Below are 72,089 nucleotides of genomic sequence, written 5' to 3'. Positions count from 1 at the left end.
ATAACAGCACATTTGAAATTGTTCCATGTGTGTATGATTCTTTCAAAGGAGAAAAAATAGTTAGTTACCTGTAAGTGGAGATGTCTCCAGAAAAGCTTTTAAAGATGTGAAAAGATCACAGGTAAAGGAAAGTGACAAAACATGTACCAGTTCCAGAAACAAATTAATCACTTTCAAAGAATGGAGTTTTCAGAACTCATGTTGGAGAAAACAGTTGCAGCCAATATTCTAACCTCTGACCTGGCGTTGATCGATGACTGAGAGGAATGTTTCACTACCTGAGTAGTCTGAGCCTCAAGACCTATGGGACCTGTAGCATTCTGCCTTTCCAGTGAGCTGTAGGCCAGCTAGGATGGAATCTAATTTATCTGTCAATGAGTGTTTAAGCTGTATAAGTTGCTCATGTTTAAGCACATTAGTGAGTTTGTGAGTCTCTGAAATTTAAACAAATAAATACTTGAAAGATTCACCCAAACTATATCTGGAGACTCCCGATATCATCATGATGGATATTAAGGGTGCCTGCTGCCATGGGTGCAGGCAAATTCTCTCTGTATCTAAAACATATAAATATTTTTTTGAGGAATAGGTAGATCTACACACATGGGAGTGTACTGTATTTATACCTTTATTATTTTTTATGGCAGGTTTGAAAGCAATATGAATATGGTCTGCAGAGAGATAGTTTACATTTTTTTACTTCATTGCCACAGAAAAGAAAAATAAGGAGGAAGAGAAGAAGGAAGGAGAAGATCCCCTCTCCGGGACATTCTTTTTATCCTTCTATTTTCTTTTTAAAGTCTAGATTTACTTAAATATACAGGAAGACTACCTTTCCCTGTAGGAATAATTCATTAGTTTACATAACCTATGTTTTGCAACAACAGTCGAACTCTTCCATTTGTTTAAAAGCCTCTTGATGAACAATAATGGGCACACTTCTCTGAGAATTTTCTACTTTTAAAAGTTTAATTTATGCGATCTCTGAAACTAAATGCATCACTTCCAAATCTGGCAAAATTGTTTCTTCTGTGAAAAAGATAGCAATATTTCTCATTTTCTCTCACTTTCCTGTCTATATCTAACTCCATTTTATCAAACATTTATAAAAGTTTTAAACTTTGCTACACACTTGCAGGCATTTGGACTGTCTTCTTGGATGTCTGCAGTATTTGACTGCAGGAACTCTCCATTTGAAAATTCCTCTGATAGAAAATGTGTGGGTATGTGTGAGGGAAAGAAGGGAGGAGTTCTTTTTAATTGCATAAATGTGGTGGTTGATTAAAGCCAGGAGGGTGCCTTAGTAATCTTAAAGCATATTTTTCAATTAAAAAAGACAAAGAAAAATGATGAATAACTCAACATTTTAACTATTTGCTGAAACATAAGTTTATCTATATCTACCACCTGTCACCTATTTATTTATCTGTCTCTCTGTCTATCTCTCTATCTTAGTGGATCTCTAACCGACTTTCCAAAGCCTCAGGTTTCCTACAGTATAAGCAAGGTATGATAACCCTACCTTATTTGAGCAAAGCAATGGTGATTTTGATTATTTTTAGTGTGTCTGATATGGCAACGTGACTAGTTACCTCTTATTCTCTTGATTAATTTCATGAAAGTGTATCTAATTTGGAATTGATTCTCATTTTTCTCTTCATAAATTGTGCAAATTGCCACATCTGTAGATCTCGTTCACTGGCATAATAACCAAAATAATTTTTTATTCCTAACATCTACAGTTTAAAACATTATTTCCTCTTTTAGTAATTTCTATGGACTTTTATTGAGGTTTGGATTTTGAAAAGACACTCTAGAGGTTGCCCTGCAAATATACTAAAACATCATAAAATTCTCATATTGAATTAAAATTTCTAGACTTCAAAGTTTGGTTAAAACATGAAATGTCTATGATAGTTATTTGAGATTCCATTGGATTTCCTGATGAGCTCCTAAGCTTCTTGACAGTTTCTTGATCTACTTAGATTAAAAATCCAAGGTATGATCTAGGACAAGATCTGCCTGGATTATTCTGACAGCTTCTTCAATCAAAATCTCCCTTATCTGAGAGTGTCTCTGATGTTCTTAATATTCTATATTATAAAACTAATAATGGTTCAAACAGAGATACATGGCTCGTTAGAAGAGTGATGACTCTCAGGTGAACTACTGGCCATTTAGCAAAGACCAGGGTTTTTCCAGAGAGATCATGCTCTGTCAGCCCAGATGGCAAACACTTGAAATCTTTGACTACAGGCAAGTCAAGTGAGTAAACAGCTCCCTCTGTTCTATATCACTAAACTGGCAGTCCCACCCTTTGTTTTAGAACAAGACTTCAACATATGAGCAATGTGTGTGTCATATGACTGTGAATTCTCATCTACACCCACTCATACTTCCTTCCTAATAGCAAGTTGTTCCAAAATATCTTGTCAGCAGCCCCTTTCCTGCTGCTTCAAGGAAAAAAAATAAAATAATCAAATCTGTTGTCCATTGGTTGATTTTACCCAGTGAACTAGACTTGTGTATTTGCCCTTACCAAGGCTAGATCTTCTCCTGTTTGTGAAACACTCATCAGCACAATGTCATGTAATGTGACTTTGTTCAGTAGCAGCCGCTGCAGAAGCAGTCAAGAATGGAATTTTGGACAATCAGAGGAGGACTGTACAAATATTTGGCTTTTGTGGTTCAGGAAGGGGAATTTTTTTTTTTTTTAGGAATATTTTAATTTTGGCATAATTTCACTTCACTTTTCTGCATCAAATTAAATAAAAAAAATAGAAGAAAATATTTTGTCTAGGTTGAACAAAACACATCATTTGGCCAACAGGTTGCATCATCTATTTTTAAATTTGAAGCCACTTAAAATGCAGTTAGCTACTTTTTATGGCAGTTCAAAGCAAAAACCTGATATATTTAATTTTGAAAAAATGGTGTCTCCAAATTCTGTTTTTTCTGTGTTTCATTCTATGAATTAAAAAATTACTTGTGCTTCAATACCACCTCAGTACTTCCACAGACCACTGCATGCTGAAATGTAATATTACATAACGTGAACTTTGAAACAAAACAATGTCACTCCGTTTTAACTTGCATAATTATACTATTCAAATAATGCACTGAAAAATATCTTTTAACACTCTAATATTTTTATCCCAAGGCTTCTTCTCTTTAAACTCATCCTATAACTAACTTCCTATTCTTTTCCTCTGCTTGCTTTGTCCTTCTAGTACTTTTATTCCAAGCATCTTTCTTTCTAATTCCTACTGCAATTTCTAACTTAAATAACCCTACTATTCCTGTATCAACAAGTTAAATGACATATTCTGCCAAAATAACATTGTTTTTATGAGTTGCAGCATGCCAGTAAGTCTGCCTTGTCTGCCTAGACTATATAGTCCCACTAATTAAACATACATATGTGTTTAATCCTATGGTTAATTCTATGACTTCAGTGTGACTCAAATGCCTACATTGTCAGTTTTTTTCTCTCAGGTTTTTGAATAAAGGCAATCTGAACTCCTTTAAAAATTCATGGAGGAGAATTGCCTTCACTGGTCAAATGTAGAAAACATAAACTGAAATCTCATATTGGAAAAAGTTCTCTAATTTAGCTTTTCTTATAATTAGTAACATTGTATTGTCTTTCTTATTCAGATGACCTTGCCATCATATTGCTTATGCCTGAATAAAACAGGCTTTATATTGTTCAAACAATGAAGTGAAACTAATATGCCAGGGGAAGAAGAATTACCATATGTATACCTTTTTCACACTGTTAGAGATTTTGCATACCGACTCTTTTCTGTATTTTTGGCATCTGCCATTAAAAGCTTTGAAATTCCTATATTTATGGGACAAAACCAGCTCAATAAGTCACTGGAAAATAATCTATTTCTAAAATAAAACTATCATGTAATTGAGTTTTTGTATTCTAGATATTTATTCAGAATGTATTACAACCAACGTGGTGAACAAACATAGGTAAAATATTCAAGACCATTTTTTCAAATTATATTTATAATAATGTAAAAAATGTCTATAAATCCACCCTGAAAAAAAGACTACATCATGGTCATATTCAGATGTCCATGACTCTCTCATGACTAGTGCAATAAGGCATCTGAGCTTCTGAGACACAGGTTCTCATTTTTGGCTGCATTACAGTTTCTCTCCTGGTGAAACTGTGAGTTTTTAGGAGGCTGAGAAGCATCTACTCTGATTGACTTTTTCCTCAGATGTATTCATCACATAATTGTAATCAGAAGAAACCAATTTGTGTTGCTCCAACTGAAGAAGAGCATTTGCAGCATTGTAATTAAGAAGGCTTCATTGCTAATACACTGGGCATTTGTCTTTTCTGCAGATTTAATGGCATTTTGTGGTGTGATTGAGTTCAAGAAGATTGTGGAACACCTCTCCAAAAACTTTAATACTTTACTCCTTTAATATAAGGGGTTGGACACACATTTTTCTGTGGTAAAATTTTATGTCAGTTCTCTAATACAGCCCCTTTTATTAGGCCGCACTGTGTTTCAATAGGTTTTTACAGTCATCCTGTCAAAAGCAAGATACCTCATTTTCCTGTGTCACTTACTTTCAAAGAACGTAGTGGCTTTCTCAGCTGTCTATAAAAGTCCCAGTACTACAAATGTCACTGACAATTTGAAAACTCCTTGCATCAGTATTAATTATATTAAAGAGTAGAAAACTCTGGCAAGTATAGAATCGGGGGAGGAGGAGAAAAGTGAATTGTGAATAATGAAGTCACTCATCTTGAACTTATTTTGTATATTATCTTTCTATAATAACTTGTATTTCTAAGAAAGTTGCTCTAATTTCTAAGAAAGTAACACTTGTTTAAAATAAATAGTCTCTGAATCTTTTTGTGACCTTTTTCATGGTTTTCCAATAGCATTTTAAACAGGAAATGTTGCTTGCCTGAAAACAGATTTATTTCAACAAGTTGTCAATTTCCTTCCTCCCTCAAATGTTTAATTGAATGATGTTGCACATACCCTTAGTTGTGCAATGTAATTACATAAACAGGGAGAAGCTTTAGGTTTCCTTACATTGAAAGGGAGTCCAGAGGTAGCTGGATGCTGGAGCTCTTGGTTGCATTGAAAAATACTGCCAAGAGATTTAGCTTGCTGGCAGGATCACGTACCAAGAACCCAAAGGATGACAAAAGTGTCAATCAGATAAGTCAGCTCCTGCTTAGAACTCTCAATTTCTTTACACTCTGCAGGGACATGTAGGTATACAGCTGCAATAAAGCTTTCTTTGTACACTTTCCTTCACCATAAGGGTGTCCCCAGAGAAGCAGACCCATCTGAGCCCAGGCTATTCAGGCATATTGACTGCTTGATATTTGTCACTCCCACATAACTGCATCATTTCTTGGTGCTAAACTCATTTGTGAAGATAGAGATATGGTGGGAGATGACACCCACTAGTAGCAACAAGTGGTAAAATTGAAAGAGCTTTCATTTACTCATTTTGCAGTGTGATGTATTGGGGTTAAGTTATTGATTGTCTCTTCTATTTTTAGAGTTGTTGTGGTTTTTTCTTCTGCTTCTGTGTAGCTCCTTAGCCCCCCTCCAGATGATCTTTGTTCCTGTGACAAGCAAGTCATAGTAAAAAGAAGGCAGTTGGCATGAGTGCTGATTTCCTCCCGGCTCCCTCAGCCTGAATTTAAGTTCACTATGGGTCACCAAGGGAGATCCAAGAAAAGGTTTTTGAGGAAAGATCAACAGGCCTTGTGTGGCACTAGCTCATATTGTCATTTTTCCCTCCAGAGTTGTAAGTGGTCTTCAGTTTAGGAAGAAAAACCATGTGCCCCTCCTTGCAAAAATGAGATCCAGAATTTATTGCACCTATTGTTTGGTTCCAGCTTCCAAAGCTGTATCTAAAGCAAAGAAAGCCAAAGGAAAAATATGTAGGCAATCTGATATTTTTGTACTAGAATTTATTTTTTTAAAATTATGTAGCTGTTGTTTTACTGATACGTTCTTGTCCAGAGTATCATGGGTGTTTACTACTGATTGCTTGAGTTAAGCAGTAATTACAGATAATTATTGTACCTGCAATAAGCAGACCAGGAGTTAAAGAAATGAGGGATATGATATACAAAGGTCTGGGTTTAGGAAGAAGTTATTTTGAAGGTTGATATACCCAGCAGCATAGAAGGAAGTAGTGAGGAAAAGTAGGTTGTGCTTTTGTGCCAGCAGTGATTATGAATTCACTACAGTTCTTAACTCTACAACCATCTGATGTGATACACCTCTGCACTGTGTTCCCAAAACTTCTTGTTGTAGGACCTTCTGCAATTCAAGGTTATGATATCCAAAGACCATTTTCCTTATGATTCGCTATAGCATGGGAATTTCTTGTGTGCTCGTTTTGCAGACAAGGAATTCTGGTCAAAGGTTGGACTCAATGATCTTAGAGGTCTTTTCCAACCTAAATGATTCTGTGATTCTGTGACTCCTGAAGCAGTGAGTAAATAAAAGAATCAAATATACAAAAGGCAGTAAAAATGATCCAATCATCCCATTCTTAACATCACAGATTCACCTCATCCACTCATATTCAGGCAAGTCAGAGGGAATATAATATTTTCTGCCAGTAAAATTCAGGCATATTCACAACTGCCCAATTCATCTTATTATTCAGCAACTGAAGATCCAACTCATGCTTCAACAAGAAATCTGTTTGGATTTTGTTTGGTTATCTTTCATGGTCCTATAAAATTAAAAAGTAGATAAACAATCTCATTTTCTCAGTATGTTAGTGGTAAGAACATTCACCTACATGAACTGGGGAGAAAAATAATAAAAATTTTAAAAAATGATAGATTTGTTACTTCTCTGGACACATTTTGCAAGAAAGGTCTGGGTCTACCATGTATTTTGAAGAAAAGGATCAGAACCAAGATTTTAATGAAAGACCACCACCTACTCATATTCCAAAAAGAACTAGTGCTATCTATCCTTCCAAAGTTTCTCTACTTGACATGCTCATTTTGGTAGAACTCGTTCCTAGGTATCTGTCCTGCCAAAAGCACCTCAGTCACTGTGGTAATTTCCACCTTTCATTTAGACCAACTTCATTTTACTAGTTTTTTCTTGCCCAAGGTTATGGAAGCTGGCTGTGTTAGAGGTGTGAAATGAACGCAGCTCTTCGAAGCACAGTCCACCTTGAGCATCATCACTGTCTCTTTCTGCCTGGGTTGGAGCTGTGGTTACTCTGATTGCTCCAGAACAACCTTCATGATGATTTTGTCTTGAAATTTTCAGTGTAAAGAAAACTTTAAAAAAGGCACACAGATCTTTATGTATGGGCAGGAATCTTGAAATTTTACCTAGAAAATGACACAGGACAATGTATTTTCACTTGGAAAGGACACTGCTACTAAAATTTCTTAGAACAATAGGAAAAAAACCTTAAGAAAAATTCCAGTGCAATTAAAAGCATTTGGATACAATAACTGCTAAGTCAGTGTTTTTAATGATGTCAGTGTTGCTACTCTTCAAAATGACTGTTATTTCAGAAAAAACCCATCAAATTTTAAAAGACAAGAAAAAATTTTCATTCACAGTCACTACTGTTTTGGACAAACACTGATGATCACGTACATGTGCATTATACAACGTGGGCGTTAACACAATAAAACAGTAGCTACGACTTTGAGAAATTTAAAAAACACAGGTAAAAATGGAAAAGCATGTTGCAGATTATTCTTACCTGTGTGTATGTGGATGTATCTTGAACTGTTTTACAACAGCACTGATAATAGCAAGATTTAAATCCTCAACACTTAGGTTCTTAACAAAAGAGCTGAGATTCATGTATTTACACAACTTGTTTCTTGTACAAATATGGTATTTTCATTAGTTTAGTAATATTCTGACTCCTTTAAAGGTTTTCATTTGATTGCTCTCTGCTTCCCTGCACTTGTAAACTGGCAAAAAGCATGTAAAAAATTTGACTCAATCCTTAAACAGAATAAAGAACTAGCCTTGGAGCACTTCCCTTAAATGCTAGAAATTCAGTTAAAGGCAGTGAAACTGTCATGTCATTCTCCATGATGACAAATGAAAGCTTTGAGAAAGAAAAGGAAAAAGCCATTTACCAGGCTTCCCTCTGTCTCTTTCTTTTTTTTCTATGTAAACAAGAGAGGTCATATCTTTCTAGCCTACATGGGCATTCATTCCATTTATGATCTTGGCTGTGAAAACCTTCTGGGGAAGTATTTATGGGCAAGAATGCTCTCTCTGTTGCCAGAAGAGTGAGGATAGTTGAGCTTATATTTGATCTTTTGGTGTCCATCATACTTCATATTTTTCATTTCTCATGGCATGTCACACCAATATGATAGAGTAAGGTGTCTGGGCACCTTGACCTTGCTATATGTAGAGTGCCTCTACACTCCCCCCCCGGTCACAGGCAAAGACTTTCCAGAGGTACCATAAGCAGGAATCTTTTCGGACTGTTGTTTGTGATGCTATTTATAGAGCAAATTGTTACAAAAATAGCTCTCAAGCTGAAACAGATTTTTTTCTCTGGGGTAGGAGATGACCTGTCCCTCCCTGCATTGCTCTCTATGATGATTCCCAAAGTATTTCAGTATAGTGCAGTTTCTGGATAATATTACACGTCGTATTGTGACAAACATAAATATGTATATTTTACCCCTCAATTATTGTCTCTGGGTCTCTTCTCACAAAAGATCTCTGCTCTTGGTGGAAGCAGAACAGACAGTGAAAGAGGCAATAGGAGGTTTGTGACCCTAGTCTGTGACTTTCCCTATTTCTGTAGAAAATTGAAAAATTTCCCAACTTCTTTCTGCACTCAAATGCTGTTTATGGAATCAGTTTCTGAATGGGTATGAAATAGTTATGAAAGAAGGAATTAGATGTGAAAAAATATTGCCTCAAGAAATAGACCTGAATAACTTTCCTGCTCAGGAAGGACACACTGGGAGAGAGCAACTCCTACTTTATTTTTTGCTGACTGCACTTGCATGGCCCTTACTGAGTGACTATCTGAAGCAAAATATGCCATAGTGTGATCTATTCCATGTTTGAAGTCACATAGAAGATAAGCAACCTCTTCTTCCCGATATTTTTACGAGGCATCTGAAAACAAGTAAAATAATTGATATCAGAGTATTTTCAGTAGAAAGTGTGCTAAACCCAGAACTTCATTTCTTCTGATGAATAGAGATCACAAACTACAGCTTCAGATATGCTAGTTTGTTTGCATCTTAACTAGCACTTAAGAATAAATCCAAGGGACTCTTCAATGCTCTGAGATAGTAAAGAAAATTAATCTGAGTTATGATATGATTAATTTTCTTTTTTTTTTTTTTTTACTTTCTTAGACAAAGAGAGTCATAGAATGTTAGTTGTATGGAACTTCTCAAGGTCATCCAGCCTCCCATTTGAAAGGGGAATATTGCTAACAAGATCAGGTCAGTGATGGATTTGCCTGAGTTTTGAAAATCTCTGAAAACAAGGATTCCTCAGCCTCTCTGGGTCACAGCTAGCCTGCACTTACCTCCCGGTGAAAAAGTTTTCATAATGTCCAATATGAAGCCTCTGACTCACAACCTGTGGCCATTGCCCTCTCTTATATAGCCTTGCAGTACCTAGAAGAGTTTGGCTATGCTTTCCTTGTAACAGCTATTCACATATTCACCAGCTGTTGTTATACTGCTCATTTGCGTCCTCTTCCCAGACTAACCAAACTCAGACTCCCTAGCTTTTCCTCATGCATGATGGCTCTTCTGGAGTCCTTGCACTAGAGCACTACAGCTTCTCCACAGTCTTCTTTGGACCCAAAACCAAACAGGGTACTCTGCAATCAACCCGCTGGCCACACTTCTCTTGAGGTAACTCTGTATGAAGTTAGTATTATTCATGGTGAGGGCTCTGTCAGCTCACCTTTGTTTTGGGGTCACTGCAATCCTCAAGTTCCCTTCAGCTTACATGAGGAAGCAGGATTTGTCACTTTGTCGGACACACAGAAAAAAACCCCAAAATTAAATAATCCAGTGATATCTTCCCTAAGAGTTAACATTTATCTCACTCTCACTTTAGCTCACTGGTTTCCCTTCCTTCTGTATTGTGCACTAGAACTTTTTCTTTGGTTTATTTTTTCATCCATTAGCAGTAGGGATGTTGATCTACCTTTCTGGAGTGCTATGGGATCAGCTAAGGCTACCCTGATTCTAGCACATGGAGGGATCATGCATAAGCTGGACTGGGGTAGGGAGCTATATTCAGGTCTAGGGGAACACGGCTAATGCCAGTGAAATTCCAGGAAGGACTGATTTGACATTTGTGACTGCAAGAAGCAAATTTCAGACACTAAGTTAAATTAATGTTTTCTAAAACATATTAAAGGGCGGACTAAATCCATTCTAAATAAGCTCAGAGTTAGGTATAGTGGAATGTCATGTTCACTTCAAACCTCAAATAAATGCTATATGCAGAATATAGTTGTTGGTATTTTTTCATTTCTCTCTTTCTATTCCATTTCACAACAACAAACTTCAGTAAACATAGAAAATGGGGTTCATTATACTGTGTAATACCTTTCAAGAATTCTAGCAGAAAAGTTTTCTATATTTATGGTTCTATCAAAAAATGTGGCTAAAAAAAAGAAATGGTTCTGTCTCATCAGGAAGTGAATCTGCCAAATGTTATTGCTATGGGAAATCTAAGTCACATTGGATTATCACCTGGCACCATCAAAGCTAAACTACCGTCAACTTTAAAAGGAAAAAAAAAAAGATCAAATTATCATCAGTTAATGATATATATTTAGAATCAGATTAATTCAATCCTCTCATAATATAGTGAAAAGAATAGGTTTACTCTTCAGTAGAGGAATTTATTGCCACTAAAAAGAAGTTAAATATTAAGAAAATCAGAAAAGGTTGAGATTTGCAACTCAAAGATCAAGGAAGGAAAAAAACAATGGGATGAAAGGATGGAGTTAACATTTTTATTCAACTGATAAAGCAAAGTGTTAATGTAATTTTGGGGTATGCTTGAGGTCCAGTTTTTAAATTTACATCTAATTGTACCATCAAATGAAGTTTTTCAAGATGACTAGGCAATCTGCAAAAATCTAAGATTCACTAGTAGAAAAGATCAACTCTGCATTTTTTAAATTCTTCTGATGGTCATAAATAACTTGTTTGAGCATTTTAACAAAAAATATACATAAATAATACAGATATCCAACCTGCTTGGCAATCCTCATGCCAGAAGTTGCAATGCAAATATTTGAAATAACTTCTCATATGAATTTATATATATCTCTGTGTGTTTGTGTGTGTGTGCATACACACCAAACTTTTTATAAAAATCAAACCACTTTTTCTGAAAGAAATTCCTCAGAATCAATCATAAGTTTTTAAGTGTCCACCAAACCATATACATATAGTCTTCAATTCATTCCTCCAATTTTGCCAAGATGTCTGCATTTGGCTAGAGCTTAGGAGCAGTGTCTGCATTTTCTAAATGCTCAACATGCCTTTTGTTTATTTGAACCCTGTCTTGGCAGCTGGAGAGACTGCCTTAACTATTTGGAGAATTTAAGACAGGGAAGCTGGCGAGGGTGTCTCCATGAACTGTGGGAGGTAGTGCAGCTTGGAAATGTGGACAAAATTGTTTCAGGATGTGTAGATCTCACCATCTTACAGACTACATCTACAACTGAAATTTAGAGAACTCTGTCAGTTAGGAGCAAGCATGGGTGACCTGGCAGCATCCTGGCCAGCTAATCATGGCTACCAATTTGACTTCTAGGATGGCATCACATAGTGTCCAGCCTAGTATTTCATAGAACAGTACTATTAAATATGAAATGCCCTAATCATGGACTGCTGTTGCCATCTCAGCAAGACAGCATAAAGGCTGAGAAGCCTCGGATTGCTGATGCACCACCAGGAGTTGATCCATGAAGCATCAGGGCGAGAGAAAAAAAGATGGCAAAGCACATCTTCTATTGGGACCAGGGCTGTGGTCCAAAATAAAAATTTGTTTGTGTAATTTTTACTCCTATACATGTTTCTAATCATTTGACTTGTTGCATGGTGTATCCTGACTCAAAAAAAAAAAAAAGTAAATATGCTAAAAAAAGAAAGGATGTATGTAAATTTCTAATGCAGTCAAGCTAGCTAGTTCCCTACAAATCAAGAGATATATTCTGTCACTGGTGACAGTAAGATTATTTTTTCTCTGCTAGGATCCTCCATCTTTCTCAGAAGAGTCCAACTGTAATTAAAAATACAGTCGTCTAATGTTAAGTAAAGTTAACAGTATTTCCCAACATTTTTATTTCTTTTTTTTTAGGTTATCAAGGACAATGTGATGGTTTTGACTTTGTTCAAAAAAGAGTCAACAATAGTATTTACAGGGCTGCTATGGCACAGTGAAAAGTCAATAGTGCTATATTTTCAATAATGATCTTATTTGGTCAATGATGGCAGCCTTGGTGTACATTAGTTTAGCTGCTGAAAAACTCAATGGAGATAATGTATTTACTGTAGGTGGGTTCTGTTGAGCTTAATGGGAATGTGTGGGTTCCCAGTCACTATTTCTATAACATTAACTTTAAGATGATATTAAGACCAGTGCTGTGTATAAGCCTAAATTGTTATACATTTGCAGCAATTTTATATTAGAAAATACAGACTGACACAAAAATAATGCATTTAACTGAGTCCATGCCTCATACAATGTAAAATTTCTCTGGTCTTTCTCTTCCTGGTGTTAGAAGTAAATCCCCTATTGATGCCTCTGAGAACAAGAGAGAAGCTGTTTTATGGTAAGTGTGGGGATAACTGGTTGTTTTTTAGGGCCCTGACAAGAAAATTAACATAGAGAAGAAGTGGGGAAATTTTGACTGATATGCTCTGTGACAAGCGTCTGCCTTACACGTTGGTGAAAAAGGGGTAGATGGATGCTATGCAGGTAATAATTTTATTCCTTTGCAGATCAGTGCTTCCTTTCTCAGTAGAGTTTGTTAAAGTGTGACGTACTGACGACAGGTGAAATACTGGTGGGGATGAAACACCTTGCTTTTAAGTACAGACCTTTTTTCCTTCAGGTGATTATTCTGATGAAATCTCTGTGACTCATTTTCCACAAGCTTTTAAATGAGAATCCATAACACCTTTAAATTTCCCAAGGAGAAAACTCTATCATCCAAGGAGTATTTGCCAGAGAACTGAAAACCCCTTCAGATTTGCTCATCCCAAAAGATGTCATGGTAAACCAAACTGAACAATGGTCACTAACAAATCAGTATTTTCTTTACATTTCTAGTTATTCACTACAGAAAACTATTAACAACACTTCCTTTGTAAATGAAACATGTTCCGAAGCCAGTCCTGTGACCTAAGGCTCTCAGATCCTGTCCCTGTTTCTGTTGTTGGTCTAGTGCTGTATGGACTTATGCAGAACACTTGAGCAAATTTTATAAGTGCTGATGCAATGTATTTGGGAGAAACAACAATCACTGTTATGATAATATATTTTGGAAATGGCAACCCCTACATTTCTTCTTTACTTTTTCCCTAAAAACTGTTTATTTAGGTACCTATATAATAGCATATTTAATGTCTTCTTTTCAGATTTCCCACACTGAAATATGTTACCTTGTAGCTGGAGATGTAGTTTTTCTATATCAGTAGAAAAATTAGGAAAATATTACCAAAGGAAATTTTTCAATTTACAATATGAAGCTGAGGTCTTCTTACCACATTTGGACAAAATAATGTTATCAGAGAAGCTGGCCTTCCTGCTTATGGCTTCAAATTTTTATCTGTTTAGATTGGACAGGAATTTCAAACTTATCTTTGAGATACCTGAGGAAAATCCTACTAAACATTATAACACTAAAGGCGTAGGATTGGTGAGTTTTCTTTCAAGCTTATAGCCAGAGAGAAGACTGTCTTTTAAGGTGATTCTAGCTCTGTGGTATGAGTTAAACATCAACATAATTTTACACAAGTCAAAGTATATATGGAACAAGCAAAAGGTGGGATTTTTGACTCCTGCCTGCACTCTCTCATTTACTTAGTGGGAGAAGAGCATTTTCCAGGTAATCCTGTGCACTTTTTTTTCCACTTTTGCATAGTTTTGTTGCCTGTGGAGGGGAGGGAGAAAGCTGCAGCCTGCAGAACAGCTAGCACAAGCCTGTGAGTTAATGTATATACCCCTACAAAGGTACTGACTATGTAATTTTTAAATTACATCATTTGAACCCTGTTTACATGCCTATGCTTTACCAAATGATCTTCTGTGAATCAGAGGAGGCGTGTCTTTCACTGCATAGATACCCCACTGGAATGCTGCTCACCAATTTTAGCAATATATTTTTTAATTTTGTTTTTAGCATCAGACTGAATATGATCAAATACCCTCCAGCTCACAAGTGCTCCTCTAGCTGCTTGCAGTGTTTTTCTGCTGGAGCCACAGCCTGATGCACATTCTCAGACTTGCTGATGTCGCCTGATAAAAGAAGACTCTGGGATGGAGCCTAAGCCTGCCCACTGGCCTGCGCAGCTGAAAACCAATACTGGTTCCTATTTAGATCAACAGCATAAATGCCAATGTATTTACAACTTTTTAAAGGATGGTTCAGAAAGATAGAAGTTAAAAAAAATAGTCGCTTTCACCAGTCCTAATGCTAGATTCTCAGTGTTTACAAACAGCTGTTGCAACAGTCCCAAGCTCCAAAGAAATATGTGACACATCTGAGAATCTGACAGTCAAACCCAGCATTTGTTGAGTGCATCCCTTGTATGGCTTGGCGTAACAGGAGATGCAGTCCTCCTGGTATTTGTCACTGTGGCAGCTGTGTGCATGGAAGTGGTAGCAGCTATGCAGTTATTTGCTCCTTTATTTACTGCAGCAAGTAGAAAGTGATCCTGCAGACAGGGGAATTCAGACAGCAGAGAGAAGGGAGCAAAGCCCACTGCAAAAAAATAATTATATAAATAACTTATAAATAAAGGGGGCCAGCAGGGGTTCATGGAAAACTTTGAGTGTTAAAGGTAACAACACAAAGGTTGAAAACTAGTCTTGCACACTCCCATTTCTCACTTCAGGGAGGTCTTAGGAAAACAGCGGTCCTACACGACTCCTACACTGCATTTCTGCCTCACCATGGCTGTTCCTACCCCCACTTTCCATCTCACTCTGACACACTGCTGAGAGAACTGGCTTTTGCAATTCCTTCTGGGGCTGAAGGCAAAGCAAAGACTTCAGATCTCTTCCCTAGAGAAGTGTTACAGTGTTAGGAGCAGAAGAAGTCATAGAAGCAACATACTACACAAATGATGCAGAGTGAACACAGAGCTACATGCAGTTGTTTCATTAAGAAAACACTTCAAGCCAACTGAACTGTGTTCAGCAAAGGGATGATTTTATGTGCACAGAATATGTTAGGAGAGGAAGTGGCTGTACACAAAAACATACCAGATCTTGCCTGTTCCCAGCAGCAACTACTGGGTAAAACCCTGAGATCTTTGTATTACAAATTGTTGTTCCTAAAACAAACGTATCAATGGCAATGCCCTTGTGCAGGTAGTTCTAATTTCTGTTGAATTTTGTATTTTGTTCAGGGCTCTAAAGATACGATCTTCAGGTTACATTCTTTATATAAAATAAATGGCTTATGTTTGCCCTACTAACAAACCCTGTAGCTTTTAAAATGCTTGGAAAAAGAAATGCCTGGCATTTTTTACATAAGTAAGGTTTAGAGAAAATAGATGTCAGGACCCAGGGATATTTTCACTTTTATCCCGTTAAACTTTACAAGTTTTAACTGTGCTTCTGAATTCTTCAGAGAAGCCTTGAAATTCACAAGTTCATACAATTCGCAGAGCATCTGTTGTGAAAAATAAAGAGATTGTGACTTCCAATTTAAATAACTAAGAATTCCACTATTAAAAATAAAAACCTTCTTATTTAAAATAAAGCCCAGAATAGTCATCATGGCAGCAGCATAAAAAAATCTGACTTAAAAATTTCAGAATAAGATGGGAATTGGTATGAATTGGAGGACTCTTTGTAGTCCATTAGAATTACCTCTATGTACATCTGCAATGTAAAATTAAAAATTAGGTGTCTAGCTGCTGTTAAAGCCATTTAGGAATTATGCACCAAGACCTGGATCCCCTAAGTACCAAAACACCTATTAGAGTACACTTTAAAGTTGCTTAATTTGGATAAAACAAGCCTTTTCAAGAGCTGCGCCGCAGCAGCCTTTTGGGATTCTGAAAATCTTCTGATTGTAAAGCCTTTAACTGGGTAGCAGAAGAAACTCTTTAATAGATGGAGAGCACAAGGGGAAAAGAGGATGAAAAGAGGGCCTTTGTGGGGGAGGACAGAGGATCTGCTCTTGGCAAAGGAAACTTCTGAAGAGGATGCTAAGAAGACTGAGGACGTGGGTGACAGTTGGTGACATGAGGATGTTTCAATTGCATTTCAGGGTTGTTTAGCCCTTTGTGCACTGAAAACGAAGAATAAATTTGCATGTATCAAATTCAGTGTGAATTTTGCACAGCCCTAGTTCAATAGTCTAAATTTCTAAGGCTTGCTTTTGTTAACAGCCTCTCGTTGTTCTCCAAGCTTTATGAACGAAGCTCTGTGCGTCCAGATTGACAGATTTCAAATGGGGACATAAAATTATATATTTTTGACCTTCACTTCCCCAAGATCTTCCAGAGAGCAATGGCACAGCTGGGACACTATCATTCCAGTACCTCACAGTTACAAAATGCCACACCAATATGGGCCTCAAAAATGAATGTCAGGTAGTGTGTTCTTATTTATATATGCAAAAACAAGCCCGAAATAACATAATGCTCTTATTAGAGGCAACACATCCTGGGGTGAATCAGTAAGCAGGAAGTCCCTGCAATGTTGTTGCATTATTCTTTGTCAGACAAATTATTTTGCCAAATTTCTTGGAGGTGTGGAGAATTAGGCTTTTATAATGGCCTTTTCCTTAGCATTTTCGTTCTTTTTACATACTTCAGTATCACTAGCTGCTTTAGCTATATTCACAGAACATCAATTCAAAATGCTCAAGATAGTCACCTAAGGAAGGAAGGGACTGGTTTAAGGAGGTTTTTAGAAAGGTGTTTTAAAAGTATGATTGGACTGAGGAAAACACTACCCTAAAAAGGATGGGGGAGAAGAAGCTTATGGTCAGCTTAAATGTGGCCCTTACTGCAGTCCACTTTTTTTAACAGAACACTTGGAATGTGGGGGAGAAAAAAACAACCTCTAAGTTTCTTATTATTTGAAGAAACAATTTGTAAATAAATGTGCCAGGCTTTACTCCATTTTGCACTTCCGCATTGTGTGTAAAATATTTCCCTTAGCTACTATGTGAGCATCAAATTAGATGAATATTTTTGCTCAAGGTTTCAGGGAAATCTTTGTATCTCTTCTCTATCCCTACCAAAGCTTCCTGTGGTCAATCTACAGTACTCTTTGCTACTGCAAAACTTTGCTGTAAACACAGGCCTCTATGTCTCCATAAATGTCTTATGGCCAAGTGCCTGCAGAAGAGCATTGTCCACTTCAGCTTATATATTTTTCTTCATGTTTGAAAGATAAACCTTAGGTTGCCAGGGCTTGGACTTTTTCTCTTCATTATTGCTCCTTACGTTGTCATGGTTATCATCTGACATCCTCTCTAAATTCTTTTGCTGTTTAACAACTCTTGTACTCTGTTTTTTCAACCTGAATATACAGGCTGCTTGAAACTGGAGTGGGAGAAGGGGGAAGCAAACATTTGTGTGCAGAGAATAGTGTTAACAAGGGGCTGAAAAACATTTTTGACCTGCAGAAAAACCTCCATATACAAATAGACTGTGTGCTGTGACCAAAATGTCACTATTTTTAAGGTGTCTGGCTTCTACCTGCCTCACATAATGGTCACTCAGGAAAGGATTTTGGCAGTTGGTTGACCACAAAATATGAATCTGATTTTTTGTGTTATTTTATTTGTTTTACATTGTGGTTAGGCTTTCAAACTTTTACTGAGAAGTTGAAAAAAAAAAAAATACAGGGAGAGGGAGACAAAAAAAATAACCCAAAGAGACATTGAGAGATAGAAAGGACAATTTGTACACACAGACAACTCACACAGGCACACCAAAGATTTAAAAAATAGGATAGCAGAGAGGATTCATAAACAGCCCCTGAAAACACAGGCTCCCTTTTCCTTAGGAAATCACACCGTCCCTTCGAGCAGCATCCCAAGACAGAGTGGTGCAGATCTGTCATTATGAGGTGTGCTGGTGTGATGGCTGTCTACAAACCTGGCTCTGACCCTGCTCAGCCAGCTCCTCTCCCTGTTAGCTCAGCAATTTCCCAGGGGTCAGTCCCATCTTGCCGTAATCACATGCTGGCACCACAAGAATGTTTCTTACCTGTACACTGTATCTTGTAATGAATGCAGACTAAAATACTCTAAACCACTTCAGTTCGGGAGCAGCCATGACCTCAGGCTTGACAGCTCAACACCATATTTGTTTGTATGCAGTACCTGATAAAAGGGATACCAGCTGCAATGAATACAGCAGTTTCTCTCTCTCACTGTTAATTTTATGAAACTTGGAATATGGATTATTCTACTCTTTCAAAGGGTTTAAGCTGGAACCTTCCCTGGGTTACCAATAACTCTGAGAAGATCTATGTGAACTGCAGCTGGCCAGAAGAGATAAAGTACAGAGAGTACACATTTTGTAAAGCACTTCACTTAGAGGCAGAGGAGAAAAGTCAATATTTCTTCTAGAGTTACACACTTGTTCTTCTAGCACTTGTCTTATTATTCCTCCAATTAGGAATGAGTTGTGTTAAATTTAACATAAAGGCTTGTTCTCTGTCAGACTCAGAAATAAAGGGGCTCCAAGGTTTGGAGCACCCCAAAATGTAAATTAAGGATAACTTTCAATTTCATAAGTTTTAAGATCTGGTTAAAATTATGAGAGAGATGCTTCTGTCCAAATTAAGGTGAAAACAAGACCATATGCCAAAGTCAAGAGTATGGATTTTATTCAACAGTAAAAGCAAATGTCACAAGTCTCCTTCAAACTCAGCAGGACTCTTTTTTTCCCATTGCTTTCATGCCATCAGGTGCAAGAAATCACAACTTTAGGGCCTCCATGATATGCAATGACTTAATCCCACCACCGTTCCCCCAAACAAAGCATACAAAATCTAAACAATGATGTGCAGGATGACTGGGATTTAATTCAGGTAGTTTTCTGCAGCTGTTTTGTCATGTTTTGCATGCAGCTTATGTGAGGAAACTTGGAATCCAAATTTCAAAGTATTTATCTTTTTTCCTTTTTTTTCTCTCTCATCTATCATGAAAGAGACATAATTCACAAGAGAAGGTTCCTAAAAGCAGGTTGCATTTTGATAATATTAGCTAAAGCATCTACAGTGGTAGTTAGTAATTTGTCATTATTAAAAAAAAAGGTTTAAAGTCTTTATAAGCTGGTATTTTTGGTATATTTTACATTATAATTTTATCTAGCTTGGATGATAAATACATCCATAGATACATGGACAAATACATTAAGCTATTTGGTTTGTCTTCACTTTGAAAAACAAAGATATTTTCCAAGCTATTTTAGAGGTTTTGAAAGGGGTATGCATGTAGGGGCAGCATGTCGCACATCTTTTCAGAGTTTCCCATTTATATGGGTCCACATTATCTTGCCTCACATTGGTAGATCATTTGCTCTCAGTAAGAAATTCGTGCCAAACTTTCTCCGTTACAAATTGCAGTTAATTTTTTGCCACTTTTTGTTGATGAGTGGGTTTACTGCCACTTTTTCATTATAGATGTATCAGAGGCAGCATTCTCCTCATGAGAAACTCATGTTAGATACCTGGACTAAGTTAAGCTGAATAGGCAAGTGGGACCTGACTCTCGTAACTTTGCAAGAAAGGTTCATAGCAGAGGAATTCTGCTTGATTTACAGTTGGGTAAGGGAGGGAGAGTTCCCTTTGGGGACCTTGGTGTGCCTAGGCATGTCTCCAAAGCATGAAGGTGAGATGCCTTCTAATAGGGTGGCGTTGCCTTTGGTCTGACTGCAGTTTGTCAGAGTTGCTAGATTTTCTGTTGGGGCTTTTGGGTGTTTGACCATGGGAGACAGCTGAAGTTGAGCCACCTCTTGCCTGGAAACAGCCTGGTAGAGCTGGAGGTGATGGTCCCCTTTTTCTTTCCATCAGTGCAGAGTTAGAGCAACTCTTTTGAAATTACTTTAGAGCTTCTTTGTTCGTGGAGGCAGGTGGTGGTAAAGAACCATTCTGTCTGCCTTTGTTTGTTCATTCAGCCTGCCTAGGTAAGTACAAAGCCTGTTTTGGCAAGTATAACTTAGGGCAGCCTCATCTTGTAGGCAGTAACCTTAACATTGACCTTCCCTGCCTGACTCCTTTGTGAAAGGGAGCTCATCTGTGTCTCATGAATGATCAAAGCTCTTTTTTACTTTCTTATTTAGATACTGAATTTAGGCAGCACTGCAGAGTGAATGACATTTATGCAAAGTGATATTATTTCTCATATTTTTCCCTAAGCTTGAAAATTCTGGCATTGATTCCTTGCTCACTTCCCACTGCACTAAATTGGTACTTCTCAGATACTGACAGCCATGCACATAAGGTGAATGAAGATTGAGACAATTGTCAATCTATCTGGTAAAAGTGATGGTGCTTCAAAAGTTTTTTGTGCAGACTCTATTCTGAAGCTGGTAAGCATTGCTATTACACTCAATTAAACATTTTCCTGACTGGCTGCTTTCACTTTGATTGCTTTCTATTTTGGGGAGGGGGGAAATAAAGTAAAAATAATTATAAAGTATATTTTAAAATGAACACAAGCAGCTCTATTTGCATGTGAAAATTTATATACTCGGGAGAAATAGGCTGAGGTTTGCATTGACAATCTATTTTGGAACAGATCTTGAAAAATCACATGGAAGAAGTTTGTATCTGTAAAAGAAAATTTTATAGATACACTAAACTCAAGAAATTAACTAGCCACAGGAGAGAAAAAGCTCAGTGAAAACGCAGGCTAACTGAAGCCTTTGGAAGGACACTGCAACTTCCACAACTGGAGGAACAGGAGCAGCACAAAGACATCATCAAGACCAGCAACACCAGACTTTTGAAATCCTGATTTTGGTCAACGTTTCTAAAGTGGTGGGGTCTCGCTCAGCAATCTGGAACGGCTACAGCACCTCTTAAGAGCCTGCAACATGCTATGCAGATGGATCTGCATGAAGTTAATGCTGAATTGAATTAATTTGCATAGCATTAGTTCTCACAGACTAGTAAGTGTTTTTCCGTTCCTTTGTACATTGTATTTCCAGCCAGAAACTTTTTTTCTTTTTTTCTTTTTTCTTTTTTTTAACTGCAACTTCTCTTCAACACAGCCATGGCTCAATGTCTGACCATCGTTCTCTAATGAATATCAGTATTCAGAATTTCTGTTGAGTCAGAACTCAGAATCAGAGCCCTTGACAAAATCTGGACTTTTCTGTTATTTCTACTTCCTTTACCATGTATGTCACATTGTGATTGCATTACCCTCAATAAATATCCCCCTCAACTTCAGGCTGATGTCCTTTGAATAAGACACAGCTAGGGAGCTGTGTGAATCTATTCCAGGGGAGACAGAAGAGAAAGGGAAGAAGTGAGAAAAGACCAAGTGAAACTTTCTGCACAGCCCAGTAGCGAGTTACTTCCCCTCCTGCAAAACACTGGAGAAGACCCATAGCTGGCTGTGCTACACCACCAAAACTAAAGGGAAAATAGATTGAAGAGAGACCCAAGTCTCCAAACAGAATTTTCAGGGTGCTCGTCATGTAAAGGATGGGCAAGTGGTGGATAGTTAGGGAGAAGAGACCTCTGAAATGGAAGCAACCAGTGCCAAATGGAGACATCAGGCAGGCAGGACTTGAGGTTGGAAATGCAGAGATACATTGGGGTGGAGAGGATGTCACCCAAGTGTCAGAGAGAAAACTACCTCCTCAAGAACAGAGGAAAAGTGAGAAAGCTGGTCTAAAGTCCTGGAGGTAATAGGAGTATATTTTTTAAAAAATTGCAAATGAACAGATGCTATTTTTCAAGGGAAATGGCTTTAGTATTTTCAACAATCACTCTGAAATGCTATACCTTTTCTGATACATGAGAAATAGTTATTTTTCCTGTGTGCAGCCATTGTTTTTATTAGGAGGAGGAAGAGGTATTGAGTAAATACCCTGAGGTATATGCTGCAGGCTGTGAAATAGAGATGACTTAACAGATCAGAAAGTCTTTAACAATAGACTGAGAAGTTGGATGCTCCTAACCAAAGCTGGACCAACACATACAGGATAACCTGGATGTGTGAGGATCAGCATCTGGGGAGAGACCTACACCCTCTTTGTGCTTCCTGAGGAGACTCTGTAGTCAAGGCGCTATAGTTGCTCATAAAGATGCAAGACAGGTCAGTGAGAAAGCCTGGCTAGCAAGGTCTGTTACCAGAGCTGCAGAGAGTGTCAGACGTGGTAATGCAGGAAATGATGGCCCTTTTCTTCAAGAAAGGCAGGCATTTGAACACCACCACTTCACCACCCCTAACCACCTCCAGGAAAAAAACTGAATTAGATGTGGGAAGTCAGGGAGAGAAAGTCAAATATAAAAAAAGGAGAGAAACAGGAGGTTATACCAAGAGCCAAAGGGAAGAAAAGTCTAAGCCTTAAGCTAAGAAGGGGGGAAAGGCCTTCCTTCGCAAGGAAGAGAAAGAAAAAGGTTTGAGCACAACATCAAAGGAAGGAAAAGGACAAGCTGAAAGCCAGAGAGAAAGAGAGGGCAAAAATAAAGTCAGAGAGAAGAAAGAAGTACAGCATGTTAACAGAGAGCCTGCTGAATAGGAAGCAGGATAATTCTCTCAAAAGTTAAAAATTTGATCTCCTTGTGTTTTCAAGATGTTCAAGTACTTCTGTAGTTAAAAACGGGAACTGGGTTAGAATACACATAACATGCTATAATCTGCTTATTTTAGTAAACTTGAAAGCAAAGTGGCTGTTTGTGTCACTTCCATTACATTATTATTGATACCACAGGGCTTGTATCCAGAAGCAAATCTTAGCATGTTTTGGCTCTCAGCGTGGACACAAAGGGAAAGAAACCTACTTGCACCACAGATACCCAAAAGAGTGAGGAGGTGTGTTCCAAGAAAAGTGAATGTTGTTGGTTTAGTGGCAATGTCCACAAAGTAAAACAGTTTGTTGTAGTGAGTAAAATAAAATATACAAGACAGTGACAATTTAAATATTTGCAGGTGAAAAGTAATGAAGACAAAGACATTGTCAGATCCAAAGATAAAGAGTGAACTGACAATTTTAAGTAACTAACATAAAATTACAAGAGTAAATGTTCTACCTAAGAAGTCTAAAGTCTAAATTAATCTGCTGCAAAGACAGGAATATGCAAGTACTGCTGATGCTGTGTGTGAGGACACTATTTATGCCTAAGAAGAGAATACAATAATGTTCCTAGATACATACTTTATAGTGGTAGAAGACAGGAGGACACATAGCTCCCCTGGATGTTTCCTTAGAATATGTCTTTTGAAGCGGTTTGATGAAGACATGCTATCAGTTTCATTTGCTCTCTGCTGTTTAACACAGTGGACAAGATGCAACATTAGAGAGCAACATACAGTAGCTTCACAAGAAATGTTCCTTTATTTTCAAAGTAGCAGATTTATTGACTTTAATAAGCAGAAAATATCTACATGGACATTAGACAAACACAGACTAAACACAGACTGAGAAAAAGCTGATAATTGTATTAAACTGACTGCGTTTTTGTTACATGTGTTTGGGAAATTTCCAACAACAGAGTGCCAAAAGGCCTGGTTGTGAGTCTGACAAAAATCCCACAGAACTGAAAAAGATAAATATTATATTTTTTTTCAGACAAAATTGTACTGCTTTGTATAAGGGTATGTTTCTTTAACCTTGCTTGGGCAGTGCAAGGTTTACCTTTATGGGTAGTTCTGTTATTAACCAGACTGATGTCAACACAACTGGCACTCTACCTGAACTCTTGAGAATGTACCATCTACAGAGGTGGGCAAAATGCTGTAAAGTTGTCCTTTAGGAGCAATGGCCATGGCTGCAAGGTGTTGTTTCCTTCAGGGTTCTAGCTCTGTGCCTAAAAGCAGACTTGGTAGGATTAGCATGTTATAAAGACTTGTAAGGATAGATAATGAGGATTTCTGCTCACATTTCCAGTAAGTAATAAGAGTATAACAAGGTTTATGGAGTGGAATTTTAGAAGCTTTTGCTTTAGTGCATGACCAGATGGTGGTGAGAATAAGAGTGGTTGGGCTTCCGCGGTGGAAATTGTGACTGATTGGGTGATGAAATAAAAGCATTTGGGAAAGAAGAGTGGGAAGGCACTGGACTGCGATAGCTCGGAGATGGAGGAGTAAGTCTGGGATAGAGTCTGCACCACTACAGCAAATTTCAGGAAACTGCTACGTGTAGGAGCTCTGTTTCACTGGTGGCACAGCTAGAAAGTATGCACTGCAGAAGGCACAGTTCTGAATTGTGGGAAGTGAGGGAGGCATAAGGACACATGCAGATTAAGGGAAAAACAAAATGTCAAGAGGCTCATCATTAAATAAGCACCCTTCCTCCAATTTAGTAAATGAGGTGGAAGTCACATGAAAAAAAGAAAAGTGGTCATTACATTAAGTCAGTTCCATAGCATGCCTATATATACCTGCAAGGGGATTGAATTTAATGTTCATAAGGTGCCTAAATTGTTCCAGTACCTTGTTGATGATCATTCAGTATTTTAAATATTGTGCTTTTCGTGACACTTGCATGAATGCATGTGCATGGATGTGTGATTAACTGTAAAGTGAGATCTCCCAGAGATACAGAGAGATTTCTGAGGACTGATCCCATAGCTCCGTAGATCTAGTTCAAACCTCAGGAATGATACTCTTCCTGCAGAAATAAGAAGAACTACATACACGCTGGTATAGATGCACACACTTGTATACCAGTACATGCCATTGTACTGGGGTGTCTCAGTCACTGAGACTGTGGTCCGTACACCAAGGATCCTCTGCTTTTGGGGCAAATCCTGTCCCAAGATGTTTCAGAGACATGAAAGTATGGTAGAAACAGAAGGAGGTTTAAAAACCAGACTGAGAGTGGAGGGTGACTCTAATCTTAACTCCTAGCTTTGGTAAACAGAGGAGGCCGGATGGCGATTTAAGGGCAGTTAGTGTCAAGGTAATCTATAATTACCATAATTTTGCATTTCCTGAGATATTTTAGTTTTTGTTATAATGTCAATGTTATTTAAAGTGCATTAATCTGGTTTTTGTTTGTTTTAGAAAAGAGAAAAAATTACAAATTTAAGAAATATATCTAAATTCTGGCAGCATTCAGGAGACTCAAGATCTGCAGCTCTGAGTTGGCCTCTGAGGAGGTAGGACCAGCAAGGAAGGCAGACTTTGAGCCAGGTCTTTACTTTGACTTTATACCTCCTCTTTCCTTGTTTCTCTCACATAAGCCTGAGTAGTGGATAGGATTTTTTCTCTTTCTTTATTTTTTGAACCAGCTGAGTGGAAAAACACAAACTCTTAAATGCCAGCTAGTTGTTTTCCATGGCTTGCACTTTCTACACATTCTCTGTTTTGTACTTTAGTGCATGCTAAAAAGTTCAACAATTACTGTAAAACTTGACATAAGCACATCCACCTAAAATTTGAGCATGTCACATTGCTTGTTATGGAAAGTAAGTTTTCAAGCTCCTGTTTGTTAGGCACTGGTAGCTTTTTCCTTCATGATGCTGAGAACTCTGAGCAATGCTCATCATCCTTTGTGTGCATGTCATGCCTGATGCAGTGATCTTGTCTTTTTTGCAGGTGTTGGAGAGTGCAACAAAATGCTGCAGACTGCAACCCACTGGTCTTACTTAGGCCAGGAAACAGGTCTGTGGGTGGAAAGTGGAAATGGTGGTGCTAGCAGTATAAAGCAGTATAAAGGAAGTCTCACCAGAAGACACTAACCGAAAGGAAGTGCACACGGAAACATGCTGTCACCCACACCCAACTTCAGCAAAACCTCATGCAGCTGAAGGGGGTTTATGGGATCTCTGAAGCATAGCTGTCCACAACTGTCATTAGACCAGTCTGTGTGTGGGGGGGGGGGGTGGTTTATGGTGCTTTGGGTTTTTTTCCCTCCTTTTTTGCTTTTCTGACTTGTAGTCATAAGCTCTAAGCTTCATGTACGTGTGTATATAAATGCATAAAGAGAGAGAGAAAACATGTACTTTTTGTCCTTTATCCTGTCCATGTTCTAAAATAAGATGTCCCACAAAACAATTTCATCCAGGCAAAAACTGAATGAAAAGCCCCTGAAGATATCCCACAAGTGGGACTCCTCTTAGGGTCAAACATCTAGGAGTTGAGTCACAGTCACGGTTTGGCTAATACAGAAATCATGATCTTGGTCCCTTGAAACTGATCACCTAACCACAGCTGGCATCAACAGAAATACAATCAAGATCAAGGGAGATTTCACTTTTACAGTCTGGAGCCAAATCCTCATTTGTTCTTGCTTTTTTTGGTAGTTTTTATTTAAAAGCTTGTCCTTGGATGTCTGGGTATTGGACTCGGAGGCTAAACAGCTCTAGCTGGATAATATATTTTGAGCAAAGTGTATAGCTAGCCTGCTTTAAGTTTCATTTGAAGAACACTGCTTAGATGCTATTTTCAGATCACCATAATCCCACCTTTGATGAATTTCAGTGCAGTAAGCCGAGAGCACGAGTTGACATTTCTTTGAAAAAAATCCATCGAACTCAATGTGTTTTACCCCCTTCCTATATGATTTTTTCTGTGTATTTGCATTCAGTGCACCTTTATTTATATAAGGTCCAGCTAAAAATGGATTTTTAAGTCATTTGCTAAGAAACTGTTCCTGTTCATTTTGAATGAGCAAGTAAGTGAATGAACAAAGTTCTTAATTCCAACAGGTTGTTACCTTTAGTTGCTTTTTAAAAGAACCATGGGCTCAAAAGCTCAGTTGCAAAGAGGATACATAGCGTGTTTCCATCCATCCAGAGACCAGGAAAGCTGCCATCTGACAGCGATGCCTAACATATGACAGCAACAGCTAACACTAACACAAGACATCCTCTTCTCCCTGTCCTTTCCAAGTCCTTCTGTCTGCCACTGCACATGCCCAGGTATAACCCAGCTTCTCAGTGCTGGGTCTGCTGGTTCCAAAATCTTGCTACACTCATATTATGTGCTACATGGCTTGGGCAATGAGGGAAGGCCAATGCAGTCATCTATTAAGAAATTGAAATGTATAATGTGGGAAAGATGGCAATGGTTACCAAGATTGTGCCTTAGAGATGAATGTCAGTCGTCTCAGATGTCACAAATTGTATCTGAAGTCCTTATGACAGGACAATTCACTCCTTGGACTGCAAGGGCCAAATGACGCAACCAAAGAAGGTTCCTCTTCATTTATTTAAGGTCATGTCAATAAAAGACCAAAACCACCCAAGCCTCCGAATATGTCATATCACTGAAGTTACGTTAAGGCAGAACACAAGCAAAGCGAGGGAAGGCAGCATGCATGCTCAGTCCCCATTCTCCAACACATCAGTCCCCTTGCACCACAGAATCAAGCCCTGTTCACAGGAATGCATGTGAACCTGGCCCTCTCCTTGCTGCTCACTCCCTTCTCCTCCCAAAACCCACATGCATCCGTGCCAGGCACAACGCTTACAATGGATCTGATGATGCAAACAGAACGGGCAGGTTGACAGTTTGCAGCTGGGGAGGATGGGGAAAAAAAATGAGAGAGGAAGGTCTTCCAATTGCTTATGATTTTCAGTTTGGCAAGAGGTAAACAAAACCCCCAGAGGCATCATCTCCTTCAAAATTGCCATTTTTATCTGTGCTGCTCCACCAAGCAGCTTGGAGTGGTACCCACAGTACCCTGGCACAAAACCACAGGAGGGTGAGGTTCCTGCTTCTGATGGGAGCAGAACAGGGAAGCTATTTATTTTGGGTGCAACTCTGAGCAGTGAGTCATGTTTCGACTGGAAAATTGGCCACAGCCTTCTTGCAGATCTTTGTTGCCAGCAAACTGGCATGCTACCCAATTCCTCCCAGCTCCCTTTCTGCACCCCCACCCCCTTCCTCAGCTTGGTATGCCTTCACATTATTAAAGCCCCCATTTAATAATAGTCATTGTGCCATGTTAACCTTGAGAGTCAGAGAGAAAGGACAGTGAAGGGCATAGCTCTGTGCTATAATGAGCATTTGGTGCTATAGCAGGTGGGGAAGGCTTTGGGGATCTGGGCAGATTAGAAAGAGAGGGGGCTCTAGCAGATGTTGAAGCAGGATGATGTATTGCTGCTCACTCTGGGATTCAGACAATACCAGCACAAAAGTAGAACAGGGAAACGGGGAAAAAAATTGATTCCTTCTGATGCAAACTGGGCTGGAAACCAGACATGCTTGAAAGTGAGCATTTAAAAAAGACAAATATGCTTCCAGGCCTAGCACCTTCTCCTCTCCGTTATTGCCAGATTTCTCTTTTAAAACACCATTTCAAGTTTGATTTATTTTACATTAGCTTAAGCCTTGAAGCATTACATACTTCTCCTTCCTTTCCCCTCCTCTCAGGCAGTAACTGAAAGTAAATGCATCTGAATTTCATCCTCTCCAACACACTTCACAGGCAGCCCGGTCAGGACAGCAACAGTAAATAAGGTTTCACCTACATGCCAAAGGTCAGCAACACTTAGAAATTCAGACTGCATTTTCTTCAGCTTTTATTGCAACGCTTCCAAAATATTTTAATGGTGTGATCCTTAGTCTTGTTATCCCATAAAGCTTCAAAAGTAAATGACACATAATTGCCTATTATCTAGGTGTGCATATATATATATATATATATATATATATGTACGTGTGTGTGTGGGTTTATATAAAATTTTGTCAAGACGACTAAAAAGCAGATTTAAATGATGAAACTTTGTCCTACAGAGGGCTAACACCTCAAGAGGCAATGGTATTTCTGTTGTAATAAATAGTCTGCAAAAGATGAAAGAAAGTCAGGCTTGGTTTTGACCTTGATTTTCTGTAATGCAAATCAAAGTGAGATACTGGGTGCACAACAAGTTGAAAGCAATTTTTTTTAAAACAGATACCTCCATATGAATACAGGACCCTAGTTTTGGAGTCCCACTAGAGTTGAAAATCTAGGCCTAATTTCTGTTTCTGTTTGCAAAAATGTTGCCAAGAAACTCACATCTTTCTGAAGTTTATTATATAATTAAAACTCTGCTCTGAGAAATAATTTCAGATCAGCAGATCATCCACTTTTGCATTCTTTATATGTGAGTAATACACAAAATCTGGGTTACTTGTTCTTGAATGCCACAGATCTATACACTAACTGATGAATGCATCTGAAATTGCTGCTGTAAAGGAATTTTTCTTCAGATTGTCCCACAGAGAGGTGTAGGTTGCTACAGCAATTTCTGAGAAGGACCTCAGGCCAATGCTTTCCAGCATCCTGGAAATTCTTAAACCAACCCAGATTTCTGATTTCAGAAGGCTGCCAACAACCCCAGCAACAAACGCCTTCCCTATCAGAAAAACACAATGGAATATCACAGGATATTACTATATGTATTATCTATTGTTATACGTATGTATTATTGCACTGGAGCTGGTTTCCCAGAGAAACTGTGGCTGCCCCATCTCTGGAAGTGTTCAAGATCAGGCTGGATGGAGCTCTGAGCAAGCTGGTCTAGTGAAAGATGTCCTTATGCGTGGCACAGGGTTGGAATAAAATGATCTTTAAAGTCCCTTCCAACCCATCCATTCTATGATCCTATGATTTTATGACCTAGAGATTGTCTGTCTAGACAGGGAAATATTCTGATTCCTATAAGAACCACTTCAATATTTAGATGGCCAAAAAATGGTGCATAACAGGAATACATAGAAATGAAAGGAAAGTGGAACCAGTTGGTGATAGTTCATAGCAGTCTCAAGCTTCTGTGAATCCAAAACTGAGCATGAGTTTGCAAGGACTTTTCTGATAGCCATCAGCCAAAGCCTTTCATCTCCTCCAGAAGCTGTCTGCTATCCTCCTCCTCTGTACTTGCTGACTGTCAGAGGTTGTGCTGATGGTCTGCTTACAGCTTCTGCCCATGAGATCTTGCAGGTGATGGCAGGGAACATTCTCTGCTCCCATATTCCTCTTGCCTGGGGACAAAGGGATGCGGTGTCACTTTCAGTGGAGGCAGGGGTTGAATGTATGAGTGAGGTTTTCTCCTTTGTTATATACGTGTTTAAATAAAATATCTTTTGTGAATTTACTCAGCAACAACATTCCCTTGCCTGAATTAGGGGATTAGAATTAACTAAAAAAAAAATAGCTCAGAGAACCTGATCGCCACATTCACATCGAGTGTCCTCTTCACCCTCCTGACACTCTGGCAAGTGGTAATGCAGGGAAAAATCAAATCTTTCTGCCACTCATGTCCTTTGTGGTACAGATGCCCTTCACATCCACTTGTATTCTCTGATTTTATATGTAGGGTTTTTTTGTTCATGTCTGGGAAATGTAACCAAGCATGAAAATTAAGTCAATTATTAATGCTTAATAATGCTTTATTTATCAATCATGCTTTTATGAGCAATTGCACTGCATGATGAGCAGCACCCAGAAGCACAGTCTCCATAAGATCCTGGTCGTTCCCTGTGTCCCTGCCTTAAACATGCAGGCCCCAAAACAACATATGGAATACACACGGGGTACTTTGAAATAGCTGAGTACTTGTGACAAATTTGTGTATTCTTTCAGCATTTAGAGGCCTCAAGTTTGGGCTGTGGGTTTTGCTAGGATACAGCAAAATGATAAAAATCAGAGTAAAATGGAAATTATGTGGTTCAGGAACATAACTGCATTTTGGTTTAGGCACCAAAATAGAAATCTACAATTTTATGTTATCATATATCCACTGACCACCAGCCTCAAGAGAGGTGTTTGAAGCCAAGTGCCTTCCTTGTGGACCAGATCACCATCATTCCTGGGCTCCAGTGGGTAGGACACATCACACACAGGCACTCATGGAAATGAGTGAGCAAGCAAACCCAGGAATTCTGAAAAAAAATGACAAGAGGACAGTGATGGACTCCACTGCATGGCAGATATATGTTAGATGTACAGCTTCTTCTGGAGTCAGTGATGCTTGGATATCAGTAGAAGCTATGATTTAAGAAAGTGAAACGAGAAAGGAAAAAGGTGACTAATGGTGCTAAGTAATTAGATCTATGGACACAGCAAAAATACAAGAAAGAAATATTTGATATATAGTTTGATTTATTAGTATGCAGGATGAGCTTTGAGCAAAATAAAAATAAAAAAATCTCTGAAATGAAAGGAAAATATGTTTCACAGTGGGAAAAACCCACAAAACAATCTAGAAGTGCTGACTGGGAATAACAACAAAAGCCAGATGGCATAAAGTGGCATCTTTAGGGATTATGTGGCATAAGGAGCTGCACACAAAACCGTGCTCTGAGTCCTTAAAAATCTAACACCACTTACTGGGCATGCTCATTGTCCTTAGGTAGCCACATTAACTTACTTAATGTGCTTTGGCCTTAAAAGCTGAACAGTCATCTCTACCATTTAAGCTCTCTGCCCTTAGTTATCCCTAGCAGTTTATTAAGCTTTGTCTGCTGTGCTGTTATATATCCTTAGCAATCCAGGATATTCTGTATTATCAGGAACTTCAAAGAGGCTCCTTTATCACAGTTAACAACATAAATCACCCTGCACACCATGCGTAAGACTCCTCCCACTCTCTTGTTCATTTATTTGGAATAGTAATGAAGCTTTAAGGAGCTCCCTTAAGTTTCTTCTAGACAGATCTGCAATATCACTGAAATGTTTTCCCAACACATGAATATAAAGGGACAGGAAACCTATTTTCATCTACCCACCTACAATTGTGCTCTACTGGTTGGGAGTGTGAGATTGACTTATAAACACTGTAACCAGTATTGAACTTCATATTTGTCAAAACTTAAGTTCTCTGTGCATTTAATTCCAAGAAGGCCCTGCCTACTCCTTTTCATCTTTCCACCAACAAGGAAACACTCTAACTGCAATCAAAACTAAGTCCACTATCATTTACATTACAATTGTTAAAAGTGCCATCAGTAGTTCAGACATCTAGACACCATATTCCATTTTTTAATGGAGATTTACAGAAATCTTCTTAACAGCAAAGAAGATTTCTCTCCCCAGACCTTCAGCTTCTAAAATCAGCCTTTTCTCCTTTTTTTAGTGGCAGATTTATGCATATAAAAAGAAATAAATGAATCAGCTTTTTCTAGTTACAGAGTAACCTGATGCTTATTTGGATCAAATCTGTAATAGAAACACTGTCCCGTGGAAAACCTCTGCAATAAGCCTGTTGTATTTCCAGATCTTTTCTTTAAACAAGAGACAATATCTTACTTATAATAATGAGTCTGTAATACTAATTTCAGGACTTCGACTTTTATTTCTCACTCATGAACAAAATATATGTAAATATGATAATCTGGTTCAATATACAACTTTCTTCCAGACGGTTTGGATCCTATTGGACTGTGAACCACAATATTCAGGGATGGATCAGAAGTTCCCAGTATCACTGGAATTCTAGACATCCTGCTCAACCCACTTTTAATTAAAATTTAAACTGTGCTGGCCTTATTTTGAAAAGCTTAGTTCACTGTGAAAGATTACACTACTTTTTATTTTTAAATGGTGTGTGAATTTTGTTACTCATTAAATGTGCCAGATTGACAGTCCTCAACCCTCCTGTACCCACAGAATGGGTGGAACAGCAACATAATCTCCCAAATGTTGTCTGGCATTGATGGGAATAATTTCTCTTGGCTTCTAATTTTGATAGAAATAGAGTCACTCCACAGAGCAGGAAATGAACTTTCACAAGATAAAGCCTTCCAAAATACTACTGAAAGATGTTTATTTTATTGACTGTGAGACAGGTAGGAAAAGTATCTGGGAGTGAGGGAAGGGGAAAATAAGCACTCATATTTTCTGTAAAAATTTGAAAAACGTAAAATCACTACATATCTGTCTGAGATTTCCAGTGTGAATTTTCCCAGAGTGAGAGAACACCTAATATAACAGCATATCGATCTCCTATGGATTTTCGAACACAGGGTACATTATGAATAAAAAAACCCCATAGCTGTTCTCTGCTGTTATCTATGAGTGGAAGAAGACCCTGTCGAGCAATGGTAATTTTTCTCCATTTGCAAACAGCTCAGAGCTCCCCTGTATTGCCTCAGAGTGTCAAACAATTGACCTGGAAATCACCTCTGCTGGAAAATTAGCTGTGACTAGGTCCCTTGCACCTCTTTGTTGAGAATCAGGAGCAACTGAAACATGAAAAATATTTAGATGGGGATTTATGGATTCAGACATGTCCTGACTGAGCTGAATGGAAAAAGACCAGGGAAATTTTGGGGCAGTTAATAAAAATGCCAGTTAAGAGAAATGCGGGCAAACCTAGGCAAAATGTGGTGCTAAGTATTGTCTTTGCTTCAGAGACCCTGTCTGACACAGTAGATTTAGCAATAGCCACATAAGCCACTATACTCTGAGTCCTTTACCACAAGGATACCCATTTTAACATTTTGACGACAAAATAGTTTTAGTGAATGTCCATGAGAACACCATTACCAGAGGGAAATTATTTTAGTGCAAGCTAATGGAAACCACATTACATGAGTAAATTATTTTACTGCAAGCCTATGAAAACCACATTACAATGGTCAAACAATCTCATTTCAAGTCCACTGAGACCACATTAATAAAGCCATTATCAAAGTAAACCAATTTCAAGTTAACTCTATGGGGATTTAGTTTTAAATGGCAACAAGCTTTCAATGCATGTTGAGAAAGGCCCCTTGAAATACTATTATGGTGTAATGTCAAATGTACAATCAAAGTTACAGGGGGCCAGCTACATGATTATATAAAAAAAGGGCACAGTCTTTTCCAAATTCTGTTAATTTGACTAACAATTTGTTATTAATTACCATTTGTGTTCTATTTATTGCTTCCTTTCCAGTGTGTGACATGAGTTTTTAGAAAGCAATACATGCAAAATGAATTTTAAAGCATTTCAAGAAGTCATTATGACAACCCAAAAGGCAGTAACCTCATTCAACCACTTATAACAAGCATGCATACAATATTTTGGGATGGAAAAACTGCAGTAAGTCCTTATCCCATGCACCAGGAGCAATAATCATCATGCGCTGAGGAGAGCACACGGCTTGTGTCTGAATTAATCTGCAAAGTAGACTATGTACACAAGAAGGAGGAAAATGGAGAGACTGTATGCTCCCTGTTGAAACTGGAAAAGCGGCACTCGTATCAGACGAGATGATATTAATGAGTTATACACGCATCTGGAGGCACACTCTTTCACACACAGAAATGACCTCACGTGATGTTTTCACTTTTCTCGTTTGATTTTTTCCTCCAATGTCCTTGTCCTAACTACTTCTATAGAAAAAGAATTTTTAGCCATCAAAAGCTGGAGAAAACATTTCTTTATGTGTTTTAGAGATGGTTCCAGACACTCATCTTTCATGGTTCAGTCGAAATGTTTGTGGGTCTTTTTCACTTTGTAGATTGACCAGCCATGAAGCTTAGGATGCAATATGCAGATCCATGAGTCTACAGCCAAACTTGATAGATATCAGCTTAGCACTCAAGCTCTGCCTAACTAAATTCAAACTTTCCTGATACAGAAGAAAAAATATTTAGGCATGAGAATAATTCTGGCTTAAATCATAGATACCTGTGGATTTAAAACATCTATAATTTTTGCTATCATGGTGAAATATTTTCTCTGCAACTTTAGAAATCCATTCTAATTTAACCTCAACTGCCAAAATCCTTTTGTTAGATCTAGCAGCAATTTTCATGCCCACTATACAGAGAAATGTTTTGCAAATGGTGAATAATTTCAATGTGTATCTTTAGATATCCTTCTTAATTATTAAAACTTTCTAAGCATACAATAACATACAATAATAATAAAAGTAGAGTTATCTCTGCTGGTATAGAAAACCAAGAGTTCAGGTACTATATTGATACTGATGAATTAATAAAGTGCTAACTATTTAAGAACTTCTTCTGTTCAGATGAGAAAACAAATCATGATTACGAAGAAGTAGAAGAAAAAGGATCCCTTGGATACTCCTGAGTGGCACATTACTGATAACCAGCACAAGACTTAACCAAATAGGATCAGATAGTGTATATCATGAAAATAACTCATTCAGATAATCCTACCTCAAAGTGCCATAGAATTTTAAAATTCTAAGATTTGTTGAAGCCAACGTAAATTGTGTTCATCCTTAGAGATATACAAATATTTAAGTTATTGTTAAACTTTTCCTGCTCTGCATTATGACTTAGGGATATTAGAAAGGTGACAAATAATAGTTTTTCAAAATCATAATTTTCCTGCTCATTTGCCATCTGTTTCTATAAACCCTCCAAATTTACCAATTGTTAAGTCTAAGTACAATCCACACCAGTGAAGTTCTGGGTTTAGATTCTGCTAATCTCAAGTGAAAAAAATCTCTTTAATAGAAGAATAATTTTCTAGCAAGTATAAGCTAGTTTTGTGATGGGTTTGTTTTGGTTTTTTTAAAGTATTTCCTAAGCAATCTCAAAGCACATACACATAGTACATCTATTTATGCAAATCCAAATAGCTCTGACAAAGAATTGACACTTCTGCTTGCATTTCTCCTTTTAATGTTGCTGTGACTATTGCTGATGAACCCAAAATAAATTATTTGATGTTACTTAATTTAAAAGTTATATTAAGGTCTTAAGTTTGAACATGTATTTTCATGCTTCCTTACTGCAGTACATGAAGCTGAGGTGAGGATTTCAGATGCAAATACAAAATAATAATCACGGCAAAAGGAAAACTACCAAAAGACAATTATTCTGTGACAAATTAAAAATGAAATAAATACAGTCCATAGTCTTGCCCAAACTCTAGGTGTATCACAGGACAGAGTTCTAATCCTTTTGCCATTTTCATGAAAGTCTTAACCTTGAGTGTGCATATTTTCATTACTTCTAAATGTTGAAAGAAACAAGAAATCAAGTCCAGTAACTACAGCAAGAACACAGCTATATTAAGTTCAGAGAGACATGAATACTTGAGTTTATTCTTAGAACCAGTTACTTCTACCCACAGAAAATTCATAACTGTTGATTTGTTGCAGGAAGAAATTTCTCCAAAACAAAGTTGACTCACTAAGCTTCTACAAAAAGAAAAAAAAAATCCCCTTACTAATACAAATGAAAGAGTGTGGATTTGCTTTTCAGAACCTTGTTCTCTTGTAGACCTGGGTGCACATATTTCAGTGTACTGGATGAAAGCAGGCATGTCGGTGGGTGTCACTGCTGAAAACTTCTGGTATGCATTCTGTCTTTTTTTGGTTCCTATTGATGTGCAAAAACTGGCTCAACAGGTTTGTGGCAGTATGAAAAGGTTGCAAGAGATGCTGTAACCTAAAAAAATATCAAAATGGTAGAACTTCAGCACTGAAAACCATTCTGTCAGAACAGGAGGGGAGAACTTTGAGTTAGAAGCATTAGGTGTTGGATTGTCTTATTAGTAGAGGAAGCACGCACACTAAGAATGTGATTCTACTGCACACAGTAGAGCAATAGAATCAGTCTTGAAACAGTCATCTGTGGAGAGCAGTTTGCTAAAGTACTAAGATGATCCAGAAGTATTTGTAGGTCACTATTGGTAGCTGAGCTCTGTATTGAAAGCAACAATATACAAGCAACTTCTCTGGAATTTAGTATTTCTAAGCTGTCACTGAACATAATAGATACACAAATTAATTTGTTTTAAAATAAGTCCTTAGGCAGCTTTGAAGATATGTGTTAGCCTTGCAGATGGCAAGACTGCAAAGACTGCTTTAAGCATGGCTGGAGAAGCCTCTGAAGCACTTAGGACCCTGCACATCCAACCATACCGTCTGAGTTAGTACACTGGGTTAATAGACTCTGTGACATGGACAGAAGGTAGGTGGAAGTGATATAAGCTACATTTATGGTCAGTCTTAAGGCTGTTTCTGAGAGTGACTCTGATGCATTCAAAGAAGGGGAAAGCCAGAGATAATTTCATAATATTGAGAAGATGGAAGAAAAGTTTGTATTCAATGAAAACATAGACATAAACCTTAGTCTGAATCTCACCAAGCTCTTTATCATCATCGGTTGCAATTAGAAACTGGGATATATTTATTTCTCTTGATTTCAGTCTCGGTACTGATATCCCATTCTTAGGACTGACTTTAAAAGTCAACGAATTTCTACTAAGACAAGGAAATATCTTTAGCAGCTTTGATATATTTGCACATTTGCAGGGTGCTGTGGTCACTAGGCATGCCACATACCTAGTCGAGTCATAAGATGTGGCTCTGACAGTTGTCATGAGCTCAACAAACATAGTGTGGCAGCAGCATGAGTGAATGGAGGTTTGTCAGGATAGGAAAAACAAACAAAATGTTATTGTACCCAAGAACCAGTGTTGAATCATTTATTTGGGCCTCGTTTCAAAGTGTTTGAATAAAAAAAGAGGATGAATGAGGCAAATCCAATAAGAATTAGAGAAAACTTGAGGTCAACTGTAACTTTTCATGGTAGTCTAAATCAGCTGTGGTGTCACTGGAAATTGTCTTTGCTAAGGATGCAGGCAAAGAATCCAGACATAGCTGTTCTTGCATGCAGAGTTCAAATAACAGCTCCTGCAGTGCAGTGTACCTGATATATTCACCGCCGTGTAAAAAAGTATCAAATGATCCATAAAAGAAATCTGAGAATAAATATTAATTCTAAAAGGTAGGAGTAATTCAGTGTTCATGGTCTTGCCAAGCTCTTATCTGCATTGACAGACCAAACATATCTCATCTGTTAGAGTTATACAGGTATTTATCAGTATGGTTGAGGCTTTAGAAGCTCATTGTAGGCCCTTTGGTTGCAATAACTTGAAAAAAAAGATGAATTGAAATTTAGAGTAACCTTTCACCAGCTTCTCATTTCTTGGCACATGGATTAAATGTATAAAATGGGCTTGGCAATATCAAGTTGTTTTGCAGTCTACCATACCTGGATCAGTTTGCTTACAAAGATAGACAAAAATCAAGAATAATCATATCAGAGAAATGGTGCCTGTCTAGTTCTGTTGGTGGGTTCATTTATTTTTTGCTCTATAAACATTTCATATGATACTTTAAAGGTTCTGTTCTATGAATAAGATTAATGCAGTGTACCCCTGTTTTCAGTGATTGATGAAGAGATTTCTCAATTAGCAAATTCTAGTCTGATGATTTGGGGATTTTTGTCTAATTTCTCATTTTCCTTTATTTTCTGGTGAGTTACATACTCATAAAAGCTACAGAATCTGAAACATTTGGTGAGATTTTACAGATTTACTTTTTAAACTCTATCACTTACAATAAATTGCTGTCTGAACCCTTGTTTTTTCTGGTATTTTTTTGGATGTGTTTTTTCTTCCTAAGAATGGAAAAGATCTGCAAGAGAGTGTTCCATTGTAAAAGTTTCCTCTTCCTTCAGAGAGATTGAGCTGCTTTCTTCTGAATGTCTCTTGTTCTGCCCCAGCCAGTTGTTCCATAGTCTAGTGTTTGAAATCAAGACCCTTGTTTTCTTCCACTCATCTTATGACCTATAGTATGTGATGAACTTTGAGCTTCAAGGATTTGCCCAAGCAAAGTGGAGAGCTCTAACTAATACAAAAGTTACAGAGAAAAAAAACCCAACAAGAAAAAACCCAACTTTGTTTAAAAATGGAGATCTTGCTGAAGCACATAAAAGTCAGGTACTCTGGTTCACCACATCACCTACGCCATTGGTGATATTCCCATTGCAAAGCACATCATGAATGTCTCTGAATTAAAAATTGAATTTTGCAGGATAGGCTCCAGAAATTCCCATCTGCTCTGATTTGCTGCAGTAATTGGAGTTTTAGAAACATGACATCTGAAAAGTTAAAAGAGCATATATCAAGTTAATTTAACTTTTTAAGTGGAGTGTTTTGTAGAACGATGTATTTGATGATAGTGAGTAAAACTGGCACCAGGTACCTTAGATAATTCCTCAAATTTTCTGGAAACTAAGCATTTTAATACTCTGCAATAGTGAGGATAAAAATGGTTTCTTTAGTTTCCTTAGCAGAGAAAAATAATAACTTTTTAAGAGAGCTCAGTTATTTTGAAATAAAACAAAACAATATATTTTCAGTAAATAGAAGGTATCAAATACCTTTATGTAGGTGTACAAGCTAGCTGCAGCACCTTCTATCCGAGTGTGGGCAACTTCAGGCAGAGTTGTGATGTAATGTGAATCTGTTTTAAAAACCGCTCTCAAACCTTCAAACCAGAGCATGCAATTCACACAACCGTAGAATCATCAAGGCTGGAAAAGCCCTATGAGATCATTGACTCCAACCATTAACCTAGCACTCCCACCATGTCCACTGACAAATCATGCCCTCAAGCGTCCATATTTTTTGAACACTTATAGGGATGGTGACTCCACCTTTCCCCCATTCCTTCTCTCTTTCTAGGGACAGCAATTTACTTCAGTACTTCAGTACTTCAGTACTTCATGCACCTAAACAGTAGGAAAAGACAATGTTCAGGTCTGTAAATAAAAAATACCTTAAATTTTCTAATTGACGGTCCTTATCTCAGCCTGACACCTTTAAGAGTAGTGGAATCATGGATTTCATTTGCCTCAGCAGATTCCGCATCACCCGCATGTCTATTTTTTTGGTGCAGCTGCCCAGACAACAGTACATGGATGCAATAGTTCTTCTCAAGCTTTTTTTTAACCTTACATGCACCCCACTAGGATTTGCAATGCTCTTGTTCTCCTGCCTTGGGATAAAGACAGGCAAAACACACACTTGGTGTTTTCCCAAATGTGGTTCTTTATTCCATTAAACGGATAGAAAATAGAATTGAAGTTGAACCCTTCAACAGATAAATTTTAGACTATTTCAATTTCAGTTAACGGAAGCTGCAGAGTATATCTAAACCACAATAATTTTACCTATGCAGTAGCAAAAAATAAAACTTGAAAATGAAAAATATGCTTAATAGTATTGATGTAGAAAAGCATATTTATAAATGGTATCCTAGGTCAGATTTAACTGAGAGCAAAATCTGACCTGCATTTGACTTCAAGGCACAAGGACTATGTGTTACTCTGTTCAGGTTATTTCAACTCCTTGCTTGCAATCAATTTTATAAAACACCCTCTGCTACCAAGCTGCCTTTAAACTGAATACAGCAATAAAAAAAATATGATAAAACTCCTACATGTAGTTACCTACCTGGGTAAAATTTTTAAAACTAATTCCTTGTCAGAAACAGGTAGAAACTTGCAATTCACACCATGCATTATCGGTATTCTGTGTATTTAAATATCTGAGTATTTAGATATGTAACCTAAGGAAATTTACAGCTTTTTAACAATACGACCCATAGATTCAGGTTAATTGCAAATGGGTCAAAGACTGCAACACAATGCACAAATTCCACCACTGGAGTCTCTTCCCAGTTTGAACTTGTCAGCAATTCGTAGTCCCTGCTTTTTTTTTTTTTTTCCAGACATGCACTTATCTGTTCTTCTCAACCCTCCTATTTTAGTAAAAAAAAAAAAAAAAATTAAAAAAAATCCAAGCAAAATCCCGTATGTTTTCCTTTAGTGACCACTCCAGCACACATACTTTTTGGACACAAAACTCTTGTTTTTTTCATCTTCAGTATTTTACAAATCATAATCCATTTAAAGCTATAATGCCTGCAAGTTTTGCCAAGATATTTGTCCCTTCATACTGTTGACTTAACCTCTTTGGAAATACATTACTGATGCTTTTTATTGTATACTATGAATTTAAGCTTCTTCTCCAAACAAAGACTAGATCTTTGACTGCATGTTCAGGGCAAGGCATAATATCCTGTTTCTCTCTATGTCTGCATGCAGGTGGTATGAGAAGTGACATGATGCCATTTCTTCTTCACTATCTATTCACTACCATAGAAACCCTCTATGCTTCCACTGAGCCCGTTCCTTTTGCTCCCTGATCAAGTGAGTGCCTAAGAAATACACCCTGTCTTTAAAAATGCACACACAATAGTTCTTATCCAAACGAAAAATACCTTCTTTGTATTTTTTGCTTAAAATGTGTTTAGATTTGTTCCTGGAATGGATAGCTTCTTCTTAAATAATAGTCATGAATCACACCTACTTAGAGGTTAATTATCTGTTCACTGAACTTTCTCATTATAAAAGTATATATATGTTCTGACCCAAATATACAAGAGGAAAAAATGTTATTTTATATATGCTAAAGTTTGGCATGAGAAGACATTGCAATAAATATCCTCACCCCTGAGATATTTGATAAAATATAGGCACTTCTTCAACATTTGGTTGGGGTTTTTTTGTTGTACACGTATCAAGTAACAGATCCATAGCTGTTACTAATGTGATATTTATTAATTAATGTGACTGCACATGATTTATGCATTAGAGATTACCTAGAATTTTGGCAGGATTCTTGTTTTCTTCTTGAAAATCAAATGGCATTCATAATATGTAAAAAAAGGAGGTAAAAAATTACAAATATATCAGATCACATCTATACCATCATTAGTAGTCATGTTTAAGCATATACTTAATTATAAATTATAAATTATAAATTTCTTGTCTATAAGGACGATAAAATTGAACTACCACTCATGTATAGCCTTAGAGGAAAGGGTTGGTGCCAACTGCTTTTGTTTTCACTATCATATACAGAGTCGGAAACAGGCTTATACGTACAGAATCTCTCATACTACAGCTCAGAGTTCTGCTTTTAACCACAGACAGAATTCCTGGATCAGATAAAAAAAAAAAAAAAGAAGCATGTTTTTCAAATAATTCATAATCTCAAAAAATGATGGTTCCAGAGAAGATCTGAAAATGAGCACAGGATGAAGTTTGTGAGTTACACCCCAATAAAAACCTTAGAAAGTGTGAATTCATCAGTACAGTCAGATTGCTGCCCCTTCACATAAGCTATGTGCTTATGGAGAACTGATCCTTCAGAATATGTTTCCTACCTTGCCTGCTCCAGTGGGGATAAACAGCTCATTAAGGGAATAAGGCTTCTTCCTACAAGCCAATATTTTCAGAAATGGAACCTGTACAGAGACAGCTTGACAAGCATTGGAAGTTGTTTCCTCTCTTGATTGAGTACATTTTCTTCATTATATGAGGAAGGAATTTGTTCTCAAGCATTTTTATGTGGTGCAAATGTTGAGATACTCTGTCACAGTTTTCAAGGTTTGGACAGACTGAAACCTTGTTTGAATTTTCTGGTAGAAAAAAGGCAGTTACAAGCACCCAGCTATAAAAATGTGTAGCCCATCTGAAGAGTATAAATTAAAAGCATAATTACTTTTACAAAGGTGTAGCGGTGTGTCTCTGCTCAAGGAAATGCTTCAGGAAACACCTTGGGATCATGACTCTAGTTTCCACTTCATCCCAGGAGTATTTTAGTGGGAATATTGACCAAAGAAGTTTCTAGGCCAGTGCAAGCACATTTATGGTGGACATCAGTAATCAGGTGGACAAGAAGATGCTTTCAGTTTAGACTTCTGTGACTTCAGAAAGGACGTGTCTTGGTAAAGATATGCATAAAAATGCCCAGGTCTTCGTTGAGGAAACTGATGTGCTGCTTAGCTGGAGGTAGACAGCTTTATCCTGGTACTAGCATGAGGATCTGAAAGTACTACATTCCTCTTTTTGACGGTGTCTCTGAGTCTGCCTGTCACCCACTGGCTAACAAAACCTACTTCCCAGACCCATTTCAGATTGTCTTATCTCCAATACCTTAGGATTAAGTGCACATATTTTTGGACTCTGAAATTTTAAATTACTTCATATCTACTTCTAAGTGTTACAGCTATTAATGTAGGGGATGTATGGAGTTAAATCGGTACTGCAAGAAGCATGAATTTTATGATGTATTTTAAACTCCACATTTGTGAATTGTTTTCTTCTGAGTGGGTGAATAGTGCTATAAAAAGATACATTATGTTTCAAGGTCTGTCTCAGCTTGGAAAAATATATATTTATTTACAGTATATAAACACTAAAAAAATGTCTTGAAAAGATGGAAAGGGGATAATATTACCACAAAAGATATTTCTCTAGAGGACAATACTGAACATTATTGAAATAAATTGTTCATGGCTAACAAAAGCGTGAAGCTTTGTTTCATATAAAACTATTTTTTTGTCATGATATGTTAATATTATTCCCACCATTTCCCTTATTACGTTTGTGTTTGGCACAAGCTACCCTGTCTGAACTGTAGCGGCTGCTAACCAGGCCACTAGTACTCGTGTTAAATTTAGATTGGCAAAGTTGTGTAAAAATATTATTTTTTTGTGGAGTTACAGAAAAAAACCATTTTCTGTTCTGGGCTGTATAATAAACAAAAGCTGTTTTTTCAGTCCAGCAGCAGAAGCTGGGATCTCTCTGACCACCACAGTACACCTGCTGTCATATTTTGCATTTAGTAGTTTTTACTTGTATGGGAGTCATCCTGACTTGTTACTGTATTTAGAGTAGTTTTCAAGATATGTTGGGTGCACGTTTTTGTCCCAACTTATATGAATGTGTACCATGAACAAAATATGCAGTGGTGCATAATTCTGTTACATGACAGAACAATTTGGTAGTTCTTTTTTTTCTCTCTACATCTAAAAATCCTTGAAAAATCTTGACATTCAAATACAATCCTTTCACTCATTTGCAAAGGTACAAATCTCAAAATTAAAAGGGAAAACCATAATGAAACAAGCTTTATTTAAAAAATAAATCTAGGTTTTAAAATGTAAAATGTTTTGTCATCATAGTTCATTAAAATTTATTCTTGCATTTTTTATGGGCAGGCTTGAAACTACCTACACTGGGAAGAGACATTATCAGTTACAAAATTATTATCCCCCAAAACAAGCCAGTTCCATCTGACTTCTCAGTTCCTCCTGTTCCTGTAAGATTTGGCCTCTACTTACAAGTCTTGCAGAGCATCCTCACCTCTGTAAACCAGACACCCCCCAGGAAATTTTCCTGGGCACAGAACCTTGAATATCTATACTGGAAAAGCAGTGGGCTTCCCAAACAATAGCTAGGTATTGCTGCTGAGATAGAAGGGGAAGGAAAAATTTTAGGAAGCAATTTTTACACAGTTTACCTCTTTTGGAGGCTTGAAGAGTTTAAGCAAAAGGATGAGGATTTTTTTCTTCCTCCTGGCTTCAGTGGATTGTCCCAACCATCTTAAGTCTACAAATGTAAATAAATCTACACTATTCATCTGACCCCACAACATGACCCATCATGGTAATTTGACAGAGTAGTTCAAAGAGACTTACCTGGCTCCTGATGGTGTCACAAAAGGTTTGTATGGATGGGAATCCAGATTCTTCCACTTCCAGTCTTATTTCTAGTCTGGTGCTTTTCATCTGCTGAACAATCAGCCTCAGTTTAAAAAACAAAACAAAACAAACAAATATCTAAAAATATTATTTCAGTAAATTGTTTGGCATTGATAAAATTACGGTCTCTGAGGCACAAATAACATTTTTCTGTGTAGGTTCCGACAGCAGAAATAGAAATTTCCCCACCAGTGGTTTCATTTAAAGTGCAATATTTTGCACAATTCTAATGCAAATGGTAAGTTTCCACTATACAGATCATATCATGGTACTTGCAAAATATTTCTTCTAAATTTTTCTAGACAGTCATAAATATTTCACATGCTCCTCCAAAGGGACTGGGTAATACATAAATTGCTGAGATTGTAGCAAACAAAGTGGTGCACCAAACAGGAGATAAAAGCAATCCGTGGAATGGTGTTATTGGACATTCGTGATATCACAAATGGCTGTTTCTTACAATCACCCCTTGGCAAGCTACTTAGGACCTATCTGCTTCATGAGATATGTGCCTGGGCAAGACAATGAGTTAAGGATCTGCCCTGCTCTGGATGTCAGCTGGGCTGCAGGATTCACCCTCCAGCGCACAGCAGCGCGCCTTGTCCTTGGGCTGGGCAGAGACCAGGCTGTGGGAGGACCACCATGCTCTTCTGCCATGCTTTGTTTATGAGGCTATAGCATGTTCTAAAATAAGGAGCATACCCTCAAGAACTGCTTGTGATTATCAGGCTCCTATCTGTCCTTTCCAAGTGATCTGCTGCCACTGGAGACAGTTTCTGCTGAGAAACAGGTCAAGTAATTCTGTATTCATCTCCCCCAACAGCAGTATTTAAGTCAGAGGATTTGAGCATTTATTTTATTAACAAGGAAGTATTCTATTAATTCCCTTTTTTTTTCTTTTAGTTTGTGTTGGAATCACACTTTGTAGTAAACATTTAGGAATGCAACTGTTAACTAGCCCACAAGCACAAAATTTATAAAGTCAGTGTGATAAGCTCTGAATATTTTATTGTAAAGTAGCCATAGGCTTTCTGGGGAAGAGAACAGTAGTTCAAGATGTAAAACAAACAGTACCATAGTCACAACTGCTCACTTGAGAAAGTAAGATATGAAGAATAAAAATGAAATACAGCCAGTACCAAATTCTCTAGTCCTGCAAAAATTACCATAAGCTCTTATATAGACTGTGGAGCTGATGAACAATTCACAGAACATGTACAGTAACATTTATACAGAGAACTACTAATCTAAGAAAAAAAATGTGGAAGAAGAAAGATATGGGCAGATATGAGAAAAAGCAATTTCTACAAATTAGTGAATTTGAATTAAATGAATCTCAGAAGGCCAAGGGAATTAGGTATTAGTCATCTGAACTCTGAAATTTGGTTTTGAGAAGTCACAAAGAAAAGGGAAATGACAGAAAAGTGGAATAAAAAAGGTATAAGTTCATTTACTCTTGAAGACAAAAGTTTCAAGGTAGCTGAATAATACTAAAAGGGAAAAATATGTTTTAGCAGTTGCATGATGAAATAAACAAGACAAACACACTTATGAACACGGATGAGGACTATCCTGAACACACTAAATACTTTCATACTGGTGCATTACTCACCCATTTTTTCCACTATTAATATCAAAATGAGAAAAAAACATATTGGAGATCTACACTGAGGATTAAATTTTCTTTGACTAAATGTCAGATGTATCCCAAGCTGATAAGTATGGTCCAAAGTCAAGTATATTACTGGATCCATGGTGATCCTGCTATAGCTGAATTTTTTAGTATACGATGGTGAAGACAAGAGTGGGAATTCTGTCATGACCACAAAAATGGTCTTTGAGACTTTTTTTCTTCATTTATACACACAAAAACAATTAAAGGACACTATTTACAGAAAAAAAAAACATCGAGAACAACAAGAATCTACCGAAACAAAGTATTCTGCTACAGGGCAATTCTCCCAATAGGTATGAATGGGGCTTTTTAATGACTATTTCATGAAATATGAAGAGGAATAAAAATACCAAACAAACAACTAAAAAACCCAAGAAATTAATCCTGGAGTTTGAAATATAGATTACATTAGGAAGTTTATATAATAATGCAGTAGCAACCTCTCTATACACTATTTTAATAAAGTTTTGACAGCAGGTTTAGAATATGAAGTAAATATTCCTGAATGCCATTATGCATGTTGAAATTTTAAATTAAAAAAAAGGAAATACCACATTATGTAAAGTTTATGTAAGGATCTCAGCAATACAATGGCAGAAGACATGACTTTTATGCAGGTGTTATTGGGTGAAAATCTTTGATTTTGCATTAAAAAGACAGTCACTTTGGTAGATTTTTCTGGTGTGAAAACAGAATCTGCAGATCTACTTAAAACTTTATTGCTACCTTTGTAAATATAGAGTAAAATAAGACTCTGTTTCCTAAACCAGAATAAAGATTATATGGACTTCTTGGAGCTTCTAAATATAATTGCCAAGTAGTATGCAGCTGATACATAGTTGCATGTGAACCAGTGTTAAGGAGAAATAATCAAGGTATTTCCACCATGCAATAATAAGTACTGACCAGTTTTGTGTCTTTATATTCAGATGCATGGAATAAGAGCCCAAAATATTGCTCTTCAGAGTTCACCATACTTGTAAAAATCAGTTATTTCACATACACATAGGAATCTTTCAGCTGGAAAGAGGCAGACACTGACTGTTTGAAATACATTGCTTTTTGTCTGTGTGGAAAAGGTGTGACATAATATTTCCTATGTAAGAATACCCTATGGTACTTTTAGTAGCTCTGAGCAATAATTAGGAAAAAAAAAACCAAAACAGTTTAGGGCTAGGAATGCACTAACAATATGTCTCCTGTCTTATCTTGTACAAGAACCTCAGGTTGTGCTGTTTCCTGTGTAGTTTTAGTATTGCAAATAAATTTTGCAGACAGTGCTAATAATTATGGCAGCATGAGATCGTAATAACCTACATTTGCACTTTCAAGTGGGAACATTTTACTGTTATTCTATTCACTCTCAAAATTACAAGCCTTTGATTATTGACAGATGTTGCAGAAATAGGATTGCATTGTTATCCTAAACACAGTTTTGAGAAGACTATTGCACAGAGAAGATGAGATCAAGCATACGCCTTAGACAACCTATTTTTATGCAACATTTTGTCCGTAAATAAGATAGCAATTGTAATAACTATTAGAAATAGGGTCCTGGACAGTAAGATTGTTTATTAATTGAGCAGATAGGAAGAAAATAGAAGCTAGAAAACTGCTTATCAACATGTGTCAATCTTGTCTTAACAGACAAGAAAAATCGGTCTTTGAGGTCGTATAATTCATGGCATTACTATCCCAAAATTGTTGTTAACTTTTTTTGTGTCTATAAAGAAAGATGATGAATGGCCACTATGTACCTAAAGTTTGGTCTTCCTTGCCTTTTTGGTGCAAGACTTTTCACTGCTTGATTAGAATCTGAGTTCTCTCAGTATTTCTCCAGTCCCAGTACCTAGAAGATTGTAGTTTTCACTGTCAAAGAAGAGATTATCTCCAACATAGAGTACACATGGAATGCAATTGCTACTTCTATAACATCCTCCTTTTGTTCACTTTCCCAAGCTCAAACTTTAATCACACTCTATAATGTCTATGATGTTCATATTGATGATACAGTGCCTGTGGAGCTGCTTCTGCACAATGCTGTAATGGTATTATGTCACTAACTGCACTTCTTTTTCCCAGAAGGACCTTCTAAATGAGAAACCAAATGCAAACAGCTTTCTCTCAATCTTTCCTTTACTTCCTTTTTATGGGATACTCTCTTTCTTCTGCTCTTTGGACAGCAAGTGTAAACGATCTTGATTTCCGTTCTTTAGCACCTGACTTTGGGAGCATCCAGTCTTAAAACCAAACCCCTAGCATAACTGAAACTGCTCCTGGCTTTTATTGCTCTGTCATTTTAAGCTGTTTATGCACTTTTCAAGCCAGAAATACAGTCTATTCTTCTCTGTTCAGCTTGAGATGGGCCAGGATTCTAGTTATCTAGTCCATCTTCAAGAACAACAATTTTAGAGATTTCTAGTCTAACTTACAGGCTATGACAATGGATGCTTGCATATTGTAGCACAACTTTACATTGTCAGATTTCTTGTGTTTTTTTCCCTCCATTCTTCCATCTTGTTTATTGTCAAAGGAGACTTTCTCGTCATTTGCCTCTTCGTTATAGAGAAAATTCTAAACCTACAGTTTTCATGTAATTTATTCCATATTCAAAATGCTTCGTAGTTACTTGCTAACTATTCCATAGAACATTTCTGTAAAGTGCAGTAGTCAAAGAAAAGTGATCTGATTATGGATATGCAGAAACTCAGTGGCAAGAAAAGACCTGAAAATAGAAGATTACTATCCATAGCTCTGCAGGCTTTGCACCACACTATATCTCTTACAAAGATAAGAAGAGAAAGTGAAAGATATTACTGAACTAATGAACATGAAGCTCATATCTTCTAATTTAGATAAAGTTTCTAAAAAATTACTGTAACTCAATCCAGTGAGTTTTTTTACATTTAAGATTTTATAGATGGTACCAGTACACTGTGATACTCAAAACTCTACGTTTTCAAGCAGGCATCTGCTGAAACAAACTTTGTAGACTATCTTCAGAAAGCCTTTGCTTATAGATGATGAGGGAACTTAGAACAAAACCTAGGGTCCTACCCAAGTAGCTTTTGTAAAGTACCAGTTCTTTCCAAAGGGTTGCCTTTGGAGGAGCTCATGGACACCTTCATGGCTGAAACATATCCTGATATGTCCAGCTTTGCTCTAGATGACATCTCACTGTGGTCTTTGGAGGTAGAAGACAATGGAGAGACCAGGATGTAGTTCTTCAGGAGATATCACAAATACCTGAAATCTCCTCTTTCCCTGATAAAAAACTATATGTAGCAGAAAAACACATGCACTCCTGCCATGTTGTCTGGCTGCAATCTCTCAGATAATATATATTGCTTAGTGTAATCCTTTTTCCTCAAGGCAGTCTCTGCAAAGGCAGGGAGATCTCCTTTGGAATCAAAGCTATTATCTTTGGACACATGCTGTGTAATTTTTACGGTTTTCTACCCTCTGTCATTTCCTCAGCATCATGAGTTGCGTGTCTCCAATCAACAGATTTCAAAATCAATCCATTTTTCATGTCTGGAGTGGCTGGGCTATTTTTGAGACCATGCCAAAATAATCCAAAAACCCTCTTTCTTCTAACGACATAATCTTACTGTGGAGTCACTCTCCATGTGCAGTCACTACCACCAAGCACCTCTTTTTCCCACTCTAAAAAGTTTTCTGAACCTCATCACCTCAGAAAGGAAACTACAGTTTTTTCAGTTTTGGGATTTTTAAATTTAGATAAGCTTCCAAGTTAATCTCCAGACTGTTTCTAATCACCCATATTATTAAAACATGTTTTATATTTTACAGTGTCAGCTAATGTAATGTAATCCAGCTAATGCCAGAAATTTTCCATTAATCCTACTTGCTGAGAAGTAGGGGTGCAATTAACTATGAAGAGGGGAAGTTGGCTTTCTGAGATATAGAAACAAGAACTGTCAGGTAAGATGAAGGAAAAAAATGAAAAAAAAAGCATAAAATGACTTATGGAAGGACACACAGAGAGCATATTGGTAAAAGTATCTGTATGTTTTCCTCTCTTTTTTTAATGCATATCTCATAAAAATAGCATTTGCTGGCAACAAAAGCAGTTATTTTTCTTAGTAGTTATGCAATTCCTTTCTAGGTTCACATTTATCTTTAGGTGTTGTGTTTCTAACTTTCCAGCCTAGCTTATTTCCCAGAAACAAAAAGAAAAAGAAATACACGCTCAGTATTTACATTTTGTGCTTATGAATTAGGGTAGCTGTCTTAGAAATACTCAAGGGAGCTGGAAGACACATATAGACACATAATGCAGTAACAATTTTAAGCTGAATATCTGTTCTCCACTTTTACAGAGACACATTCTGCTTTCAGTTAAGACCTCTTATTAAAGAGTATTCAAACATGTGAAAGCGAAGATAAAGTCTGACAGACCTTCAACAGGTGGTGGTGCATTCATACTGTACTGTCTATATCACTTTTTAATTAGCAGTCCAAATGCAGTGAACAGATTGTACAGTGTACTACATCAGCCTGGCTCCTACATTTTCTATTTACTCATATTCATGCTTAAAGGACCCTCTTCCAAGCAGGATTTTTCTCCTCTCTCTATTCTCCCCAAAACCAAGGTAATCAAGTAAATATCACTTCACTAGCTGGCAGCTGCTGGCTTTACCAGGTAGCTGAAAAGACACAAGTCTACTGTTCAATGCGTTTTTTCTACACTTGGGAAGAGAAACCAAATTGTGGCTAGTGAAAATGCCTTAGTCATTAACTGAAAGTAAGTTTTAAAAGCATTCAATTACTCACCCAGTGAGAAATTTCTGACTTTATTATCATCTTTTGAATCTGTATTAGAAGTACCTAAGCACTGAAATCCTAGTGGACAAAGGGCTTGCTTTATTATATGGATTTAACTTGACATTCTTCCTCGTGTTGAAGTGAAAAAAAGAGGGAAAATAATTTAATTTATAGTCAAGATACTGCGAGTAAATCTTATTTGGTTCTGAATTCAATGTTAAAACAAACAAACAAAAAGTTTGTGTTATTGCACATTTCTGACTTGCTTAAAAATGAATGGGTTGATGTGTTTGCTTTTGCATAGAACAGAAGGGCAAATATTCCCCAAAAGTATGGTCAAACTACTTTTTCCTGGTGAGAAGAGAAGGGCTAATTATGTGATCCTTTGCTGTTATACAGTAAAAATTTTGTTATACAGTAAAAGCCAATTTTTGCCCAACAGATTTATAGTTTGATTTATCATATACTGGGACATTTGTAGCTGAGAAGTTCAGAATACGCATTTTGAAAATCTTTTCAGAAGACTACTTTTATTATTACTTATTACTTTTTGACTTCATTTTTAAGGTGATTTAACTTAAATCTTGTAAGAATTTTAAAAGAAAAATCAAATTAGATATGTTTAGAGTTAGAACAGTCAGATTGAGTAATTCCATTTCTCTCCCTAATCCTCAACAGATTCTCAGACTTGCAGCATCTCATTAGGTCTGCAAATTGGCTGACTGGAGTTTGAAAATTAGATTATGACTTTTAGATATATCCCTTCATTACCTTCTATGGAACCACATTCCCCTAGAGAAACTCATGAAGGATTTATGAATTATAGGAGTCATGGTCCCTCTGTATTTCTGATCTAAGGGAGAACATTTAGGCTGCTCTCTCTTCTTCAGGGTCCATTGCTTTTGGTGAGAACTACCTGTTCAGAACTAGATACAAATGTCACCTATTTCTAGGACCGAGTGTCACTCTCATTTAAAGTTACATCCCTTGGGCTTACTGGTAACAGCATCAATAAAGTGAATCCATAACTAATCTGACTACCTAATTAGTTGTTAAACAGCCTTCTCAGTAGGATAGAACTTTGCAAACCCAGTTCCACAAAAATCCTTCCTAATAATTTTTCACATATACTCTATTCCTTTACCCAATTTGGGACAAAAAGAATTAACAGATGCTTTTTATTTGCTGTGAAGAATGCAAATATGTCAAAAGACCTGTAAGAGAGCAATATCTCACTGTAGTATCACTAATTCAATCAAATGTAAGAATAAATCCGTACTAAATGCCAGGAACAAAGATTTTTTTCAAAACTGCGTTATGATGTTCTCTTAATTAGAGTCTTTTTAATAAAATTTGGATAAACCAATATTTCAGAACTTCACACTACCTACTAATGTAACATTTCTATGGTTTTCCTCGTTTACTATGGTGTTTATTTTCCAGAGGATGTAGGAATTGTCCTGTGCTTCCAGGAAGGCATGAACTCTGTTCAAGACAGATGACAATGATTATACACATGGTCAACAATGATAAAACTATCACTAAAAAAATGCAAGTACCAATTGTCACCCTAACAACTGATATTGTATACTTCCATTCCGTGTGTGACCACATTTGATCTTTCCAGCGACATTCCATTGAGCAAGAAAGGCCTATGTCATATTACATTCAGAGAATTGGCAAGCACATTTCTGGTGTTTTGTACAGTCAGGTAGATGGAAAGGGGGAAAGATGGCTAGGTTTTGTGGTGGAAACAGACTCAAAATGGCACCAAAAAAAAGTGTCACTGTACCTCCCAAAAGCTCATATAAAGCACTTTGATTCAAAACTAAAAAAGTAGGTCCCCTCGACCTGAGATGTATGTAAAAGGTGATGTCCTCTGAAACTGAGCTCCAGGAACCCCCTGAGACTACAGAGATGCAAAGCAGGTTGCAATGGTGCTTGCACTTCAGTCCTGTAGCAAAGAAAGATAGAAGCAACTGTGCTAGCAGCTCAGCAACTACCCCAATGAGCTGTTTGAAAAGCCAGCCAAAAACTGTATAGTTCATAAATGCAGCATTCTTCCGCAGATATCTTAACCCCCAAATACTGGTGACTGGCAGAAATATCTTAGGAGATAGCAACACTCCATACTAGTGTTTAGAGACTGTAGGACAAATCTATGTATCCCTATGACTTAAGTTAGGATATTGTACAACTGTGTCTAAGGAGGGATTTTTGAAAATAGCTCCAGTGGGATTCCAAAACCAAGATCTTTTTGTTAAACATCTGTACGAGTCTATTTGCATATCTAGGCAGGAGGGTTCTTTATTAGCTGTTGTAATCAGGCCACTCTAGTTGCACTGCACTGTATATACTCGCTGGCGAAATCTCTGGGAAATTAACTTCAAATAGAGAGAAGGTATTAAATCTATACACTGAGTAAGGATTAGAAATTGCTCAATCTTCTCATTTGTAACAGATGTAATTAATAATTTCAGAGTTCTGATAAAAACATTTAGAACTATGCATATCAGAAAGCAAAGCTACTGCAATAGCACTTAGTGCACTTCTACAAATCAGATGAAGCCAAGTGCTGTGTCTCTGAGGCAGTAAGTCTAAAATCAGAGCACAGTTTTTTCAGTATATTGAATGAGCAAATTAAAGTTACGGAGGGAAGGAATAATTAATTAATTGGGTAATTCCATCAATTGACTTCTGCTGTCCTATAAATCCTCTGAGCAAATTGCCATTTTAAAAACGTTGTTTAGGTTGAATGTTTTTCACACCTTAGTACAGACATTATATGATGTTCCTGCATGCTGTCATTACATTAAAAAGCAGGAATTAAATGTATTGCACCAATTGCAGGCAGGTTCTTTGCTTCAGTCACAGTGAGCATACCTTCTCATTGATCATTCACTATGCTAATGTAAAGTCAAATGTAGTATAAGGTGCAAATCTGGTATTCTTCCTTACAATTAAACTTTGTAAAAGCAAGTGCAAATGATGAAAAGAACGAGGAGGGTAACTTTTGCTAAAAGAGGGTTCCAAGCCATATAAAAAAGCCCGAGTGTGGAGAAGCTATTACAGCTTCCTGGGGTGACAGTATTCTTGAAGAGACTGTGGGGAAGGACAAGTCCTGCCTGTCCTGCCTCTTGACAGAGGAAATAAATCACCCTGCACACTTGAGGATACCTTTCCAGGCTGCATGCTGGGAACTTCATTACACAAGCTGTGCCACATATTACTATGCATATTGCCGCTGATTGGACATAGCCTCAAATCCGTAGCCTATTTCTGTCATAGTCTTAGGGGGAAGGAATCTGTTTTCTCCTTAAACAGATACTGTCTTGGAAAGGATAGAAGGAAAAGACACTGAGCAGCCAGGAGTTCTCAGTGGAAAAAGAACTCCTTGACTAACGATATGTCTAATCTACACTAACTCTGCCTCATGGTGCATAAAATACAGTCATATTGTCATGGTTTTCATATCTCCTTTGATCTTAATGCAATTGTTGTCAACGTGAACAGCTACTTGCAGGAATCCTGGCTTCATTAGGAAGATAGGAAGTCCTTCCTCCAAGAGAGCTTTCTGATTTGTCCTTATTTTCATATTTCTATAAGTTTATAGAACTTCTGCATGCCTGTCAATAACTGCAGTAAAATATTAAAATATTTGCAAACAAAGAGTTCATTAGCATTACATGTGCTTCTAACATATTATTCTACTACTAATACAACTTGGTGGTGTTGAGTTAAATTTCGCAATATACATGGAGATGAGGCTGAGACAGGAATATATGACTGTGATTAACGTTGAAAAGACAGAAAGGCTGCCAACAAACCGAGCAACACAAGGAGATAAAGAGAGGTTTCCTTGTGATACCTGCCCTTTAAGGCATTGACTCACCTGGCATAATAAACTAAACTGAAGAATATGAGGAAGCTCCGAGCTCCAGCTGCCTTTGTAACCCTTTTCCTAAAGGTTACTCTCTTGCCAAAACCAAAGTGTTTCATGAAAGGCAGCGCTGACCAGTCAGTATACCTCCCCTTCTGATGTTCCTCCTCATTTAGACACTAAATACCAGCCAACACCTCTACTTGTATCTTTGCGCACCATCCCACCCTCTTGCTTCCCAACTCAAATTGGAGGTGATTTTACTAATGGACAATTTTTACCTTTTATTAAGTGCCAAACAAATTTTGTCCACTCTGTTAATGAAAAGAGCTGTAAATGGTTGTTTCTTATCAATGGGTTGGAATCACAGTGGTCACTACAGTGTCATCTGTATAGCCACAAGGTAAAAATAATGAACTAAAGGAAAAAAAAAAAAAAAAAGCAGACAGCCTGTGGACTGAACACACAATTCAAGATACATTAGGAAGAGAATGGTGAAAAAACATAAACAGTAAAAAACTATGATATTTCTTCCATTACAAAAGTAAACCATGCTTTTTTTGCCTGTAATAAAGATACTTCTACTAAAAAGGCCCTTATTATCTCAATACAAGTTGTTCCAGTGTGACAGGTGTTAAATATATGTATATATACATGTACATGTACACGTACATGTATATGTATATGTACAGGTATATGTATCTTAGAGTGTGTAATATAGGTACACATACTTTTGAAGATTCTTTGTTGTTGGAACTGATTTTCACGAAAAATTCCCCTCTACAGCAAATGTATGGATAAATAGGATTCTGTTTTACACAATCCCAGGAGTAAAATTTACCATATCTTGCAACAGAGTAAGAGTTTTAATAAAATACTGTTAATGTTTTCTTTTATTGTACAGCAAAATAATCTTAAATGATTTAAAGTTTTGTGTGGGACTCCTGCAAATAAGGAAAAAGGTCCAGATGTGTCAAATACAGCATAATTGTTCCTTCCTCCTAAGAAGGTTATAGCAATTGTGCCCAAGATGGCTTTGCTGAAGCTTTTGGTAAATACCAGAAAAATCTGCAATGTAGTGGGAGACTTTCAGGATATTTCCATGATATCCTAGTTCATGTTAGGAACCTCTACATTAAAATAGTTCAAGTCTGTCAATAGAAGTTAAAAAATCAAATCTAGAAAAATTATTTATATCACTAATACAAGGTTGACTCATAAATCATGCACATTTGCAAGGGGATTGCTGCAAACTTGCCTACTAGAGAAAGGGTGGAGTTCTAAGTGTCATTAGGTATATCATGCAGAAACTTCCTCTTTACTAAGTTGGCGCAGAATAATAGTAGCTAAAAACACATAAATTGATTTACATCCTCTGCTTGAGAGGAAGAATTAATTAGGCTAGCCTTATTGCAGTTTGTTAAACAGAATGGTTTGTAGGCAGAAATGTTACATTTCTTCTAGTTTCCTGAAAGAAAGTTATCTGTTCTAAGATAATTCTCTATTTCTAATGAGTATGGCATATTTAGAACACCTGAGTATCCCAGGTGCTGTTTCCACCCAAAGTGTTCATCATTTTGCTGATGTCTGTGGGTGCATGTCCTGCGTTATTCACAAGACTAAGAAAGACCTGAATTCTGCTGTATGCTCTTTCCTCATTAGCATCAAAAGATAGATGTTCTAAGAAGCCTCTTTGTCACACAGTATTCCACCCATTGCTGTCTGCCTCTCAAGTAGAAAGTCATCCTCTTTTGATATGAATTAAGTAAGGAAACAGCTGAGCACAGGTAATTCCACCTGTCTATAAATGAATCTTAAGTGCTAAAAAAAGGTGATTTCTGTTAACTTTCTCTGAGTGCCACAACGTGGAAAGTCTTTAGATTCAAAAAGTGACATCTGTTTCACCGGTTTGTCAGAATTCCCAGCCACAGGTGTATCCATAGAACAGATGCAGACTCATCTCTTTAGCCTAACAAACTTCTGAACTAAAGGTTCTGAAGGAACATTTATTGATGCAAATTGATTAACTACAAACATTTATTGATACAAATTGATTTGCTACAAACATGCTTGAATTGTGCTTACTTGTTCTAAATTGGTAAGTAGACATTAACTCACACAGGTGCAGTTTTCCACATGCACCAGCTCTTCAAATGTGACCCCTGTTCAATTATTTGAGTTCCACACTTTTATTCAAACTGTATGTTCACTGAAATAGAACTGAAGTAATAACAAATTTAAAATTAAAAATAATTTGTGCAAGAGAAGGATAAAGAGAAGAATAAAAGCTACAGAGAAGCTGTAAACAAAATAAAAATTAATAGAAGAAAAATTCCTGCCCTAATAGCAATGAATCATGTTGTGCTATCACAAAAAGGTGACTCAGTATGGTTTAGTGTTGATCTCTCATGACTCAGCCATGAAATTGTGACAGTAACACAGTTGATTCTGAACACTGAAACACACGAGAGCAAATAACAATGCAAACTTTATGCAAGAATCCAACTACAAAGTGAATTTAAGAAAAATATCTTGTACTCTTGAAAATAAGTATTTGCAAATCAATTCCATATGTATATGCAAACAGTGCTCTGTCAGCTCTAAATTTAAGGTTAACCTTAAATTAATTTATTCTAAATTCCTAAGAATATATTTTCTTCCCAAAACTTCTGCAGAAGTGTCATGATTCTTTTTAGTGGCACTCACCACTATATACATAAACTTATTGTGCAGCCTTTATTTGTCATAGTAGAAAATAACAAACACTAGGCTGTCTTCAGTTTCAAAGGGATTCTTGCATGAAGTATTGCAAGTGTAGTATAAATAAAGTAGAGCAAATTACATAATCTTAGTAGATTTGGTGTATCATGACTCTCTCAGTGCTTTGGAGAAAAACTGCAGACTGATTTTTTTCTTTAAGAAATGTATCATGTCACACTTCGTAAGAACAAGTATTTTCTTCAGTCCTGGAATACCTCAATTAATACTAATTTGTTAAAGAAGGAAATGTTTTCAGCTTTACATTGAGGTAACAAAGAAGGGAAGGCAAACAATCATGAAGAGCTTTGTAACAACATGTGAGAAAGAGGGATGTAATATGCTACAAATGCCATTGCAGATAATATGTTGCAGAGAGTAAACAAGTTTTTGAGTGCTTGTTTCACTGAAAAATAACAATGCTTATATGTACCAGAAGCTAAATATACATGACTCAGCTAGAATAATCATAGTTTTAGAATTGTCCTTTCTACATAGAAGTACGGATGGAATACTGTTCCAATTGGAAAGTAGTTTTGAAGGTCTGTACTCCAATCTCCTGCTCAAGGTATCATGAGTAGTCAATCAGCTTGAATGTGAATTTCCCTCGTTAGGTCTTGAAAATTTCAAAGGACAAAGATTCCTCAGGCTCTCTGTGTTACACTGTCAATACTTCCCCATGAAGAAGTTCTTCCTGATGTCCAATATGTGTATCTCAGACTACAATTTTTGTGTCATTTCAACAAGTTAGTTTTGTACTACCTAGTTGAGTTGAAAATGTCTGTGAAGCAGCATTTTGCATTAACAGTTTTCTGGGACTATTAGACCATCCCTTTGCATCCTTTCCACCAGACTAAACAAGCCCAGCTCAGCATCCCACCAAGCAATCTTCCCAGGAATTGAGGAAAGGACCTCTGCTTTTGGGCCCACCACTCCTCCTCATTATGTATGGTCTACAAACTTACTAACTGTGAACTCTGTCATCAAGTGCAACTAATCATTCTTAAGAAGACCTCTTGAATACTGTCTTTTTTCTGTCTGCTAGCTGGATCTCAGTTCATTGCTATGATTTATACCTGACAGGCCAGCAAAATTTTAATACACCTGTGTCTTATCAATTTTCCTTTTACAAATGAATGCTTTGGGAGGTGATGTACAGGTAGAGATCATCCAGTACTTTCCACCTTGTTCATACAGCTACTTGACTGCAGAAGGCCATCAGATTGAATTAGCACAATTTGTCCTTGTTAAATGCATGCTGACTATCCCTGATTACTTTTCTTGTATATCACATTCTTGGAAATTATTTTAAGAGGACATGCTTCCTCTCACAGGTCTGAGGTGAAGCTCTCTTCCTCTCCTCTATTTCTGGAGACAGAAGCTAACACTAACTTTTTCATTGAGAACTTCATTTAACCACCATGGTGAATCCCAGGTGTCCCCATGGATTTCAAAGTATGCAACCTATGTAAGCAGCCCTTAAACCTTTATTGCCCTACTGCTGCCTGCCCTTTCCTTCTTAACTGTGCTGTGTGTGCACAGGTGGAGGAGAATGTGTTGACTGCAAAGACAGTGCAAAAAAGGCAGAAAAAGTGGAAAACTACCACGGGGGGTGAAAAGTGAAAGGGAGAACATAGTTTTTGAGTTCTAAAAACTTACAGCTTCTTTACTCTTTTTAGTACATTTTGTTTGACTTTGCATTTATAATGACCAAGAGCAAATTTATAAATAATATGTTTGAAAAACTTGGTCTGGTCTCTTTCACAAATTTGTACACACTAAAGATGAAGCATTCCATGCATATGTTTTAAATTGTTTTACTCACCTATGAATGACGGTTCAGGAAAGACCAAGGACTTCTCTTTGAAGGCTGCTCAAAAAGCCCTTCCTTGCATTTTCTGCTACATTTAGACATATTGACTCCCTTCTGTTTTTAACTGAAAGCTTTTGCAATCTCACAAGTAATAAACACTCGATATTACCAAAAAATGGGGAAAGGAATTAAATTACCAGTCTTGTATGACTGGTTTTTTGTTAAGAACAGAATTGATTTATTTTTCTCAGCATGACACAAATGTCATTGTCTAAGACACATCTTTCACAATTTTGGCTAATAAAGAAAATCTTCTGGTGAAGTTTTTCCTAGAACTAAATGGTGGTGTAACTAACCCCGCAAAAATACGGGGAAATACTGACATTTACAAAATCCTCTTATAGATATTGTTCAAGTATACCATTGAGATAGAATATTTCATTACAACATTACAGGAATATTTCCTTTACATATGCAAGATGTAACAAAAGTCCTTCCCTTTGCACAGCTTGAGTGCTGAACTACATGAAGGAAAGGTGCTAAATGTTATTTTGATTGTGCTGAAAATCTATTTCACTACCTATATGAATATGCTGAAACCCATGGACAAAATCTTCTATCCATGAAAGAGAGAGATCTCTAGGACAAAAAAAACAAACCTGAAAAAACCCAACAAAAACCCCACACAACCCTCCTCCCCCCCCCCCAATAAAACAAAAAACATCCCAACCCCCTTAAGTCTAATTAATAAAAAACATGTGACTGATGTGATGCGTGATTGGTGGGGGTGGAAAGAGAGTCTCGTCCGTCCCGATCGCATCTCGGAGCAGCTTGGGGGGTGTCGCACAAATGCACTTGGACACACTCTGACACACCAGAGTTGGTGGATACTCACAGCCACTCACACACACACAGAGTCAGATAGCTCCTGCAGTGTCGCCAGGGACAAAGAGGCGGGAGGGGTCCTTTGTATGGAGTTCCGAGGGGTTTATTGGGGTCCCCGCTTGAAGGGATCCAGGGACAAAGAACAAAGAACACTGAGGGGTCCGGGGTTTTATCCAGATCGGTACTGGCGGTGGGAACCTATCATTTGGGGGCCGGGGGTTGGAGAGGATGTGAGGTGACAGGACAGTGACCACTGGGGAAAGAGAGGGGTGGAACGGAACCAGGAACCAGTGGGGTATCAAGGAAAGGAGAACTATCTAGAACATGGACTTAAAAAGGGTAAAAGGGGGTGGTCTTAGACCTCTGAGCCTGCCCACCAGCAGACCTCAAATGTTTTGGGGCTCTGTGGCTTCTTGGTCATTCCTGCAGCGGACTCAACCACTGCAACCTGTGAGTAAAAGAACTAGTCATTAAAATATGTTAGGCTTCAAAGTTGAAACATGTACCCAATGGATTCTTCCTCTATAACTGCAAAAAAAAACCAAAAAAAAATCTGAGATACATGTCATACATTCACTTTTGATCTACCCATTAACAGTCCCATACCTTGGTGGTGCAGTCCCAAGAAAACTCATTTCTCTTAGTACAATGACTCTTGCAACACTCATCCAGAGTGTAGACTGGAATTTCTCCATGAGTAAATTGACATGGGTAGAGAAGTTCCCACTTCACCATATCTAGTGATCTGATTTCAGCTGTGATTCTCCCCATTGTTAGCACTCTCTACAGCCCTTCTTCCTTCTAACACACATGCACTGGTCTCAATATTTGTCAGTTATGGCCCAATATGCTAAAAGAAAGGCACATCGCCTCTCAAGATATCAACCCACGCAGGCATGAGAAACAATGACACAAGACATAGCTGTTACTTTAATTCTAAGAGAATCAGTTTGACTTCTGTTCAGCTTCTGTGTTCTTCCTAAAATAGTCCAGAAGAGGAAAAGAAAGGATGATAGCAACTAAATGCTTTTGCAACTGTGTGCATACTGCTTGGAGATGTACAAAAGTATCCATCCCAGCAAATCCCACACTTGGTGTTGACTTGAAAAGTAATAGTTGGGAGGATTACAATAGCCATCCTGTTTGGGCTATAATCTGTTTTACACTGAAATTGTTCTATCTCAGACCTTCAGCACTCTCCCTCCCTTCTACCTCCCTCTCTCCCCCCTGAAAAACTGTGACAAAACAGTGACAGGAAATACATGACTGGTGCTGTTGCCTAAAGATTTTTGCTTTTTGTATATCTGTAGCTTTATAGATTTTGATATATAGCTGTATAGTTTCTAATGCTTTGTCACTTTAATATAGTAGTTGCACTTTCTCACATATTTTGCTACCTTCTTGGAATTCTGTTTAGTCTTGCTTTTTAGTCTGGTGAATACACTTTTTTTTGCACCACACATTGTAGACATTAAAATGTAGGGCTAAAAGACTGGTGGGGGGAGCTCCAGTGGGGTGGAACCTGGGGGAAATTACCTAGCCAACTACTCTTCTAATTGGACAGTATTTGTTAAATATATTAATTAATTAACCTAATAAAAATTGTACAAATCAGATTCCACGTGTGCCCACAGCCACGGGGACACCTGGAAGCTTCCTTTAAAGACCTGATTTTTATATTATCTATATTAATATTATCTGAAAAGGGTTTTTTCTTTCTTGATTCAGGCAACAGTGCCTTCCTGAGTTAAATAATTATTATTGGTAATAGTAGCAGTAGTGGTAGTCAGTAGTAGTATTACTTACAATATCTCACATATTACTTACAATATGTCACATAATGATTAATAAATAATTGTTATTCAGAACCTTGTGATAATATTTCTGCACATCATGGCAGGGTCCGTTAGTAAATATATTTATTTAATTTTTTCACTTCAGCTATTAATACTGCTCCAATTCCTTCCTAAATAGAGTAATAACCTATACAGATTTAATCACTTTCAGTTGCTGTGACTGATCCCATAATTAAGCAGGAGGTGACCAAATTTTAAATATGAGTTAATAATTAAAGGTTACTGTTATAAAAAAATGACTGTGTCATCCCGTAAGTACAAAAAATTTTGATTTTTATAAAAAAGTGTACCTTCTGGATCTGACTTTCAGTAATGATTTTCATATATGACTGAAAGATGACAAAAAATGATCCATCATTTGCTGCATTTCTGACATCTGACTGTAAAATACCTAGAAGATTAGGAAGAGTTTAAGGCTACAGTATCTATTAAAAGACATTTGTTAAGATGCTTGGATAGTCTGATAGACTACAGTATCTGTGAAGTGCTTTACATCCATATTCTTTGTTTCTAATAGCATTATCCTTGGTATCAAAAGCAAAACACCAAAAGGCAGATTTTTGATAGACACATAGAGCCACAAATGCATTTTTTTCTCAGAAAGACAGAAAGCTTTAATAAATTCAGCTAAAGTGAGCCAGTCACTGCATTTCATTGTAAATTAACCTTGCAGTGTAGGCTATCACACTTCAAAGTTGCCCAAAAATTACTTCCATATAAAATGAACATAAACATTTTAGAGAGAGTTACTTTTACAAAAGTCATAAGTGTGATTTCAGAGAGAACCTTACGCACCAGCAAGAGATGAACTAATCTGATGATTCCTGAATTGCTGCAGGGATCCACTAAACCATTACTTAAGAAAGTGTTGTAAGAATGGATGAATCGGTTGGTGCTCAGTATTGTTTTCCAGCCTTAGGATCTCTTTGGACATCAGATAACTGGAAAATTCTCTTAAATAATATTGGATAATTCCTTAAATGTGTTCTCTTCATAGACACTCTCCACATTTACGTCAGGTAAACCCTCGCACTAGGGTTAAACTACTATGGTAGCTTAGAATAAAGCATGCAAATATACACTTTTTACTGCAAGTGTAGCTCCTCAATGTTTTTTTTTTTTTTTTGGAAAATCTCTCAACAGGTCCCCCACTATCAATTTTTTGACCATAAGACTGAGTGTGCCTTCACAATCAAAGTTAAGGACCTCATTTTTCACTGTTCTACTCAAGAGTATTGGTCACACTTTACTATACCACATCAAAATTACCACCAGTAATTCAGTATCTATTACCTCAAACCTTCCAGGCAAAGTGAAAAAAATAAAGAAATCTGTTGGTAATCACCAGAACAGTCATGTGAAAGTAACAAGACTAATTACCATATCAACATTTAACGAAAGAGTTTCATAGCAGAACTGGATATCATTACAGCTTTTTTTTAAGACATTAGTTCCCCCACAAATGCATTCTTTTTTGCTGTATGTAAGCCTTATTCATCAGAGCTGAGCATGCTTTCAGCTTTCGAACTGTTGCTGTGATCAGAGAACAGCCATAAGGCAATGGCAAAACAAAACCTCCACATGCTGCTTCCATATTCCTCAAGGATATTCTTCAGGACCTGCTTTTACAGCTGAAATTCTGTCCAGTATTTTGCAACTAATGAATTGGAAATTCTAGCTTGGATGAAGCTCCAAAATTTATTAGCCAGTGGTGGATCAACAGCCCTGAGCTCCAGAGAAAAGTTTTGGAGACCTGCAAGTTTAAGTGAAAGATGTTCAGAAATCCCTTGACCCTTAGATGGGATGGAAACTGGATGTCCACCAGATTGCATTCCCAAAGCTTGCTGCTGCACTCTCTGTCCATGATGTTCAGAGCAGGCTTTTTGAGGATCACACAGCATAATTGAGCCAGCATTGTGCTGATGAGCTTTATACCTGTTAGACTATAAAGCACTTCCAGATTTAATTTTGGAGGAGCATGCTAAAATCCAACTAGGGATTCCTTTTCTTAAAGAAAATAAGTGTTGCTTGGGATGAACTCTTCTAAGTAAAGCAGGACACGGAAGGGACCGATCTGTCTACAGGCAATGAAAGAGTTTCTTCTTATTTACATGTTCTTATTCCTGTCCCTGAAATGGCTTGGAATTTTTGCTTCCTCCTATATGAAAAACATTCAAAAGTTGTACAGTGCTGTGTGAAGAGCAACTGCTTTGTGCTGAAACATGCTGGAATCTTTAATTTTCTAGAACCAATTATCTTTCTGCCACAATACTGCATAAAAGCACTAAAAATGATCACTTCATGAGAGTAAGTGGATGAGTATATTATTTACTTTAAATAGGTAAGAAAGAAATTTCCTCAAAATGAGGAGGAGGTACTTATTAGCTCAAGTCTACTTAAAATGGTCAGCAACAGAACTACTTCCTTCCACTGATTTTGTGGAAGCAAAACATTCAGATGCTGTCTCTAAAAATCAAGGCATAAAAGATTACAGAAGGGATATGATTTGATAAAATAGTTCCCTCAGTGCTTTATAATCTGGGATTATAAAATGTCACTTGGAAATATTCTAAGAACAAGGACAGATAGAGTGTTTGGTGAAAATCTAAAATCTGATGTGAAACAATCTACATTGTCAATGACCAGAAGAATTTTTTTCATTACAACCTGGAGGGAAGAGAGAGATTAACAAAATGAAGAAAGGGAATATAATTTCCTGAGTGAAACTCCCAGAGCACTAGTTAGCAAATGTGACTTTGTCTCCAAAACACTCAGTCTGGAATCTCAGAGTCTTTGCAGACTTTTTTGCCAAGCTTTATGAGTTTGTCTGCAGGAAGCAGCACACAGATTCAAGCACTTTAGGACTTTTAAAAAGATGTAAAATTGTTCCCATAACTGGATGCCCAATTTGTAATTTGGCAATGATTTATTTCTGTCTCACATCTTCTTGGATCATAATATCTTCCAGGTCATTACTGTGAAAAGCATGGTGGAGTCCTTTGCCAAATGGATGATAACTCGGTCAACAGAAAGCACAAGGCAGTTAAACATTTCTACAGCTTTAGAAACTGACAAGTTTAACTCTTAAATATAATGCCTAAAATGTTAGGGCTGGCATTATGGTTTTCCAAAAGACCATATTTCTCTATTATCTTTACCCTCTTCAGTACTTACTGGTATCCAATCCAACCCTGGAAGTGTTGCTAAAACTGTAGGTACAGGCCTGACCCAATTGGCTCAAAACTCCTCTTGTTTTTCCATACATTTGGCATGTCTTTATCTGGATTTATAATCTCACAGTTCACTGTCCCTGGCTTTGTCCCCCAGTTTTCCTACCTCATGCTCATACGTAAGGGCAGGCCTGCAAAGAGAAATAAATCGTTCAGAAACCAGTCTGCAAAAATGGTTTGCTTTGGAAATGAGATGCACAGTGTAGATGTAAGTATCTAGGAGCTACAACATGTGGAAAAGCTTACATTAAGGTAAAATCTCATTGAAAGAAACCTGGAACATGCATGTAGAAGACTGCAAAATGAACTTGGGATTCTAAAAAAAAGTTTCAACAGAATTTATAAAATCTTTGCTCAATAATTAATGTGACAGAATTCAGAGAACCCACAAAATAAATAGAAAATAAATGTTAAGATTTCTGCTATTAATTTGTATATTGTGTTTCATACAAACACATTTTTTCGGTATCACTGATCAGGCGAACTGACAGAAATGCCCTGAAGGCATTTGAGGTCCCTATATCAGAGACAGCAACTTCACAACCTCTTCCACCTGTTAACAGGAATTATTTCAAATGTCCTCCAGAGATGTCATCAGAGACGATTTGCCCAATGAAATACATTCCTTAAGGTTCCTGGAGAACTGTGTCATGTATTCAGTAGCTTCAAGCAAGTAGCAGTAAATAGGTATTTTTCCCTGGCAAAATTCTGTTTTCACACACCACAGTGGCTTGGGCAGTAACAGAATAATCTAAGAGACCAAAAATTTGTGCTGATAAGAAATGTACTTGATCTTTTTCAAACCATCACCATGGATGCAGGATTTACTTCACATGGTAACCAAATTATATTTGAAAAGGCTTAAGTCACATTCCTGAAGTTTTCATATTGTCAAAACATTACTAATAATAGAAGTTACACATTATAAAATATCTGTGAGTTACAAAATCATGTGTATCTTACAGCATATATACTGCTGGATGTAATAACCTCTCCCAAAATTTGATACGAGGGTATTATGGTCTATCTGTGCCAGATAATCCAAAATAATCAGAATGGTACTATCACTGGCAGTAAACTGAAAAATACTTCCTATAACTTTTAACCTATGCTTATTTTTTCCCATCTTGCCTGTTTCTGACAGTTTACTAAAGCATTATAATAATTTTTCCCTCTCTGTGAATCTGGGGGCTAACACTCATTGATGAAAGCCAGAGTCTGCCTTCAAGCAAGGTGTGAACGAAGACCAAGGCACAAACAGTTCCATCCAAAAGTATACATTAGAAGTGGTGTGATTTGTATCTCTTCTTCACAGGTCTTTCCTTGAAGGTTCTTCGTTTCTGTGGGCCAATGCTTTTCTGACCTTTTGTTTCACGTTAGGGTGTTGGAAAAGTCCGATGACTGTGGCGGGGGGAGACATTGCAGAACAACCAATATGATTTATAAAAGCAAGCTCTGTTTATTAGCAATCCAGAGGCACTTATATAGTATACAAGCTTGTTAACTCTTAATTGGCTTAAACCTATCACAGCACATTTCTGCTTCTACATAATTAGATTATATTGGTAAGCTTCTACTAGTTATGTTATGATTTAAAAGAACTCAGAGTTCACCCTCCCTTCTCATGGTCAGTACATCTTATCTGCACAGCTGCACATCCTCAAAACTCCCTTTTTGTTCTCAGGCCTGTTTCTTACACGGGCACTTCTCATGGAGGGTTTTTCTCATGCAGGCCTTTTGCTTGCAGGCTCTTGCTTGTACAGTTCTTTTATTGATCCCATAATTCTATCAATGACCCATGCCCCTGATCCTCTAACCATTCTTCAAGATTAGGGCTTTATAGGATCAATTATTTCCCCTTCTCCTTCACACAGATACAGGGTGCTTTAGAGTCCAACCCCAAAGCAGTGTAGGGCAATGCAACTGATAATTCTCTGTGAGTAGTTCTAAAAGATAAGGACTAAAAGAGAAACTGAATGGAGACGCTTGTTTAAATTTAACAGAACCATTGGAGAGTTTTATGGTTATTTTATTTAAAAAGTGGCTTCATCAGTTAAATATGAAGTTAAATGCTGTATCACTGTAGAACATCCATTCTTGCATCGAATTAAGGCATCTCTCCTCAGTTTGTCTCCTTAGAAAGTATGATTTTCTTTGCTTCTGTAGCAGTCATTACTGAAGCTCTAAATGTCACATCATAGAGATGTTGTCACATGTGTTCTTGTCATTAACAAGAAGCAGTTATCTCCTTACTTGCAAAACAGCAGGGCAATAACATGCTGGATAGCATCAGGCAGTAGTGTTCAGCACTGTTGAGGTACATCTGAGGTTCTGGGTCGGGTGCTGTACTTACCAGTACAAGGAAGATATGCACATACTGGGGAGAGTCCAGTTCAGAGCCATCAAACAAATGGACAGGCTTTTCTCAGTGTTTTCCACTGATGGAATGAGAGACAATGATCACACACTGAAACACAAGAAATTTCACCTTAGCATAAGAAAAACTTTTTTACTAGGAATGTGGTAAAACACTGGCATGGGTTGGGGATTCTGGAGTCTCTTCTCTTTGGAGAGTTTTAAAAATTCAATTGATAGTCATGGGCAGCCAGCTCTACTGAGTCCAACTGAATCCAAGGCATTGGACAGGATGATCTCCTTAGGTCCCTCCCCGTCTCAACTATTATGTCACCCTGTGGGATCAGCAGGCCAAAGCCCTGCCTCGACACCTCAGGAATCTCTTTCTCTCCATCAGAAAAGAAAAACAACCCTGCTGATGGTAATCCACTGATGTAGAAACTGTCCATATCAATCTCCTTAGTCCCTGTTGGTAACAGCTCATCTTATCAACTTCAGAGGATAGACATGTTGTTACCTACTTGTCTGCCATGCCACTTTCAGCATTTTGGAGTGTTTCTTTGGCATTAGGAAGTACTTGTCTTTCAGAGAGACAGAGAGGCTGAGGCATTCCACACCATTTTTTTTTATGCTGCTTTGCCACTCATTAGGAAACACAGCTATCTAAATTCCTGTCAGAAGCAGACTGCTAAGCACAGACTCTAAAACCTTGTGGCTTAATTTGCTGCAGAAATAAACCTAATTGGCCAATTCTACATCCTGCTAATGACCATCAGCACCGTAACACCAAGTGCTTAGGCTGGAAAAATCATGCTAAGGGGCTTTTTTTTATTAAGTGAAAAGAACAGTGTGAGTGACATACAAGGGAGAATACTCTTACTTTTATTTATTTGTCCATTTTCAAAAACTATTATTTTCTACTGTTGTGCACTGTGATGGACATCCTTCTAAAAAGGAACTGCTTTCTAATTGCTAGTTTCATGTGCTCTGCTAAAATACATTATTTCCAACACAAGAAAATCAGAAAGGGACTCAGCCTCAAATGTGATAACCTCAAAAATATCCTAGACCATATCTAAGACAATGAACATTCACATATTGCAGAAGATTTTCTCCTTTTTGCTCTAAAAGTTCATATGTTATAGAAGATTTATCACTGCATATTTATACAAAGTGCTCCAGTTTGGGGCTCAAACTCATGAAAATTTCTCATTTCAACTGTGCACACACTGAAAGAGATTTAAACTTGGCCCAAATCTCCCAATTGCCAGACTTTGGGTTCTGAGTGTGCATACTGCATACTAAGAGCAATGAATTCAAACCAAAGCAGCATCCAGACTGATTTTCATCCACAAATGCAGCAAAAGAGAAACATGTTTAGAATAGTCATGACCTAAAAGCATTAGAAATATAGACTTTTCTCACACTGAGAAAATTCCACTTAACCATCTTCATTGTCAGATGATAATATAATTTTAACATTTTAACATAAGCAAACATTTAGAATAGTTTACATGGGAAATTAAAAAACCCAAACAACTCAAACAACCAACCAAAAAAGTTTCCCAGGAAGCATTATTCTCCTTGATATAGACGTGTTTTCTCCTGCGCTTCTTTTGCAAATACATTGTACATGACAGTCAAGCCTAAATTATTAAATACCTTGTAAGAAGAAAAAATATCAATATCTACATACTACTACTGAAATACGCTTATGCCCTTGGATAAATTATTTGATATGTCCATGCTACAAATATTTTTTTGTAATATGAGGGTAATACTACAAATCCAGACATTTTAAAGTGATGTGCCAGTGATAAGCACTATGTAATGACTTCCTAAACAGAAATAATACTGTATGAGTCATTGCCTTTCGTAGCCTAAGTGGAAATAGGAAATCTTCTTACTCATACATAAAAAAATCAAGAGGTATGACTACATTTTTCTAGAGAACAAGTTACTGAATCTCATTTTCATTAAAATTTTTTTAGGTTCATTTACAAGATGTCAAGGTTTTTGAGCAGAAACATGCTCATCCCTCACAACGTTGCTATGTGAAGTTCTGCAAAGCTAGGGAATGAGCACTTTATCTATTCCCTTCTCCCTTGCCACTGGGCAGATCAGGCCTCCTGAGCTCAAATGGCATGGAAACAAAACACTCTATAAAGCAGCCTTGGGTCTCCTTCAGCTTAGTGTAGAGGGTGGGAAATTCAAATTATGGATAGTATAAGCCTTTTTGTATCTGTCTCTGACCCGAAACCAGAATTAAAATTCGTGTGACTCAGGCTTAAACAATAAGAGATTTGCTTTTAAAAAGAAAAGTTTTCAGTAGCAGCACAAGCTTTCCAAGCTAGAGAATTACAAAAGACTGTAAGGCAAGTGCAAAAGGCTGTTGCCCAAGGCTTACTTGTAATAGACTTGCACTCTAAACAAGGGTAGATATAGGATCACTTCTAGATGCTCTGCACTTCTTTCTCCCAGAGACTTTGACAGGTTGTCCTTGTTCCTGCTCAGCTGATTGATTTAGTTGTCTTTATTGTTGCAATAAGAGAATAACAAAAAAATATTTATTCGTAATAATTTTTCTTTCTGAATATCAAGTTGGTAATTTTTAAATTTTAAAAAATATATTTAAAGAATAAAGAAGAATTAGGTTCTCTTTCATTCTGTTTGTATGTTTGTTTTGGAGTTTTTTGTTGTTTCTTCTTTGTATATTTTTTTTGCTTGGGGTTTATTTATTTGTTGCTGTTTCTTTTTCTGAACAAAATGGTCATATGATTTTGCACTGAAACAGTTTCTGCAAAGTGCTTGAACCAGTTCTGTTCTAGCTAGATGTTCTTCTTTGAAGTGCTACCACCTCTGAGACTGTTGTACTCATGAAACCCAAATGGTAAATAGTGCACTGGCCACGATGGAGAGAATCAGTTTTTCTAAAAATTCAGAGCAGATAAGCCAGAAGGAAGAACAAACTTGTTGGTAAATGATCCTTGTTGGTAAATGACAACAGTCATGTCCTGCTTTTTGCAGTTACTCCTGATCTCCTTGTACACTCACCGTGTTCCCCTGTCTTTGACAGTATATTCAACAAGAAACATGCTTCATGAGACTACCTAGAGTTACAACAACATTGAGGTGCTTGATATATGGATATATTTATCTCCTAATAGAAGTCCACCAGACTATCCAAAAGGGATGTGTTGGCAGATAATTTGAAGACTCTTGTTAAAACAGAAGCTGTGTAATATCTTACCTGAATTACCTTTATACCTAGGAATTCACTCATGGATTGCCATCCTGGTTCTAGGTGCTGTACCAGCACAGAACTTCATGGAGTGTAAAGGGAAGGCCAGAAGGACAGAACTGGCAGTCAGATATGGATCAAGGACAACGGCGACTAGATGCCACGATCCTTGAGGTAGGTTCCCCTTTGGGAAAAAATACATTTCTGATAAAAAAGGAAATACCAAGTTTAGGCAACTGACATTATGTGCAACTGGAGGGCAATCTGGACACAAACTTATATTTACTTGGAAGAACTTTGGAAAAGTTGATTGATTTGTATCTGCCCTCTAAAACGGAAAGCAATTAAGTGTCTTCAAACAAGAAATTCTTTCATATGCAGGTGAAAACTTAAAGCAGAATTTCATTATTTGAAAATTTATAGCCAGTGCCTGCTATCAATCAATGAAAAATCTGCAAATCTTTTTTTAAGCATATTTTTGGCTCACATTTCTAAATCACATATTGTTTGTATTTATGTACTTTTTTCTAAAGAATATTTTCACTAATCTGGAGTTTTATTTAATCATTGTCTTGGTTCTTTCCATTTGTTTCAAAATGGGAACACACAGCAGGAGAACTATTATTTTTGTCCCGCTAAACATTCTACTTTTTTTTTTTTTTTCAGGCTAAGAAGATGTATGGTTCGAATAAAATCAACCTCTCCTCTTTGAAAGGCTCTCTGTAGGATTATGTGCTATGTGTTTCTGGCTGTAGCATTTCTTGCTAAAAGGTAATAGGTGTAAATGATATTTACACCTCTTAACTGGAGTCATTTAGAGTTCTCTGGGTTATCTTCCAGCATAAGACCTTGGGTTTC

The sequence above is a fragment of the Corvus moneduloides genome, chromosome Z (genome assembly GCF_009650955.1).
Source record: "Corvus moneduloides isolate bCorMon1 chromosome Z, bCorMon1.pri, whole genome shotgun sequence".
Taxonomy (NCBI): domain Eukaryota; kingdom Metazoa; phylum Chordata; class Aves; order Passeriformes; family Corvidae; genus Corvus; species Corvus moneduloides.
The sequence above is the reverse complement of the archived record's forward strand: the minus strand, read 5'-3'. Positions refer to the sequence as shown.